Genomic DNA, 67,489 nt, shown 5'->3' on the forward strand with positions numbered 1-67,489 from the left:
TAAAAAGAAGAAAAATTTGATCAAAAAATAAAATAAAATAAAATGAAGAAAAAGTTTATGTTGTGAGCGTGAAGACTGGACTGGTTTAGGAATGATGTTTACATTGTTGGGATGGCTTGATGATACATATAATTATAACCCTTGGTTATCTCAAACTTCAGATGAGTTACAACACACTCGATCAAGGTTGAGAGGTTGAGTATGCGCTTTATTACAAATATCGAATTCATCACGACTCTCGGAAGGTTGAACTCACATGGCAAAACCACTAGCCAATTATTAAAAAAAAAAAAAAAAAAAAGAACCCATCACAACATATGAATATGTGCAGTTCTTGCATTCATAAGAGTTGAAATGGTAGACGTTTTTTCAACCAAGTGTGAAACCATTAGACTAAGTGCCAATTGGTGGTAAAATAATTCTCTCACAAAAAGAAAATTTCTCTCAAACTAATTGTGTGTCGTGCTTATGTTATACCACCCATTTGATCAACTGATCAATTGATCGTGTTGGGTTGTGTTACCCGAAAAAATAAAATACTTCGCTGTTTTGGCGTGTTGACTGCATCTAGTAGTCTCCAGTTTTCGGCATTTTTGGGCTTGTCTTGTTAATTGTTTGTAATCTGGTATATTTATTGCGTTTACTTTTTGACCAGGGATTTTTTGCCAACAAAGTGAGGGAAGGATTTTTCTTTTCTGATGCTAGTCATAGGTTGGTGGGAAGGGGAATTTGGAACCAAAAATTAGGTCAATATCTATTGATATTAAAGTAATCACTTAAGACAGTCAAATCTAAAATCTATCTATTGCTTACAAATGAAATAAAGTAACACTAGGCGAGAATTATGGTGCTGGTAAATAATGAAATAAATAAAACTAGAAACCGATCGGTAAATACATGTTTTTAAGATGAATAAGGATTAAATTTATTAAAATACGTTAATCAATAATAAATGTCACAAAAATACCGCACACAAAATCATTGCAGAATATTTGATTTCAAGAAGAAGGTGACAAGGGCATCTCTTTCCAATTTGATGCTTCTCATTTTCATCGTCTCAAATAAAATGGACCAATAAATACGTTTTTGATTTCGATACCAAATATGCCTTAAACAACAATTTAAATCCCTAAACTCCCCTTGAGTTATTAAAATTTCAAAATAGGTCCTTTTCTAATTTCTAAATTCTAAATTCTAAATTCTATTACCATTTTACGTCTTCCTCCTCCTGCTTGGTCCTCACTCAAACCCCATCAACCTTTTGCACCAGATCAGGTTCGAGATCCAGCGAACCCGTTAAAGGTTCGCATTGCAAGGTAACGTTTATTTAATCAAAGCCATTTTTTCCCCCTCTCTAATCTCCGTTTGGATCTGATTCCTGTTCAACTGTTTCAATCCCACCTCTCTGCGTTTGCTCGTTCTGGTGTTTTCTGCGTGTTTTGCATTGCTTTCTGTTGAATTTTGGGAATTGGGTATCGATTGGTTCATCTGAGTATTTTGAATTTTTGGGGGAATTTGGATTTGGGTTGTGAGAAGCTGTATTCATCAAGTGCTTTGGTGAATTCAGAAGTTTTTATAAGGTGGTTTGCGTAATTCTGATGTTTAGTTGGTTAACGAAATGGGATTTGTATAAGTTTTTTTAGCATCTAATTAAATGGTGAATTTGGTGCTTGTTATTCATAAAGATAGGATTTTTAGTTGCCCATCAATGCTGGTCGTTTTTTTTTCTTTTTCTTTTTTCCAAAAGGGGAACAACCGGTGGCAACCATGGTTCTCCATCTATTTCGGGAGCCGGAAAGACTCACAGAGGCATTCTGGCCACAAGTCTGGCTTCCACACCGACAGCGGGTTTCGAACCCGAGGCCTCCAGCTTTTAGTTTTAAGGAAGCCTCTTAATCCGTCATTTACCACTCGGTCACCAGCTCGTGGTTATCAATGCTGGTCGTTGTTAGTCCATACTTTTATTTCACTGTTAAGATCTTAATGTTGTTGCTCAGATGCGTGGCTTTGAATTTTGATTTTTGTTCAGCTGAATTAGTTACTGTGCATATCAGAGCTATGCGGTTTAGACTGCGTCCGGGATCTTAGAATGAAGTTATTGCATCTATGAATCATTAGTTAGAAAGATGTTATGCTTGATATCCCACCTTCCCAAACTTTAAGACAATGGTTTTCCGAATTCTTTTGGTCACTTTATAATGAAATTTTAAATTTCTCTGTGATTTCATTTGCTGCAGTTTCTTGGCTGGCTTAGCGGAGGAAAAATTCCTAGTTGCTAGTTTTATCTATGTTTGGAGGTGTTGCGACAGTGCCTTCCAATAGTCCTCACTTAAGAAAGTCGGGTAGCAGACCTGTTGTCTCTGATCTGGGTACAATTAAGTGTTTGAGTTATGACTTATGAGTTGTGATTGATATATCTACCATGGGGGGGCTTTTGTTTTTTCTTCTCTTGTCACGGCCTTATATTTATTGAAAAAAATCTTTCAGGTACAAGTGAGCTTGAAAATGGTGCAGAGGAGGGTTTCTTGCGTCTGATAGAGGGAAACGATATGAAGGGTGGAAGCATGCCAAGCATACCAAGGAGTACTGCTGCAATAATGCCATCTCCAGCTATGTTATGGAGATTTAAGGTTTCGTTATGATAATATTCTTAGTCTTTCTGAATTACGTTTCCAGTTATTTTCTGCGTAGTTTTGCTGAATAATTGTAAAATTCTCAACTTGGTAGAAGGAGGGAATTTCAATTTATTTTTCATTATTTATTGTATTGAAAAATTGTGAAATGGATGGCCTGGCTCACCAAAGTTGGATAGAAGTGGATCATTTCTTCTCTGCTTTGCAATTGTGTTGGGTTTCGGTTCAATAGCATGTGTCATATATATTTACATCTTCTATTTCTTGGCTTTAGTTTCATGGCTTCCTAAGTTGGTTTTATGTACAGGTCCTACTGTTCTTTGCTTGGGGTTTCATTTGTTGCAAGGTCAGTTCTTCACAATTCTATTTTTACTGCTGGTGTGAGGTTTCTGATTTTATTACCAAAAAAATCGACAAGAACCAAAAATACGTTAGTTTTGTGCTGCAAGGATGTTGTTACCAAACTAACTGCAAATTTACAGGTTGGATGGGATTCTGTCATGAGGATGAGTGCGGATCTGCGAGATTTATTTCTATATGAGGCATTTTTGTATTATAATCCTCTACTTCTTGTGGTTAGTTTTCTTATCAGAATTGATTATCCTATCATACTTCAACATTCTTTATCCTTCTATTGAAACATTTTCGTCTGTTTTTGACATGTGCAGACTATGATGGTTTGGTTTTGGGGAGTCAATCTATGGGTTTTTGCTCAAGGCAATGTAAACTATGCCAAAATTTTTGATCTTGATCAAAATCATTTGACCCACAGAGAAATATGGAAGGTACCAGTGCAACAACTCGGTCATCTTGAACTATTAGCCTAATTGTTATGGAGTTATTTTCTGTTTCTGTTTTCATCTGGAACTTTAAAGGTTGTGCTGCACAAACATAAACCTTGGAAATTGCAATGTATATTTTTTTCCTTATGGAAACAATATACGGAATTTTAATTTTCATCTGCTTTGACTGTTTAATGGCATTTTTTTAGAACTTTTCTTAATTTAAAAGTTTGAAGTCCATACTCTCTCTCTCTATATATATATATTGGAAAAAAGTAATGGTGTGATGGCCTATTTCATCTTAGCTGTTCCTGTTAATGGGAGGTAGCGTGTTTTCTTTATGGAATGCTGTTGGTTAACTACTTTTGACATATTGGACATTGAATTTTTTTAATTCTCTTTACTTCCCTGTTTCATTGATTCACTCTTACCATTCAGTATGCTTTTTGCAGTGTGCGACATGGATGACAATTGTTGTGCCAACAAGCATGACAGCTTATCTTTATCTCTATTCGCATGGAGAAGTGTCACTTGCTGCATCACAACCAGTGTAATAGATGCATCCATATAGATTTTGAAGTACCTATTTAAGATAGCATTTGTCTGTGATAAAAAACCAAAAAAAAAAAAAAAAAAAAAACCCATAGTTCACTAGTTTGAATGACCAAAGCTTCCAAGCCTAAGTGAAGTATTTCATTTTATAGAATAAACAGTGCAGATATATAATTATGATTGTTCAGATTATGGTCTACGTACTATTATTTATCATACTGACAATGCTATTGTCCATTTTTTCTCTTCCATCTGTTAGTATCTTGTAATTGGGCTAAGTTTTAATTGCATTCTTCTGCAGGTACTATTATATGCTGCTGTTGCAATGCTTTTGATATTCCCTTTTGACATTTTCTATTTGTCATCTCGCTTTTACTTGTTAAGGACTCTTTGGCGTATAGTTCTCCCCTTACAGGCAAGTTTGTTTCTTTCAAACCTAACTGTGGACCTTCTCCCATCTGTTTGATTTTGTTTTCTACTTACTCGAAAGTATTGGGAGAACTATACACACTAGAAAGTACAGTTCTCCCATTTAGTTAATGCTCAGTTGCCTAGAAGTGATATATATTCTGGTCTCATTTACTGATTATTGTAGTTTGTCTATATTATGATTAATTACAGTTATGTTACTTGTTTGGTGAAAACAGGCAATATCATTTTCTGACTTTTTCCTGGCTGATATTTTGACCTCCATGTCTAAGGTATGTATCCTGATGTTTACTTTTACAATTATACAAGTGATTTTGCATGTACTAGAGTGCAATTTTTGTGATTAAAAAAGCATATTAAACTTGTTGATTGTTGTGTAGTGTGTGTGCAAGTTTACTGTGGTTAACCTAATAGGAGTGTAGAATCAAGAAATAATTTGGCATCTATGATATCTGATTGTCACCATGCCTTTTGATTCCAATTGTGTTTGTCATTCCTATGCAGGTGCTTTCAGATTTGGAGCGATCAGTATGTCGAATGGTCCATCGACAGGTTAGGGTTTCACCTTTTAATTGTGATTCTTCTTCTACGTCCTTTTCTCTTTTTGCTAATCACCCAAAAAATTGATTCTTATTCTAAAAGATTGTAAGATGCATTTCAGTGCATAAGAAAATTTGTAGCCTATGCTGAGCATCTTTAACTTTGGGTATAGTAAAATTTGAGCATCCATCTTTCATCTTCTGTTGCTGCCATGAAGCTCTTAGTGACGACTGAGGAGACGATAATATAAGTTGCTAAAACAAATGGCAGTGATGGAGGAATTGCATCAACCAAACTGCTTACTTGTTTCTTCCTATGCTTTTGAGAAAACTATGGTGCCACAAAAAAATACATTCAAGTACAAATATGTAATTGAAGTTGCACAAAGTAATATGTCAAAAAAGTGATAAGGAGATTCATGTGCTAATACACATAATTTGTTATGTATTTATTTTAAATTGTTCTGTTGCATTGTTCAAGAGATCTTGTGGCAGACACTCTGACTGTGTCCCTTCAGTTCATGTTTCACTTTTGTTTGTTAAAGTGTTGCTACTTCACCTATATTTTATTAAGAGGTTTATTTGAAAGCAGGTTGCCACTATTGCATGGTTTGAAGCTGACTCAGTTTGTGGAAGTCACTCTGTTGCAATCCCTGTGGTTCTTGTTTTGCCTTACCTTTTTCGTTTGTTTCAATGCCTTCGACAATATAAGGATACTGGGGAGAAAACAACCCTTCTAAATGGTACGCATACTAGGCCATCTTTCTTACATGTATTTCCTTCAATGGTTCTCATTGGCCTCAAATTCTTTCCTCAATTTGTTTGGCCATATTTCTTCCTATTAGAGATAACCATCATATAATGTAAAAACATCCAGCTATCTGGACTCTGTGGTGCATGCGAATTTTAGCGTGTGATCTTGCAATTCTTATTCTCTGCCTGCTCTCTTAAGTGTGGTTGGCAAGATCTTTAATGGTCTCTGTAATATCTGTGTTGCTTCTCTTTATAATCTCTATTTCTATGTTTCTGAATAGCTGCTGGTTTGTTATGAATTATTGATGGATTTGTTGCTTCATTACACTACTAAATTTTATCTGCTTCTGGTTTCAGCTTTGAAGTATTCTACTGCAGTACCTGTGATTTTTCTTTCAGCCCTCAAATATCATGTCTTCCCTGAAAAGTGGACGACCTTTTATCGGCCCCTCTGGCTTCTCTCAGGTGTTTTGAACTCTTTGTACTCGTTCTACTGGGACGTGACTAGAGATTGGGACTTAAGGTATGTGAAATGTTTTTGTTCATACAATTACCACAGATTCACGCCACACGCAACCAGATTTAGAATGAACTCATGATCATACAATGGGAAACTTAATTTTCCATGCTGTTTGACGATTGTTTGCTTCTTTGTAAATCAGTGAAAAGGTGTTACGGGGCATATGAGAACATGGATTCTTCATGCTTAGAACTTGCTGCATCCTGAATACTATTTTGTCATGCTCTTTAAATATCTTTTTCCCTTTTCTCAGTGGTTTCACTCGGATTTTCAAGATCAGCAAGCAACAATTCTTGTCAAACCTCATACATGGACGGAAATGGGTAAGATTTAACTCGTCCTTAGAGCTAACGTCTCTAGAGCAATCCTCATTCATTGTTTGCTGTTGAAATCATTATGTGAATTGGGTTGCAGGTTTACTTCTGGGTGATAGGTAGCAACCTGATTCTGCGTTGTACCTGGACATACAAGCTCTCTTCCCATCTCCGCCACAATTACCTTACCGTATTCGCAATCACTGCCTTGGAGATTTTCCGCCGCTTCCAATGGGTTTTCTTCCGCGTAGAAAACGAGGTGAACAAGATGAGCTCTAAATCAAACATTCAGCTTTCCATGGCCGACAATCCAAATGAGGAAGACAGTTTACTCGTCTCTAATGGCCACAGCGTATAGACCATCGACCAAATATCGCCTTCCCCAAATCCTCGCCATCCCTAGTTTTGTATAATTTTTTGCCCCTAGAGGGCCCTTTGTTTCTTCAATTGCAACTTACATGAACAAATGAAAAATGTTCCTTGTTGATAAATTGATTAGGCTGTTCAACATTGCAACATTAAGGAGAGTATATACGGCACCTCATTTTGTGAAACGACATTCGTATAACGCTTCCTTTTTGATATTTTTGTACAAGCGATTTTCTACTTTAAACTAATTCAGCTTAGGGAGAAGAATAGACTGAGAAAGCACATCCGATCCAATCAATGTGGCTATGCTCGCTCGCGTCTTTTGACTCCTCGTCGATATCTGAAAGTATGAAATTTTGAGCCAACAGCAATGGTGCTGCTGTTGAAGAATTTCCACCACATATTTCATGCATTTGGTGCTGGCCAATCAAAGTTCATCTCCAGAGTGTTATGCACACGTGGCAAAGATCCAATTCGTCATTCGTTTACCCCTCAACCCAGATAATATGCACACATGCAAGACCAAACCCTCTTCAAGTATTAACCACCCACACACTTCCCACCTGAGACCACCAACCGTCATGAGTTAATGTCCAAATGTTAGCCGCCGGCGATTTCACCGACCGCCATAGCCTGCCGGATCCAAGCATCCCGAGAGTGTTAACCATACTCTCTTTCGTTCTTGAAAAACTGGTGGCTCGAAATAACACGCTCGCAGATGACCTGAGCCTACAAGTCAATGGGCGGAGCTGTGGCTCGGCGGGGATTGGAAAGAGCTTGGATGTGTTTCACGGCGTGAGGCGCCCGAGCATAAGCATACCCAAGTACTTGGAGAGGCTGTACAAGTACACAGATTGCAGTCCATCATGTTTTGTGGTTGGATATGCGTATATAGATAGGCTGCTTCATAAGCACCCTGACTCTCTTGTGTTGTCCTTGAACGTGCATAGGCTGCTGGTCACAAGCGTTATGGTTGCTTCTAAGATGCTCGATGATGTGTGAGTATTTATACCTGCATCGTCTTTAATTTTCATGAACTGGGGGATTTTGATTTGTGTCAAAGATTTGCTGGAATTTCCAATTTTTTATTCATTTGATTCAGATTGACACCAATTGTTGTAGTTCTAAGAAAAAGACGTGCGAGTAAGAGGCTTGTAGCTCAACTGTATATATATGAGCGAGCATTCACCTCTGCTCCCGAGGTCTTGTGTTCAGTTCTTCCCTCGCAACACATGCCCGAGGTTCCACGTTTGATTATGTTTGTGTTGTGCTTCTGTTTACAAAATTTTGCACATGCAGGCACTACAACAATGCGTTTTACGCCCGCGTCGGAGGAGTGAGCAATGCTGAACTAAACAAACTAGAACTGGAGTTGCTTTTCCTGTTGGATTTCGGGGTCACGGTGAGCTCTAGGGATTTCGAGAGCTATTGCTTCCACTTGGAGAAAGAAAATTTGCAGAACGGGGCATGCCGAAGGATTGAAAGGCCATTGTTAGTCCTCAACGGTGTGGATGATGTACCTGAAATACCAGAAAATGCAGAGAGTAATTCCTTACCACCTCAGATATCAGAAGCTACACTGAGTTCCTCACTTCCTCAGATTGTGGACTGACCCTGATTGATTTTTTTTTTCATGTCTCTTGGTTAACCTTTTTCCTTTATTTACCCTTTTTTTACTTTACTTCCGAGCATCGTAGATGTAACTGTGACAATATTCAAAACTAATAAGACACTGCTATGCGGAAAGGTTAATACAAACTACAATATGTGATTGGCTTGAAATATTGCTAGTTGTATTTTCAGTGTAAGTAAGATCTTATGAAGGCCAATGTAGTTTGACATCCATTGATGGATTTAACCCCTTCTAATTAAGGCATTTTGACATCCATTCCAAATTTAGAAAATGTAGCTAACAATATATGAAGGCCTAAATTCAATTCTCTCGAGTACAAGGCAACACTTATTTTTTGTGCAGCCAATATCTTAGAAGTATCACCCTTATGTGGTTTTTGTAATATTAATTTTGAATAGAGAACAACCTACATAGCACAATGGGTACACCATTACGTGATGCCTTGTGTCAATGAAACAAGAACATGAACAAAAATATATACATGTTTTCATTTAATTGGTACAAAACACCACTGTAGTGAAACCCGTGTCATGTAAGTCCTTGTGGTGAATGTAAACAAAGTGATGTGCACCTATCTCAAATTTCAGGGTGGTCAGTTGGTTATGTACTTGTATTTTGTATGTTTGTATATAAAAGGATAAACTCTTCTGTTAACGATCACGATATTGATATGTAAATATGAATCATCATTCCATCACCGCCTCTTCTCACATATATTAGATGACATTTGTGAATATATTAGTGAGAGGTCTTAGTTTGAATCTCGTAGATGGTGAATTTAATATCAAATGTGGTTTTACTAAACTCCTTTTACTTTAATGTAAAATATATGGTTGTACTAAAAAAAAATACCATTGGTGAGCGAATCAAATTTTAAGTTTACTATGGATAAATTCAAATATGTTGAGATACTAGAGAAAACTAAATGGGGAAATACAATGCTAAGCTAATTTAAATTTCCTTTTTGATTGAAATGCCAACATTCACCCACTGTAGACTTGTAGTTAAACCACCCTATACCATTGGTCACCTGGGGTTCAAATTATGAACGGATCCCTATCGGGACATAAATTAAAAAAAAACAAAACCAAACCAAAATTTTAGTATTATCGAAAATATTCGGAGAATTTTGAAAAACAAAACCGAATCAAAATTTTAGTATTATAAAAAATGTTTGGTATTTCTGTGTGGTTTGAGAGGGGAGGGGGAAGGTCAAGAAGCAGATGAAGAAGCCCAATATTTCTATGCTTCTGTTTTGATCTATAAAGGGAAAAGACAAAATCATAATTCATTTGCAAATTGAGCCTGGAAATCCAAATCCAATTTCTTAGCGGTAAACGCCTGAAAAAACCCTCAATGTCTCTGCATAGATACCCTTTCTAAAGAACAAACCCTAAGTACACTAAACCCATACATTAATTTGGTAAAAATGAGTATAGATAAAAATTCATTCAGCAATTTTCAGTTTTTGATTTACTGTGTCATTTGATAAATTGACGACAATTCATATATTGTAAGAACTCTATATTAATTAAATAACAAAAGAGTAGGGTTTTTTTTTTGGGTGAACGAACAATATTATCTATATTAATGTGAGCTTAGCCTCATAATGCGCTAACAATAATGAGTTCAAATTTGCTATTGGCAAGAATCGAATCTAAACGAGCAAGTTTCATTCATTCATGAGTTTTGACTTTTTATTATAGAGTTAATATACTATAAATGAGTCCGTAGGATTTAAGGTATGAAATCAATGTCATAAACGAGATTAAAGAGAGAGACTTGTATTTCAAGTCACTTAGTCCTTAAACAAAGTTTCTAATAGTTTGGAAAGTGAACTAAACAGTGATTATCATGAAAGACCAATGTATATTGTTTCATATCTGAACAACACTTTAATATAATGATAAAAATCTCGTAATCAACCATGTTGTATTTTGATTAACCACTATGGAGATTAAAGTTAACATTGTCTCGTGCTACGCATGTGCTTGTCTATTAACAAATTCACTAAATAATGACCGCTTAATAAACTTAAACCATAAATGCATATCATATGTCAAACATTACAAAGTTTATGTGATGCATTTCACGTATCAAACTTTTTTGTGATTTAAGTAACCATTTGCAAATCTCTCGAACGTTATATCTCAATACCCTTCGTCTAACTTTTGTGATTCGTTGATAAGTTTGCCTATAAAACAAAGGAAGTTTTATTTTTTATTACACATTGAAAAAAAGAGAGCTTAAACACAAAAGGAGAAGATAAAAAATAAAAATAAAAAATCCACAATTTCGCAGCAACGCCTCTCTCTTTTCTCTCACTTTCGTCAATGACGAAAGACACAAGCTTTCGCTCTCTGTAAATTCCAGAGATACATGCTCGATGATGGGAAGGAGGACCTGAGGTCTTCAAGCTGATTCTTCACCAACACTTGCTTCTCAAAACGACGCCGTAAGCTTCTCAAAACGACGAATTCTCGTTGGTTAAAGTCATGGCCGAGTCTTCAAAGGAAGAGCTGCTTCAGCTCATCAAGCGCTTCGGGGCTTATCTCACTGTCAAGATGTCCAGTCTATTCCCGATCTCCCTCCACAATCTGGTTCGCACCTCAATTTTGTGCTTGGTTTCGTTATCTTTTCGAATTTTCTCACGGATCTCCCGTCAAAAATTGTTCCTTTCTGTCGATTATCTTCAATTGCTTCATGGGGTTTTCAATTATGTTCCAATTTTTGTTTGTTCATTTGATTAGGGTCCATTTGGGTGCTTGTTTTGATGTGGATTGATTTGGGATGTAGGTTTTTTGAGAAAATTTGGTGTGTAAATGGTCCATAACTGGAAATTAGAGGAATTTGGGGATATGACCATATTGGTATTTTGTAGTACAGGGAAAAAAGATTTGTACTTGCGAACATTTTGATGTTGTTATGAGTTGGGCCATTGGATTTTTCAATTCAAATGACTTAGTGAAGCTTAATCTTCATTACTTTATCTCCATTTTATGAATTGTGATGCATGCAGCCGCGACTGTGTCTGTGTCTTTGTCTGCGCCGTGTCTTGTAGTATACTCAAGAACCGTGGTCATGTATGTTAGTACTCAGGAACCTGTAGTTACCGCATTAGTGTACTTTTTGGACAATGACTGCCTTTGAACTGATTGTCAATGCTATGAGTATAATTGACTAAGGTGAAGAGATAGATACTCATGAGATAGGTGAAGCTAATGCGAACCCTGTCAAGTGATGGGTTGTCTAGAAGTATCAAAGTAGTGCTGGAATGGGAATGCATTAGTTGAGTTGTCTAAAGAAATTTTATATGGTGTCAGAATTCACGTTCTATTGGGGCAATTGCGGGCTTTGCTGTCGCAATAGTTTTCACATGGAGGCTGCTGAGACCACCGAGTGGACCTCAAAGAAGGCAACCCAAGCGGCAGGCACCTGCATCGAGTAGTTCTGGCATCAGTTCAAATTCAAATGCAACATTGACAACTCCGGGAGTTTCATCTTCAGAGGACTCAAGAACCCAAAACGTTGTTGATGAATTTTTTCAGCCAGTAAAGGTAACTGTCAAGTTATGAGTCTGCCGTATGGGTTTGGGTACCACTTTGTATTAATATGGTTTATACTGAAGCCGTTTCTTTTAATTACAGCCTACTTTGGGGCAAATAGTTCGGCAGAAACTGAGTGAAGGAAGAAAGGTAAGTGTAGTGCTTTTCAGCGTCTCACTGCATGTTGTGAAAAATTCATGGTGAAGTTACAGAACCTAAGGTTTTACTTTTAGATGTTGCTGTACTTCACAACTAAAACCGCCAAGCTTCAAATGTTCAATACTGGCTATTTAGCTGGTATTTGATACACTGTGGAGTAATTTAACATACTGAGAATCTGTTTGATTTTTTTTTAGGCAAGAAAATTATTGATTTTGAATCAACAAATTGACCCTTTAAGCTTATCTGTAGGTAACTTGTCGTTTACTCGGAGTAATCCTTGAGGAAAGTACCCCGGAGGAACTTCAGGTGTTCTAATTTTCTTTCCAGCAACATTCTTTCCGTAAATTTGCTGCTAGAAATTGGTACCAAAAAAGGATTAACATTGCCTTTTTACGTTGTTCCTGGCAGAAACAAGTTACTGTGAGGTACTCAGTGCTGGAAGTACTCTTGGAGATCACAAAATTTTGTGATCTGTATCTCATGGAAAGAGTTCTTGATGATGAAAGTGAAGTGCGTGCAAGCCTCTGTCTCAATCATTTTACTTGTGCTCTATAATTTTGTATGAGTTTAATAGGTTTCCTAGATTGTTGTTTTACTTCATTTCTTTGCTCATGGTATTTGCCTTTTTCTTTTCATTCTCATTGCCATTTATGAAACGATATTGCCTATTGCTTTCAGAAAAAGGTTCTAATGGCTTTGGAAGATGCTGGGATTTTCACATCTGGAGGTTTGGTCAAAGACAAGGTAGGTATATGGATTGATAGCATTATGAGTTAACTTTTAAAAATCCCACCAACTCTTTTGGTTATTCTGCTTCTTGTTGGTTTATGTGTGCATGTAGTTGTTTTTGGCTTTCTCGTCATTTTTTCGTTCTAATGTCAACCATGAACAAACAAATTTTATTTGAGCCCATAAGGAATACAATAGAGCTTGTGGAATGAAACATGATCTTGGAAACTCACCAGTACTTGTAATCTTGAATTTCACCATTTCCGTGTGGGTCGAATGAGATTAAGGCTTGGTTTGGTACTGAGGTGATTCTGAAAAAAGCTAGGAGCTTTTTTTGTGTTTGGTAAACATTCAGCTTCAGCTTTTTTTCACAGTTTTGGGTGAAAAAAAGCCAAAAACAAGAAGCTGCAAAACCCAGCTTTGAAAAACTGGTTTTTTTTCACATCTGTTTTACATTAAAGTTTACCAAACACTATAATACTGTTTTTTTTTCTCAAAAGCATTTTTACAAAAAAGTTTACTTTCTCTACAGCTTTATTTCACAGTCGCTTATTCTCACAGCACAGCAAAAGTAGTTTTTTTTCAAAGCACAGCAATACCAAACCAGCCCTAAGAGTTATAACGTATGGAGATTGTGGTTTGCAGAAGATTAGGGGTCAACCCTGGAAGGAAGGCCCAATAGTTGCTCAAATTTCGAATTAACTGTGGTTTGAGTTGTGTTCTTGAATGAATCAACCAATAGGCATATTTTTCAAGTATATTGAGATGTGCTTTCCTGATTGTCTTATTATTTTCTAGTCAGTTTTGGAAGTGTTTTTGTTATAATTGATAAATGAACTTACTATGACTAGTCTTGCATGGCGCAGTGAACTGTGCGATATACTCTCACTACTAGGATACTAGCTTGTCAATCTAGTTTGCGTTTAGAGAACATGACAAAATATAGGTGCCCATCTGATATTTTCAATTTTTCAGTAGTTTCCATACATTTCAACTTGCCAGGATGCTGCTATTTCATTCTGTTTCTTGCGTTATTTACAGTCTCGTGATTTGATTGCAGGTTCTCTTCTGTAGCACAGAGAATGGACGGACCTCTTTTGTTCGGCAATTGGAACCAGATTGGCATATCGACACCAATCCTGACATCATATTCCAATTATCGGTATATTCTTATTACTTACCTAGTTTGTCTACACAACATTCTTCGATTTCATTCCCCATGTTCTGATGCATACGCTTCATTTCCATGGCTGTCATCTGAGTTATTCCTTTATTTGTTGGTTACAGAGGTTTATCAAGTATCAGCTTCACATATCTCCTACCAGAACGGAACGGGCTGCTTCTAATGCTTTCAACTCCCCATCCTTGGAACAGTTCTTTGGACGTGTTTGACGCCCCGAGAAACGAAAGATAAGAATATAATGTTTAGGTTTCTATTAGGGTCTTCTTTTCCCCACATTCGGGTTTTGTGTCGATCGTACTTTTGAAGTTCGGGCTGCAGCTTGACAATGCTAAACGTCGGTCTTCGTGTCGGTGTATTTTTGTATCCTGTCGTTGGTAGTCAGATGATAGACTTGCTCTGTATCACCGCACTGTTTCAAGGGACAATCCCATTGTTTGAAATTTGTGTAATAGATTGGATCATATCGGAACTCCGACTTGAAATTTTCATGAATTTGTAACTTACTATCCGTGTGCAAGTTGGAAGTTTGAAAGTACTCTTAAAATGATTAAGGGCTAGTTTGGTATATCTGTGCTTTGAAAAAAAATTGTTTTTGCTGTGCTATGAGAATTAAGCTTATTTTTGCTACTTCATGTTTTTAGCTTTTTTTTATCCAAAACTGTGAAAATAAGTTGTTTTTAAGTGTTTATCAAACATCTTTTTGAGCTCAGCCTTTTTTTTTTATACCCGCTTTTTATAAAAGCAGTACCAAATTAGTACTAAAAACTCTTTTGTTGAAAATGTTTTCTGAACCAATTCTTAGTAAAACGCGAGTGAATTATAGAAAAATATTTAAAGTTTTTTCTAGAAGAAGCACACAATTCAATCAAGTGCTATTGGAACCTCAAAATGTTTTCTTTAAAAACAATTTCAGTCATAAATGTACTTAACTAGCCCTAAATTGCAAACTCCATACACCAAAGTAAAGTTTTTCCAAATTACAATTGTTGATGCACAAAATCAGTAGGTACTTTGGTACAACAGAAAATGTTAAGTTTGTGACCTTCTCTAGATTGCCCAGGTCACTAGTGTGGATAAGTATGTAAATGGATAGAGATAGGGAAGCAAACACAAGATGTACGTGATTACCCTGATTGGCTACGTCTACGAAGTAGAGGAGTTCTCATTAATAGTGAAGGGTTTACACAAGTACATAGGTTCAAGCTCTCCTTTAGTGAGTACTAATGAATGATTTAGTACAAATGACATTAGGAAATATTGTGGGAGAATGATCTCCTTTTATAGAAGAGTTTCTAGCTTTGTTTTGACATTGACACGTGTTGTATTGTGATTGGCTTCTGATGTTAACACGTATCGCGTTATAATTGACTTCTGATGTCGACACGTGTCGCGCCGTGATTGGTTTTCTAGTTGGAAGGAAACTCTTCTGGGTTCTTGACGGTATAATGTTGACCGGTGCTCAGTAGTTTCGGGATAGTATGGTACAAACAATGCTCTCCTAAGTTCTCGAGTGAGGGAAGCTCCTCGGTTGGGGACTTGTAAGATCCAAGCCGCTAAGTAATCACGAAACTTCTAAGTACCGAAGTGTGATATCGTCTTCACTTGCCTTATCTGTCTCATAGGTAGATGTGGCATCTTCTCTGGAAATACTTTCCCTCCATCCAGGGGTGGTATCTTTAACCGGTGGAGATGCACAAGGTAATGTATCAATTTGACTTGAAGTTTACTTGTAGTATGAGTCCCCCAAGTCGCCAAGCTAGGAGATTTGCCGAAAGAGGTGACAGACAAGATAAGCAATCAGAGTTCCAAGCAAGCAGTCCCAGATCAGAAGTTTGATTTCGAGCTCCGAATGATTGTTCTCATTCTCCCTATCTTGCAGGCAGCAAAAAAGATAAAGAGAAGAAAAATGAGAAGAGATGATATGAGATACTTTTGCTTTTGAATAAGTAACTTTCCACAGATTTATTCTTAAACTGGGCTGGAAGGTTTTCTGGTTTCCTCCAGAGTATAAGGCCGACTCAAGAATTTGAGGGTCAAAACAAGTCCATCAAATCTAGAGTACGTTCGACCATAATGATATGGGATACTTTTGCTGTTGACAAAGTAGTGGATGTATCAGCACGTGTTTTGTTACTCTTATCTCCACATGCTTCCTTGTATCATTCTCACTTGCCCTATCTATTCCTCAGGCAGATGTGGTATCTTTTCTGGAAGCATAAGATGTTGAAGATGAGTACTCGAGAGCAATGCCAGGTAAGTAATCAGGCAAGAGGTTTCAGGCAGTCAGTTCCTGACTAGAAGCTTTATTCCAAGTGCTGATTGATTGCTCTCTTTCTCCTTGTCTTGCAAGTAAGAACAAGGCCAAAGGAAAAGACGGGGAAAAAGCATGATATGGGATACTCTTGCTTTTAACCCTGATGATATGAGATACTCTTGCTCTTGTGTGGCTTGTTTGCAGAGGTATTATCCGGGGGAAAAGAAGCTGAGTATTTCGAGAGACTCTGCTGAAAGTGCTCTCTCGGATGTGAAGAAAAATTGAGCATTTTTTTTATTTGCAGGTCTACCTGGCCGTGGAGGATAAAGGTCGACATATATAGGAATTGTCCCAACAACGAGTGGTAACACTGTTCCTTTACCTTTATTGGTCATAGCAATGTAGTGGGAGCTGCAAGATTCACGTGTTTTAACTTTGTCAGAGCACTTTGAAAAAATGGTCTGTGGTATCTGGAAAGCTGATGTTGCGTGTGAAGATTGTAGACAAGATTTATCCAAGGAAATCTACCTCTCGAAGTTCGAAGAGTGGTGCCTCTTCGATTTTCGAACAAGCAATCCTGTCGAGGATCTGGCTTTCGAGATTCGGAGAATGGTACCTCTTCAATTTTTGATAAAGCAATCATGTTAAGAGTCTGGCTCTTGAGATTCGGAGGGCGGTGCCTCTTCGATTTTTGAGCAAGTAATCCTGTTGAGAGTCTGACTCTCGAGATTCGGAGAGTTGTGCCTCTTCGATTTTTGAGCAAGCAATCTTGTTGTGAGTGTTTTCTCGAATGTGAGTAAATGTTTGACATTTTTGCCAGTATGCCTTGCCACAGAGCAAGGATGTTGACACATATAGGGACTTTCCAGTTATCAAGCAGTGGTGCTGTTCCTTTACCCTTGTGGATAATAGTAGGGTAGCTGGACTTTCAAAATTTATGTGTCTAAACTTTGTCAGAGATATTTTGCAAAGTTATCTGTGGTACCCGATGAGTTGATGTTGCGTATGGGGATTATCGACATATTTTACTCAAGAAAATATGCTTCTCAAAATCTGGAAAATGGTGCCTCTTCGATTTTTGAACCAACGGTCATGTTACCCTTTCTTTTATAGGGGCACCAATTGTGTGCAAAAAGTACGTTCAGAGAGTTATTACTTGTATGAATTTTCCCTTTATTTTTATACTTTAGAGATTTATTGCACCTCATTTCTGAGAATGTCTGGCCAATCCGACCGTCGTTTTGACTTGAACTTTGGTGAAGAGGCAGCCATGCCTTTTCAAGACAACATATGATGTCCATTCTTCTTATCCCCTACTTGTCCTCTTACCGTTGGAGACTCTGTGATGAAGAATGATATGACAGTTACGGTGGTGGCCATGAACATTCTCACTCCCAAAGATAACATACTACTTTCCAAACAGTCTGATGAGTTGGCTATTAAGGATTCTCTGGCTTTCAGTGTTCAGTGTGCATGTTCTGTGTCTAATATGGTCCAACGCCTATTTACTCAAACCTGCCAAGTTGAATCATTGGCGGCTAAAGTGATAAGTCTCAAACAAGAAATCAGAGGGCTCAAGCATGAGAATAAACAGTTGCACATGCTTGCACATGACTATGCTACAAACATGAAGAGGAAGCTCGACCAGCTGCAGGAATCTGATGGTCAGATTTTATTTGATCATTAGAGGTTTGTGGGTTTGTTCCAAAGGCATTTATTGCCTTCATCTTTTGGGGCTGTACCGCGTAATGAAGCTCTAAATGATCAACCTCAGGTGCCTCCTCCTTCTGGGGTTTTGCCCAGTACTGAGGCTCCGAATGATCACCCTTCGGTGCCTTTTCTTTCTGGGGCACTGCCGACTGCTGAGACTTCTTCTGAGCAACCTTTGTGAAGGCTCCCTCTTGTTTGTTTATTTTGATTCATGTATATGTACATATTTGTAACTTATCAGAGATATCAATAAATAAGATTTGTTTCATTTCAACGTATTGTGTTAAATACACCAAAGTCTTCTTCACTAAGTTCTTTGAATTTTTCCTTTTGTTGAAACTTGTATGTTGAAGCTTTGTGAGTGAAGCATGTAGGTTGAAGTAGTGCTCCCTTAATTTCCCGAGTGAGGAAAACTTCTCGGTTGGAGACTTGAAAAAATCCAAGTCACTGAGTGGTCGTGAGACTTCCGAGTATCAAGGTGCAGTAGCATATGGTAGGAGTCCCCCAAGTCTTCGGTCGAGGGAGTTGACGAAGGAGATGTCTTGCTAGTGGCCAAGTTTCCAAAGTAATGATTATTATTACTTTGTTATTATTATTGTTTGTAACGGTTATCATTACTTTGATCACTTTATGACCACTACCATAAAACGTGGCAAAGTCTGTACACCCACTACACCATTTACATTATATAATTATTTTATCACCTCATCTAACCAAATTGGATATCAACAACTTGAATGAAAATAATATATATATATATATATATATATATTATTTATTACCCAGTGACATATACCCAAGTACATGTGCAATATTTATTCATGGCCTAGAATATTGTGACTGCCATTAAATTATGTCACTTATACAACATGTGATTTACCACACGACTGAATAAATTATTTATTTATAGAAGGCATATAGTACAATATTTTGCCTTGACAAACTTTATCAATTTGATTTATTCATTATACGGTCATACTTATACTGTCATTTATTGTCAGGAATTATTGAGCAACTAGATCCACTGATCAACATTGTTGCTGATTAAAAGAACCCAATATGCAAATCCGACAAGCGGACCCGAATCATATCGAGAATCAACTCATAATGAGTGCATGTCAACATAAAGTAGATACTTGTAATGAGGAATACCACGAGCCGAGCCGCCTCGCAATGAGCATAGCCTCGCAACGAGCATCGTCTCCAGCCGAGCAGCCTCGCAACGAGCATCGCCTCCAGCCGAATAGTCTCGTAACGTGTGATACCTCTAGCCGAGTATTGCTTTATGTTGATCATTGCCTTGTGTTGAGTACTGGTTCAAGACATCTAGCCACTTCGGCCCGTACATGGATTGAATTTGAAGTCTCCAGCTAAAAGACTCTCTTGACTGAAGACTTGAGGGACTCTTGTTGGTACCATATATTGAGCTTCATCTTTGGGCCTCATCCCTAAACCCATGATTTATGTAAGAAGGGAGAAAACCCTTATTCTATAAAAAAAGGCCTCACCTTCACTAAGAGGGGACTCACATTCAGCCTCACCTTCACTAAAGAGATCCACATAGTCTCACACTCAACCCTCACAACAATATAGAGGGCAATACCCTCCCAGCCAAACAGAGAGCAAAATGACAAGGACTGCATCCACAGAGAGCTCCCTTGTTGATCTATTATAATCCATACATACAACATCAATGTGGACGTAGCTCAAATATTGAGGGTAAACCACAATACATCTTTGTGTTCTTGGGCGTTTGTGTGATTCACAGTCAGACTTACGTTGATCCAAGATCCTTCGAATTTTGTGCATTAACAACAATCATAATTTGGCTTTATAATAAAGTGAAGAAAATATCTTAATTTAGTCGGCAAAGCAAATGAAAGAAAGGTGTTTTTTTCTTTCAAATATATCCCCTTTTTTTCACATAAAATGAAACAGTCATATCAACCCTCGCATTTTAGTGGTGTGACAATGTTACAGATGTTAGCGGTTATATTTTATTTATAAAATTATTTAAATTTTCTATTTTTAATTCAACTATTAATTTTTTACTACTTAGTGCTATGTAGCATTACAGAACAATTACATATCTTGATTAATTTTTTAGAATATTTTTAGAGTTTGTCCATCATTTATTATTTTGATCATTTAAAAAAAAAAATTAATTAAATAAGAATAAAATGGCCAACATAATCTTAATTTTTGTCAAGTCATTTTGATCCTTATTTAACATAATTTTATATAAAATCACCAAAATAATTGATGATGTACAATCTTAAAATCACGTCTATTGATTTCAAATCTCAGAAAAAACCTGTTTTTAATCAGTAATCTTGATTACTTTTGCTTGGATAATTTGAGTTTGACTCCTTTGATCGGTAATATTTAGAAGAAAAAACTGGGTTTTGTCAAATATAAAATTGGCCTTTAATTTACAAAAGGACAAAAGGCGCAAGTCGTCCCCTTTCGCCGCCATTAGCAATTTATCATTCAGCGAGCAATTCGCTCGTTTCTACTGTGTGTGTTTTGATGGAGATCGTTTGCCCGATCGATGCAGAGCTGGGCACTGAAATCTCTGCTCTTCTCACACCTCCTTCACCCGCCGACGTCGAGGAGTACTTGAACGAGCTCATTCAATCCCGCAGCAGGCAATGCAATGGCATCACAGTCAAACAAAACGGAGAGCTCGGGAAAGGTAAAACCCCCATTTTACAAGTTTCCCATCACTCGTTTCGATCTGTAATCTGCTCTTTGATCTTCAGGTGTGTACGCGGACTCGGACTTGAAAGAAGGAAAGCTTCTTCTCAAGGACCAAATGCTTGTGGGTCTTCAGCATTCTTCCAACAAGGTCTTGAGTTCTAACTTTCTCTGATCCAAAGTTTGAATTTTTGATCCTGGGTCTTTTCAGTTTTTCATTTTTTTTTTGTTTTTTGTTTTGCAATTGGGAGGAGACTTGATTTGCAAGAATTGGGAGTTTCTTTGATGAAAGACTTTATCTTTTGCTTTTGGGTATTTTAATTTAGTTTTCAGTGTGTTTTTTCAATTGGGTTTTGCAGATTGATTGTTTGGTGTGCAGTTTCTGTTTCCGTTTCGTTGGCTCTGTTGAGCTTCAAATTGGGAGGAGACTCTATTTGCAAGAATTGGGAGTTTCTGCCGGCCGAGATTGCTGTGAAGCTGACTACTCAGCTGAAGATGAAGACTTGGATGACTCTGGGCCTAGCAGTTCTATTTACAAAGAGAAAGTTCCTCTTCCGAAAGGGATTGTTGAATCTTTAATGAATGGTGGTCTAAAGTTGCCTTACTCTGATAAGTTCTCACTGCCTCCGGTTGTTCCATGTCCTGGTGGCTGTAAAGAAGCTTATTACTGCAGGTGGGTAAGCCAAATTTTTATGTTTGAAGCATGTTGGTCTATGACAATGGCACTGCAATAATAAATGAACTTTCTTTCATTGGACTGGTTTATCTCTTTGTGAATCAAGTACCCAATAAATAACTTGTTATCGTGTGCCGATATCTTGTAGCAAACAATGTGCAGAGTCTGATTGGGATTTATCTCATTCCTTACTTTGCACCGGGGAGAGGTCCGAAGCAATCTCTAGGGAGGCACTTGTAGAATTTATACAGCATGCCAATGGTAGGATGAGCTGTGCTTCGTAGGTTATATCTTCTCTACCTTCTTATTCATTTTCCCACTATCGTCTTCTAATTTTATCCTTTTTTTTTTTTTTTTGGCTTTTACCAGACACAAATGATATATTCCTCCTTGCTGCGAAGGTACCTTCTATGACAAACAGCAATTCTAATTCCAATCTTTTATTTGTCTGGGTCTGAACTTCTAGCAAACTATCTGATCAATACTTGCAGACTATTTGGTCTCAGTTTGTCACGATATGTTTTTGGGATGGTTCGCCATGGGTAGTAGCATTACTTCTCTGTCTCAGTTTGTCACGATAAGTACGTGGTACCTTATGTGTTACATGTTGTTCTTGTCACGCTCGATAAGTCTTATACCATATGATATGATATAAGTCCAATTAGTTGACCAAGTTCCTTGGTTTATTTTCAGGCAGTGTCTTCCACCATATTGAAGTACAGGAAGTTGAAAGTGGCTTACTCTGAAGACCGAGAGAAAACACCAAATGTTGCAGGCAGCCCTCATCTATCTTTACTCTTAAAAGCTTGGAAACCAATATCAGTGGGACACAAGAGAAGGTAGCTATATTACGTATATAGTGAAGACTTGCTGTTGTGTAAACGATCTTAAGTGCTCCTTATGTTATCCTTGAAAAGGAAGAAGTGTTTTCCATGCATAGGGCAGAAGTATGGAATACTAGTACACTTCGTACGACATCACTTTAATGAGTTTTCCACTTTAGGTGGCATCAGTTGCATAATAAACGTGTGCAATAGTTTTGAAAATGTTTACATGACGGTTTCTTGTCTCCTCCTTTTCTCACATTTTATTTGCTCTTAGGTGGTGGGACTGCATTGCTTTGCCATTTGACGTTGAACCTTCTGATGAAGCTGCATTTAGGATGCAGATAAGAGAGTTGGCATTCACGGTAGTACTTTCTCCACTAGATAGGTTGTTTTAGAAATTCTAGTTTGAGCGCTATATTCTGTTGTCATCTCTTGAAAATGTGTATGTTCTTATTTGGGATTATGAGCTTCCAAACAAGTCAAATTAATGTTTATTTCATATAATCAGCATGATCCAAAATATTACTAGATTCTTTGATGCCTCTGGTATAATATTCTGTTATTTGAAGTTCTAACTGTATATTTGAATCTTTCAGTCACTTGAACTCCTGAAGGCAGCCATCTTTGATGAGGAATGTAAACCAAGTATCCTACCCACTTTAGAACTTGACGTATGTTTTCTTATTAGAATCATGCTTACTGTTTCTGACAGTTAAATTTGAACTCCTTGACTCTTCCCAGTATTCTCCCTCGAAATCTATGGGCATATAATTGCCATGTTTGAGTTGAATAATCTGTAAGTCAGAATTTACCAAGGGTTTGTCCCCTTTTCTGTCTCGTCCATTGAATATATAAACTGTGCATGCATCCAAAATGGTGCCAGCAATGGTGGTTGAAGTAATTCATGCGCTTTGTTAAATTGCTTATATAATTTGCTTGAGTCATCAAGCTTTTAATTTCATTTCACTTTGTTTCAGTGATTTGGTTGTAGCATCTCCAGTGGAAGATTATTTTTTGTACATTGATGATCTTCCAAATCCTGAAAAGGTTAGAAGTCATACTTTTCACCTAATTTATTCGAAAATTTGGATGTTCTGATGCCATTTTCCTGCTATTCATGACAGAAAGAAGTTGAGGGTATTACACGACCATTTTTGGATGCTCTTGGTGATGACTATTCTGTTTGTTGCCAAGGTATCATGCTCTTTTGCAGTTTCTTCACCATTATACGTTATTCTTCTTGGTGTTAATCTTTCAAGCTGTTATTTTGTACCTTATTCTTCTTGGTGCTGGACTACCTCGATGCTTGTTTCTGCATGCTCACATATTTATTCTCGAGGCTGGACTACCTCCTTGGGGCTAACGGTGTTCAGTAAGCATGAACTTGTCATGGTGGAATTTAGTTTTTATTGTTACTCTTACTAGGAGATCATTGGTGTTTGTAGAGCATGCATTCTTTGCCTGTTGGATATATTAATTTTGTTGCTGATATATTTGCCTTGCAAACTATTTTAAAAGCTAATGGTCAACAAATGTGGAATTGTCTCTCTCGGTTTGGCGAGGAGAAATATTAACTTCCAATGTTTTGTCAATTTTGTTTTAGGCACAGCGTTCTATCCTTTGCAGAGTTGTATGAATCATTCTTGTAGTCCCAATGCGAAAGCATTCAAAAGAGAGGAGGTACGTAAACTTCCAAGTTCCATATAGTAATTGAGATCTTCATGCAAAACCACGGTTTAAAGCAAACGCCATCTGCAGCTTCTTAAAGCATTCCTTAATTAATTTTTGTGCGTCTGCATTCACGCTTGTTCTCCATTACCAGGACCGAGATGGCCAAGCAACGATAATTGCACTTAAGCCGATTTCCAAGGGGGAAGAGGTACGAAAGTGAATGTCCAACTTGGTCTAGTATGCCATTTATAAGGTCGCAATATCCTTTTATCGAACTTGTGTTAAAATGCTGATGATCACTTTGAATTTTTCCAGGTTACCATTTCTTACGTCGATGAAGACCTTCCTTACGAAGAGAGACGGGCATTACTTGCAGATTATGGTTTCAAGTGCAGGTGCCCGAAATGCTTAGGAGAAGAGCCAAAATTGTGTGACTAATCCGCCGGTTTTCTTGCTGATGAAACTGCTTGTTTATCAACCATTTAATTTTCTGGTTTTACGTTGGTGCTTCCCCGTTTTCCCATTTATGTTTCAGCATCGTTCGATTTGTCTTTTATACACCAGAGATGGGGCTGAATTTGATCTTGGTTCAACTGGTCTTGTTACTGCTTATGTTAAGTGCACTGATCGTTGCCCAGCAAAAGAAAGACGACCGGAAATATATGGGAACGAGAGGGAAAGTGCAGCGTCACCTAATCAACTCCCTGCACATCTATAATCCCATCATCCCCATCCCCTTAAAACTGCATTAGAAAACGAGAATCTGACGAACGCTGAAAAGAAAAGAAAATAATCTTCGAAAAGAAAGAATATCTTCGTATGTTACTACACTGAGCTATGCAATCAAGCTTGATCCATCAAGCCTTAAAAATATACATGTAGAGTTATAGGCTCCGTGTAACGCAACGAGGAAGCTTGTACACCAAATACATAACTTTGCAAAGCCGGCATCAGATGTAGGAGATACACGAGTCTCTAACAGCTAGTACTTGAACTAAGTCTATCTTCTCACTGCTAAATACTTGCACCATCTCCTACTCAACTCCCTGCACATCTATGATCTCATCATCTCCCTCATACTGCATTAAAAAATGAGACGCCGTTAGACACTGAAGAACATTTGACAAAAGAATGAAATATAATCACGGCATGATCTGAATACTTGACAGATGATATCCACTGCGTTGAAAGCCAGAATGTCACGCGAGAGGGTGCATGAACAATGAACTTCAATAAGCAATCATAAACAATGAAAAGTGCACGAAAAATACTGACCTGCGAATGGTTATTTCTAAGGATTGGAGGTGGTGGAGGAAGGTGAAATGAAAAGCGTCCTCTCTCATATGCAGCTCCTTCCTCAATTCTAGCAGAACCATTCTCAACTGTCTCACTTTTATCCTCCAGTTCAAATTCAACTTCTGTGTCAACTGCGTGGGCAGCCATACTGGTAGAGGGTACGACAGGTCCTGACTCCGAACTCTTTAACTACACATTTGTTGTCCAAAAGATTTCAGTGCAAGTATTAATATCAGCTGCACCTTTTTTTAAGGCATACATGCGTAGCTTTCATTCAAGGAGGAAAAATGTTAGTTCAGGGTTGAAAAAGAAGACGAAGTTCAGAGGCAACTCATTCTAACACAAAAGATGTGAGATTAAAATTAAATTAATTGAGAGCATGCAGCAATGTCAGTGGAGTTAAACTGAATCAGGAATTTCAAATTGCCTAAAATATATAGCTGCTGGCTTCAGCAAATATTATGCCCAATGTATAGCAATTAAACAAATTTCCCATAGAAAGTACAAAGATGCACCTTATCTGCAGAGAGGATGCCTGAGGAAGCAGTCTTTCTCCTGTCATGTTTGCCTTCCTTTGCTAAAACCTTTGGACCGCCAATTCCATTGTTCACTGGCTCCTCCTTATCAAAATTTGATTGAGTAGGGTGTATGCTCCACCGAGAGAGCTTCTTTGGTCTGCTAGATGTTGTCAGATGTCCTCTTGTTGGATGAGCTGGTACACATCTCTAAAGTGTAAGCACCCATAATAAAAACCGCACATGGTATCCATTACGGAAACAACTTCAACAATATAGTCCAAAGTCCAAGTAATCAAATGATGCACATGAATTTTGAAGAAAAACTGATAAGCTAAAAATCATTAAATTAGCAAAATCTATTTGTTCTTTGAAAAGAAGCTAAACATGACTAAGAATGGTGCACACAGAAAATAAACAAAACTACCCACAAATGATGAGACTCTAAACTCTAAAGGGCTTTTATTTATACTGATTCTGCTTTCAACAAACAAAAAAGAGGTTGATATATAAAACTTCAAAGCTGAGAGAAGAACAAACCATATATTTCATCAAATCCACAAAACCCCATACATGGAAATGTAAATGCCTACCACTTTGTTTTGATTCTTTGGCGGTATCCCTAATAGCATCCAGCCTTTTCTTGCTTGGAGAAGCATCATTCAGCTGCTCATTATGGGGGGTGACTGGAAAACCAGTAGTCTCACCATCACTAACAATATTAATGCTCGAATCCTCTTCATTGGCATCAGTTCCATAAATATCTAAGGCAAGCTGATCTCCCAACTTATTAAGTCGGACCTGTGATCTACAGATTTCAATACAATTATCAAATTTCAAGAGCTCTACAAACTCCAATAATGACTGAATGCCAAAGCAACCAGAGGTATTTACAATATTAAAAAAAATACTTGCCTCTTTAGTTGGTCTTGTATCTTTGAATGACGAGAATGTGCTTTTACAAACTTATTCACCTTGTAGGAGATCCTGAAATTTTGAAATCCCGGAGAAGAGGAAGAAAGATCAATCAGTGAGTAAGACTTCCGTAAACACGCTACCCTGTAGCAGGCAACACAAATTCCTTACACTCTATTCAGTACCTCTTACATTCCTCCTTCTCTTTGTATAATTGAGCCTCAAGCTCCTTAATTTTAGAAGTGAGACTATCCACTTCTTGAGACTTCTCTTCCAGGTGAACCTGAAAAATAACAAACGCATTGCACACAAAAAGTATAACTAAAGGACATTCAATAAATCATGGCAGCAATCTGAAATAAGCAGACAGTTTAATAGCAATGAGAAAACAGAAAGAAAGACCAAAAGGCAGATATTTCAAAAAAAAAAAAGTGCTCAATAACCATCTGAAAAGCTTTAATACAACATTATATTCCCACCATCTTAATGAAAGTAAAGTGATATCTACCGAAGAAGATACACCTAAAACAACTTGCAAGAGACAACAGCACGACTGAAAATGCAAATACATATTTTTTTTGTTTTTTACAGACTAGTGCTACAACAGCATGGTATCATTTTGACAAACTTTTTTTTTTTTTTATCAATTATTTTCAGTAACAATGTCCAAAAGAAGTTGCCCAAAAGACCATTGAAAATTAGATTGGCATATTCACATTTACATAAATGAAAATTAACTGGCAAAAATCACAATTTTGTTGACCAATAAAAAACATAAGTTTGGGTAATTTGAACTGACCCCTAATTGAGATTTACGGTTATCAAGCATGTCGATCTCTGACTGCAATTGCTTTAACTGCTCCAAATTCCAAGGAAGAATATCAAAACAGAATCTCAATCAAGATTAGAAAGCATAGATGAACTCATGATGAAAACTTTTGAACAGAATTTCAGACCTGCACCTCAAGAACACCCGTCGAACTAAGTTTAATATTTGCTTCTTTAGCTTCATCTTCAGCCTCATTTGAGATTCTCAAACTTCCAGAAAAATCGCTTTGGCCATCCAAGTGTTTCTTCCTTCTTTTTCTGCTCCCCAATGAATTTAAAATGAAAAATAAGCGCTAAAGTGATCAGGAAAAATTAAAGTGAAAAGATATATATTTTTTTAATTAATTTATTTATTTATTTTTTTGTGCTGTTTATAAAGAGTAGATCATTAGAAGGATAAGTGCTCAACATGTGTGACATTCACAAAGAAAGAAAATTGCAAAGGGATCCATTTATTTAACTTACCTTTCTCTCTCAAGGGACCTGGATGGACTATATTCTGCAGTTTCATTTCCGCCAAGACAGTTGTAGGGAAAAAAAAATACATTAGTCAGACTTTATGAAAAGTGAAAAAAAGGAACTATAAACCAAAATAAGTTCGATAACAGACTTAACAGTTACATGATGCTGCACCAAACTTTGCTCATACTTGTTACTGTAAGGCATAACTAAAGAAAGAAAAATATGGAAAACAATACAACAGAAGAGTTAAGTAAGAGTGCTTCCTAACCACGAAGTATATGACGGCCTCTTATATTTCTCTCTGGTGAATAACTTCGCTGCGGAGAATGCCTTCTGTCAAGTCTATCCCTCAAGTCATCGCCTCCAGAGTCCCGCCCACCTACAGAGAGTGAAGAAAACTTTTCAGTAAAGCAGATCTAATAACTAGCTACTAATTCGTCTGTCTAAAGAAACAAGGAGAGCACCCCTTATGTGATAATGAGGCTAAGCTTACCATCACGTGGAATAGCATGAGTAACATAATAATGAACAATAATGTTGAATCCTTGCCAGTTTCAAGGGGTACACAGTAGAAACTACTGGTCTTATATAAGAAATAGATATAGTAAACCCATGTGTGAGCTTATAGATAACCTTCATATTTCAGAGAAACATTGGAAAGAGGAGAATTGGGATTCCCGTCATCTTGCTGAACAATAGTATAAAGCCGCAATCAGAAAGTTCAAGAGATTCTCCAAGGTTTCATATAAGGATACAGATATAAATTATCTGAACAATAGTATAAAGCTGCAATGAGAAAGGTCAAGAGATTCTCCAAGGTTTCATATAAGGATACAGATATAAATTATCTGAAGCACACGTAATCATTTAGTTTCTTCTGACAGAACTCCCATAAAAATAGCATTCTTCTCCATCTCGGAAATATCTTGAAGATACAAGTAAAGACTACAAATAAAGAGAGTACCATAATCCCCACGAAATTCATAAGCCATAAGCTGCAGAAGCAGCAAATAGAAAGGACGCATGTTCACCAAACCATCTTGTGTCTTAACTCTATAGAAGAAGATATATTCCAGAACTACGTAACGCTGATGATCCATCATAGCATATCGAAGATGCAACATAATGACAAGGTTCCCCACAGAAATACCACAATAGGAATTTGCTTCAATATAAACCACCAGGGACAATCCATACTGAATCAATACGATAACCTTGCTCGTCGACATGAACTTGGGAATTTTCATACGCCTTGATATTCTGACAACGCTACATGTCTCTCAAGAAGAGATTTTGATAGCAGCCCTAACCACTGAATGACTAAATCTGCAATCATTCTGGAATAGTACTTTTAACTCCCGACTCCCGAGTCTGTAAACATACATGCTCCCATTTGCTCCATCGAACGAAAAATAATATATTATCCGAATTGCAGACACATCATTGTTTCAAACATGGGAAGGATTGCATTAGATGATCATAAAACAGAAGACAATTTCAACATAGAGAGAGAGAGAGAGAGAGAGAGAGAGAGAGAGAGCAATTAATCACTTGAATTCATTCAAGTAAACAGAATTCATTAAAATTATAGTAAATTATGTAGTTTCAAAGAAAAATATGCAAACATATGACTTAAAATCTACAAAAATTACTATAAATTATCAAAATTTGACAGTAAATTATAATTCTGTGCAACCCCAATACAGTTACAAGTTCAACTTCAACCCAAAAATTAAAAAATTAAATTAAAAAAAAAAACCCACTTTCATAAGATAAGCAGAGCTTCAGAGTAGGTCACTGAAGAGAAAAAACCAACGTGAAGCAAATATTAATATTACCGTGAAAGGATCCGCCCGAGAAGCGACGGAGCTCCACCTCCCCGTGAGCAAACGAGCAGCTCTGCCGCGCGCACCGCCCTCTCTGATACAAAACGCATAGCTTCGTCTTGAACAGCTTCCTATCCGCCATCTCCCCAATCAGAATATCGGAAGCGTAAGAGCTAAGTTGCGAGAAAGGAAGAAAGGGAAGCCTTTTATATATACATACAATACTACTTCATCATTGACCGTACACGTGTCTCCATGAGATCATATATATGCATTCACCAGTAGCGTACTGTTCTGTCCTTGACAAAAGTGTTATGATTCGCTCGACCCGCCTGGTCGCCTCACTCTACTCGCCCGAGTCCCGCCGCGTCTTCCTCTCTCTCCGCCGTTCTCCTAACTCCCTCGCGCAATTCTCCACCGTCAGGAATCTCAGATTTGCTTCCTCTGCCACCGACGGGTGTCCGCGTCAGCGCGAACCGATACGGCCCCTGATGGACGCGGAATCACCTTTGCCCGACCCGGCGTCAGCCGAAAACTTTGTCCACATAGAGAACCCTACGACTGAGGATTTGTCCGATAGCATCGTAGGCGTCGATGCGCCGAGGGATGAGTACGACGACGGCATTTCGATGACCGCCGTGGCTGAGAGTTTCGAACAGAGGAGGTTTCTTCCTGAGGAGCTGTCGAGGAGCGTGGTGGTGCTCACTTGTGAGTCCACGGCTGAGGGCGGCGTTTGCGACGTGCACCTGGTTGGAACGGCACACGTTTCGGTGGTAAGAGAATTCAATTCCTGTTTGGTTGGTGAGAAAATTTGAATTGAAAGCCTTGGTCTTTGGTTTTGTGTGTGGTTTGTAGGAGTCGTGCAGAGAAGTTGAAGCCGTGATCAGCTATTTGAAACCAGAGGTGCATAATCCGTTTTGAAACTTGCTTAATAAGGTTTATATTAAGTTAATTCGGACAACAGTGTCATGAAATTATATTAAATTATAATACAGTTGACGAATTTTCGTGTGATGAATGTAGGTTGTCTTCTTGGAGTTGTGCTCGAGTCGAGTGGCGGCACTCACCCCTCAGAATTTGAAGGTCTGAGTCTATGTTCTGGTTCGGCGTTAGTTTTTGAATAACCAAACATGATTACCAATGCATTTAATTCATCAGGTACCGACGATGGGAGAAATGATTGAAATGTGGAAGAAAAAGCACAATGCCTTTGGAATTGTTTACAGCTGGTTCCTTGCAAAGGCATGTTTTCATCTTTGATCCAACTATACCCAGCATAATTTCCATATGTTCTCAGTATATTCAAGCGGTGGAATTTTTCGTGTCATTTTTCTGCTAGGTTTCAAGTAGGCTTGAAGTGTTTCCTGGTGCTGAGTTTCGTGTAGCGTATGAAGAAGCAATGAAGTATGGCGGTAGGGTGATACTTGGTGATCGCCCCGTGCAGGTATAATACATTATACCTTATCATTTTGGTTTTCTGATATCTATCAATTGCAGCCTGCCCAATGCACCCCTGGCTACATTCCACTCTTCGGCCGAAGAAACATTTATCAGCTACACAAGTAATTTTGATGTGTAATGAAAGTGCATTTTCATTTTAAAGGCTGATTATGATGAGATTTCTTCCAATCGAATGCTATAGCTTTGCTTTTTTTGTTGACAAGATGCTCTCTAGATGAAACCCATAAACCAGACTTGCAGAAAGTTTATGCCCGAAGTTCTCTTTCAAGTCCATTCCTTGCAAATTTGGTGGCAGTTTCAAAATTCTAGTATCTATTGCATATATGCATGTTAATTGTCTTACTTTTATGTTTCTTGGTTCTCTTTTACGCCGACCCTGCTATAATAACTCATCTTTTTCAAGCTGGCTTTCCATACTTATATATCCGTATTTCAGACTTTGTATAATTTTCCTGGTGAAGAATTACTTTGATATATGACTTTACACTGACTGAAAACAGATTACCTTGCGAAGGACGTGGGCAAAGATGCCACTTTGGCATAAGATAAAACTGCTATATTCCTTACTTTTTCAAGCTGTCTTTCTACCAAGTCCCGATGCTCTTAATAGTATGGTAAACATCTACTTGATTTGTTGAAAGACAACTACTCCTCCATTCTGCTAATGTTTAGTTTCTTGGGATTAATGATTTGTTCTTGTGTATATTCAGCTTAAGGAAATGGATGATGTTGACATGCTTACTCTTGTGATTCAAGAGATGAGCAAGGAGTACCCAACTCTAATGGAAACACTCGTACATGAGCGAGATCAGTAAGTATTCTTCTGAGCTAATTATTCAATCAAACTAATGCAAAGATCAAAAGATGATGCCACATCTGCATACCTTTGTCCTTTCACAATTTTCTGTTTCTTTTCTGCCCTTATATTGTGAACATTTTCTTCATCACAGAGGTTTAGTTATTAAACAAGTTCTTATGTCCACACTGAAAGTAAATTCGATGTAGACTAAGGAACGGCGCTGATGATGATTATTGGCTGTATATACACTCTTGTATGATCTAAGTACGAGCTCTATATATGCTTGTGGAGGTTGGGGTGTGTAGATAAACAAATTTCATTTTGATTTGTGGACATTTTCCACATTCAGTTCTCCTACGGCCTTAAATATTATCTGTCAGGGCACCTATTCAATTAAAACATAGGACACCTCCAAAGACCTTAGATAACTGAATGTTGTGGAGTCTTATTGTTTTGTTGATCTGATTGCTTGATTTTAATTGTTGAATATTTAGGTACATGTCGTCTACATTACTGAGAATTGCCAGCGAGCATCGTTCAGTAGTTGCAGTAGTGGGAAAGGGGCACCTCCAAGGAATTAAGAAGCATTGGCAGCAGCCTGTTGTGGTTGGTGAATCCTTCCTTTTGAATAAATTTTATAGTTTGTATCTTATCCCAACTCGTCGGTAGTGATTGTACAGGAAAATCAGTTCCTTTCCCAATAATGCTCCTTAGATTTGCTTTCTGGATCCGATTTTTCGTTGATGGTTTCTAGAATAGAAAGTATGTGTTTGCATTTTTTGACAAGTATTTCCTACAATTAGTCTCTAAACTTCGGTGCTCTGTGTTTTACCATGTATTGCAGATGAAGGATCTTATGGTAATTCCATCACAAAAGTCCTTTTTTACCACCGCGAGGATCCTTAAATCTTTGGGTGTCGCGGTAACTGGGGCGGCCATAGTATCAGGCATCTATCTCGCATCCAAGAGGAAGTAAAGCTCGGAAAATGGATACTGAACAACTGAATGAGAGGTTGAAGGTCAGCCAATATACACCATGTGATTCTTTTTTGTTGAGCAATACTACCAATTACCCGAGGGAAAACGTACTAGAAGTTGGAGCCTTTTTTTTTTTCCTCCCACCAAATATTTGAATCCATCCATTTTACTCCCAATCAATTGGTGTGGATTTTCGCAGTTGCCCGTTGGAGGCGGGCAACTGCCTTTGTTATTTTCGTTTTATACAGTTTGTGTTGCTTTACCTGTACTTTTAAGCCGTTTTTGCCCTTCAATCAACAGAATGTTTTTCTGATTTTGTAAATACAAGTTCAAGTAATTACCATGGCTCTTAAACTTTTGGTCCAAAATTTTCAATCGTCTCACGTTCCGGCCCTAAAACCTCAAGTTTAATCGCCGGTGATGGGGTTCGGTAAGCGGATTTGTCGACGAAAAACTACCACCGGACAGTAAACTTCTCGGTTACTTCCATCTGGCTTCACCGTTTTGGCCAAAATGAAGATCAAGGACACCGAGTTTTGTTTTGAATCCTTCTATTGGTAAAGTACAAAAGGAGAAAAGCCCCTCTCAGTTTACAAAGTTAAAATCTTTAAGAGCATTAGTCAAAAGCACTTTTATTGGTTGATTTGTTCAGGATAATTTGTTCATCGTTCTTTTATAAGAATGCAAAAGCACTTCGCTCATCACTAAAAGCACTTATGACTATTGGCATGAATTTGTTGGAGTGTACGAATGTATGTGGAGTTTCCCGGATCCAATGGCATTGCGAATCCACTGATCAGAATAGCCACAATAATGAATTTGGCGTCCGAGCCATTACATCAGGAGGAACCAAATAATCCTCTAGAATTGGTAATGGACGCAAGTTTCAAATCTTTCTTACAATTTCATCCAAAAATTAACAAAAATATTTAATATAAATTCAAAAATAATGTGGGGGAGTGGGAGCTCAGTGGAAGGAGAAGTCGTTTTGTTAGATGAGCTCACGGCAAGAACCCCAAAAGAGGCCTCGTCCACTGCCCAAAACACGTCCAAGTGTTTAATCTCATCATTGCAACCACAACCCATCAATCAAAACATTCACAATTTCCAAAATTAATTAATCTAAAATAAAAAAAAATTATATGAATAAAAAAAAAACAAAAAAATTGAATTTGAGCCTCAGTGTGTGTAACAATCAGATCATTGACCAAGAGGGCTCACTGAAATCCGCTAAGATAATTGTATGTTATCATCATAAGCCCCAATTTAACGAAAAACCCTAACTTTGCAGGATTAGACAAAACAAATCATACCAAAAACCCTAATTTTTTTGCAGGATTAGACAAAACAAATTTATGGGTTATTGATAAAATCCAAAAAGATGAGATGGGTAATCTTTGAAAAGCAATTTTTTAAATTCGAAATTGGATTGGGAAAAGAAGAAGGTGTGCTCAGACAGCCAAGGGTTTGTAATCAAACTTTTGGGAGAAGAACCCAGATCATAAACTCTAGTCCACAAAATTGCCTCATCACCGCACACTTCTCACTCCACAGAAACACAGAGGAATTGCACAAATTCGAATTCGATTCAAATCCCTAGATTTTGGTATCTAAGAAAAATTCGGCCAGTAATGGCGGCGGAGGCGAAGCGAAGGGATGGGAGGTTGCAGAGATGGGAGATGAAAGTTGGTTGTATATATAGGCTTAGGGTTTATGTGAGAGATGGAAATTAGGGGTGGGGTTTAGGGTTTTGACGGCTATACCAAAAATGGGCCAAATGAAAGAGTTCAAGCCCATTTTAAGTTAACCGAAACCTAAAAGCCCAGTGTCAGTTCTAGCATTCGTATTTTTCTTATTTGTGAAATTATAGTATAAATATTATTTCACTGTAATAATCAAATGGCTGTATAAATGTTTTTCGATTTGGACGAATTTTTTTAACAATGATCTATACATACAAATAAAAAAAAAGTCATATAATGGAAATTATTGTGGAAACGAGCCCAAACATGTAATTAATTAGCGTCGTATTAAGTTACTAACTAGCGTTTAAGAAGTCTATACTTGATTAAGCATATAGAATGATGCATAGTTGTTTCACCAAAATTCTAAATTTATTATGGCTAAACAATACTAAGTGATATTTTTTTTCGTGATTAGCCATTAAAGTAGTGAACAAATCACGTCGTTGAAGTAGTGATTAGTCATAATTTGTGGTTTGACTAAGATACAAAGACCTTATTCTCCCCCCTTTTTATAATGATTTGGTATTTACGTACACGAAGACAATGACAAGCCTCAACCTTATTAATACAAAACAATATAATATCAGAAAGCATTACATGCATGCAGTTCACGAACATTGCCATTTTTATTACACCAAAAAAAAAAAAAAACACTGAAAATTAACCAAAGATTTCCGTTTTCTAGCTATTCACAACTGAACACTGCTTCCTAATCTCACCAGCCGATCCAGTCTTAACGTTAATCCGACCCATTTTCTCCATGGACTTTCCAAACTCGTCGTAGAAGTTCTGCAGTGAACCTTTGAGCAGCTGGTTGATATAATTAAGAGTGGTTGAGCTGCTTGTCAAAGCAGCATCGGATTCAAACAACCCTCTCCGTTTGAGCAAAAGTGTGTAGTAGCTTAGGTCAAAAGTACGGACGCTTCCAGGGTCCATCTCAACAATTGTGGTGTTATCAGTTGGAGTTTTGCACTTGTTGGCCTTGAGATTGGCTGCGTATTGGGCGTTCAAAGCCGGGTCCTGGTCACCCACTCCGGTGAAATTGTAAAGGCGGTTTGAAAATGATGGGCAATGAGAGACCCCAATTGTGTGAGCACCTGAAAAAAAAAAAAAGGAGCAAATTAACCCATGTGGTGTGATTAGGTGCATAAGCCCATTAGCCACTGATATGCCTTTAGCAACCTATTAACTACTAATTGATTTTTTTATCCATTTTATTCCGTGCAACTAATGCCACTGGTTATTGTATGTTAGTAAGACTATAAAATTTGACCTATTGATCAAGTTAACTATCGTTTATAATGTGTGATCTTGATTCATAGTGTGACAACATAAGTCTGATAAGAGAACATTGTCCTGTATATTTCAAGAATTAGCTTTACCAGATAGCAAGACCAAGTCCTTCAAATCAAGACCCACGTTGGCAAAAGTTCTTTGGAGAGTGCTGAAGTTCGAAAATGGGGGTGGGATGTTGGCTAAGGCTTCTGCCCTCCTTGCGATCACCCCATCTCTTCTACCTGTTGGAACCTTCCAAGTTGGACCTCCCTACACACCATGCCAAGAAAATAAATAAACAAAGATGAAAATCTAATGAAGAATTGGGACTACATTTGATTATTTTGGTTTTTGAACTTTGATGGTAGGTCTTACTGTTGCAACAATGGAATCTCTTGCTGCCAAAGCAATAACATCTGCGCAGGAAACTACTCCAGGGCATTGAGCTTCAAGTCGGCTCTTTATTCTGTCAATGAAGTCAAATCCTCTGACGGTTAGATTTGGGGGAGCATCTTTTTCAGCTTGGTTACTTGAAGTCGAGTTCAGAAGAACGGATGCATCACAACCCTAATAAGCAACAAGCATTCATTAGTTCCAAATTACAATTCTAACCCTATTAATACAGTTGCAGAGAATGTTGGTCTGTAAAGAGAAGAAGATGGTCACATACCCTGACAAAGCAATCATGGAAGTGCAATCTTATGAGAGCAGCTGCAAGTGAGGGTGCATTGTGGATATGCTTCTCGATGTAGTCTTTCACAATCTTCTCTGCTTTTGGGCAGTTCTTGGAATAAAATCCCAATTGCAACTGAGCTTCACTGAAGCCTATGATCACCAGAAGACATGAAACCAAAATCCCAGAAAATCGAATCAACCCCATTTTCGTTGCAACTGATCTTCAACTTGTAGTAATTTAGAGGAAGAAACTTGATTTGAATGTGTTGGCAATTACATAACTGTGATTTGAAATTTATAGGCCTCCACCCCCAACTTCAACTTTGTGGGCCTAGTGCAAGATAAGAAATTGCAAGGTGACGTCCAACTACCATGCTTTTTGGCGATTCTATATCCTTTCCTTAATATTATAACTAGTACTAGCAGTTAAAGTTGTTCCTTGTAAGACAAGTAAAGAAAATCCCATATCTGGAATGTTTTTGTACTTTGGTGATGGATTATGTTTGAAGCTAGCGTGTGACAGCACATATTTTTTTGGTCTCGTTGCCACCAAATTTCATGTCATTTTTCATGGCAGTTGGAGATTAAACTAATTGTGCCTTAATTACAAATGAGTATCAATTTTTTGGTCTGATTGTCGTTTACCCATATTATGATACACGGTTTCACAACATCATTTAACAATGTCATCATCATATGGAAATTGGATTAACTTTGTACATAAAAATTTTAATATTCAATGATGACGGCTTTTATACACACACACACACATATATATATATATACTGGCGTTTTTAATTTCATCATTCTTCCAACCTATCCAATTTTCTTATCAATGATTGGCTATCTGCCCTTGTTACAGAAAGTAAAATATATATTAAGCAATGAATGACAAAATGGCAAAGAACAAATCAATCGAGTCGAGCTGATGAACCTTAGGCCTCCTCAGTGTCTCAATATCTAATTATGCACTTCTCACAAACATATTTTTCTTTATGATTATAAAAAATTAAAGTTTAAAATAAAAATTTTAAAGTGTCAATAACAATTTCTAAAAAGTATTTCAAACTGAGAAGTTAGGTTTTGTTCCCCTTCATCAATTGTTGCTTTTGTGCATCTTCGTCGTGTTCCTTCTTCACTAGTGTTCCGTCTCCTGTTTGTGGCTCACTGGAAATTCGCTCATGGTTGAAGGAATCTTCAAATTCAATCAAGTAAACATAGGCTTCTTCTTTTAATTAATCATGGCGCCTATTTTCCCGCGTGTGTTTCGAATAGAAAGAGGGCCTTGATTATTTATTGGGATGGAAGGCCTTACTGGTTCTCCAATGTCATGTCACATCATGTGAAAGAAGCAGAAATAAGGAGATCATAGAGAGAAGGAGATGGAGGAGCTGGCCATTACAAGCAGTTGCATAGTTTGTTTCCTCTCCAAAACATGCACGAAAACAATTTATGAATAAAGAACACACAGGGGACTACGCATCTGGATAGAATTACATTTTCACTTGCAGTTGGATTAATCATGGGAAACTTTCTATTGAGCCACAATGAAGGGAGCGCAGAAATTCACAGAAAGACAAAGTCGTTAATGCAAGAAAAAGGATACACAAACTGCAAATAATAAACGTCCTTATGAGTATTTTTTTTTAAAAGAAAAACTAAACTCAATTTTAGGTTGACATGTCATGTTTTAAATGATAGATTGTTATAACGGTTTAGATGTAGCGAAATGCGGGTAAATGCACGAAGCCTGGATCTAGTTATATATGCTAGCTGGGGCAATCGCTGAAGTCACTTCTTTAATCCCTGTCCATATCTCTATGAAGTTTCGGGCCTAAGATTCTATCGGAGTAACAATGCAAGGCAAATTAGTAAAATCTAGCATATCTGTAGCTCTTTACTCCTTTCATGGAAAGATGTATCTCTAGGGGTTTAGACATTTCACTGGAAAACAATTTACGAGAATCCGCTTTAGGGTTTCAATAATGAAAATTAAAGTTAAAAAAAGTAGTACTAAAAGTGAGGACTTTTAAGCATACATACAAGAGTTGGTTATAAATTAGTATATTATGATTTTTGAAGGAATAATAATTGCTCTAATATATTACTTTCATGCATAGAAAGAGGTTTGTTATTATGTATTTTTGAAGGAAATTTTGTTTTAATTTATTAATTCTTTCTATCTAGGTGGAGATATTCTCGTGTCACTAGTTTTATATGGAAATAGACAAATGAATGAATATACACAAGGGAATTGTTATTAGCACTTCAAAAATTTCATTTTACACTCTTCACAAGTTTATTTTTCTTTCTAATTATAGAAAATTTGGAATGCCAAATGAAATTTTTGGAGTACTAATAACAATTCCCATACAAATTACAGCAAGCTTATTCTCTTTCAGTTTTCGAAGTGCAATCCATGTTCTTCTCAAAAGTTGATGAATTTTAGTTGTTTATTTTTTAATTTATCAATGTGTAAATGTTCTAGTTGTGATATTAAATTATCCCATATCTAATTGGTGAACGCCGGACCATATGATATAATAATCAGCACAACAGAACACGTTGATGAAAGTTGGCCATCAATTATGCCCGACCCTTTTTGTATAGAAACCAATGTTCTGTCTCAATCGAATAATGTTCAAGCCTTATTGATTTGAAATATTTATAAAAACGAAATAATAAAACATTTACAGGATATGGTGTTGAAAGGCTCCCACCATGGCAGTCCAAAATCATCACACGACTTGTTAACCAATTTTGGTTGCAACCCTTTTTGGAACACACAACACATACATGCATTATCAATTATGCAAACATTCATACTCACAATTGCAAATTCAAATCACCAGCTGAATAAAAATGTCCACGGGAAGTGATTTCCTCAAACTATTTTTCTCTTTCTACTCACCCTTTCTTATTCTAGCTTTCGAATTGTAGAAATCAAAGGAGAAAACAAATGAGAAAAATAAGTGCACAAAAATCATTTCCCAATGTATATAGAAGTTAATTGCCTTCAATTAACAAAAGCACATTGCTTCCTTATTTCACCGTTTTTGCCTGTGAGGACTCCAATATTACCCATATTCACCATTGAGACACCGAAATCTGTTAGAAAGGTGGATCCACGAGTTGTGGCTTGCTTTGTCACATAGGCTTTTGTCTCAGTATCATCAAGAAGAGCTGAGTCAGACTGGAAAAGTCCTCTTCTTTGAGTTACTAGAGTGTAGTAATCTTCATCAAACGTTTTGAAGCTTCCAGGATCCATCTCAACCAGGTTAGTCGTGTCCCCTGGCTTGCATTTTGTCTTCAGCCGAGCTATATAATTTTTGTCCAATTTCGGGTCTGTGTCGCCTTTTCCGGTGAAGTTATACAAGCGATTTGTGAAGGACGGGCAGTGAGATGTGCCTATGGTGTGTCCTCCTAAGAACAATGAAGAAAAGTGAGATCAGATCATGTTGATTAGGGTTTCATGAAGCAAAAACAAATAGATAAATAAAATAGATAAATAAAACTTGCATGTAAACGTAATAATATTCACCTGACAGAACCGCTAGGTCTTTAGCACTTAAACCCTTGGCTGCAAATATTGCTTTGAGTTGAGTTATGTCAGCAAAAGGAGGAGGTAAGCCTCTATTGGCCTCTGAGGCTAATGACACTCTTCCATCTCTTCGTCCAGTCGGAACCTCCCAAAATGAGCCATGAACCTGGAAAAAAAAATATTCATTCATTTTAAGCCAAATATATGATTATTTAAGAGCTAAAAATCTTATGTGCATGCATGAAGCATGATTGATGTTTATTCTTTTTATTTATAAAAATGAAAGCAATGATAGCGAGAGATAAAGGAATCGAACCTAAGATCTGGGGTTTAGTAAAAAATCCCTAATAATTAGCCCTTGAACTACAAGTCACTTACACATGATGTCCGTTTCTTAATTAAAGAACAGACATCCATTCTTAATCTAATGATACATTGAATAACTATTCTTAATCTAATAATACATTTAATAACTATTGATTTATGTGGATTGAGTTTAATTTATTACCATTCTAACTGCGTCACGAGCTACTAAGGCCAAGATATCAGCACAAGAAACGACACCAGGACACTTCTTTTCTACTGCAGATTTTACTGCATCAATGACATGGAACCCTCTTAAGCTTTGGTTGGGGATGGCTTCTTTCTCAGCTTGACTGTTTGGTGTGGAATTCAATAGCACAGAACCATCACATCCCTGAAAATTAAAATTTAAAGGAATTAGTTGCTTTGCAAAATTCGGTAATTAGCAATTGTTGTGCAATTAAAAAATAATTTGAAGGACAGTTTTCAACAGAAACTGTTGTGTCATTAGCAGGACTTGATGGATTACATGAGACAAGTAACACAACCAAACGACATATCACTTACCCTAACAAAACAATCATGAAAATGCATCCTTAGAATAGGAGCAGCAAGAGTTGATGCCCTAGATATGTATTGATAAGTAGTCCTTGCCACAATAGCCTCTAAATCAGGGCATGTTTTGTAGTAGAACCCGACTTTCAATTTCTGCGCATTGCTCGAGTCTAAGGCCAACAAAACAAGCAGAACCTGAAGAAGAAAGACTGAGATGATCTTTTGAAAAGCCATTGTCTTTAGAGAGATGGATGGAATTGAAGCTAGGCATGTCTGGTTTTTATAGTTATGTTTAGGCCTTTGAACTTGTCATCGTTAAGTTATTTTATGAACTTTATATTATCTAAAACGTTTGTTAAGGCTTCAGCAAACAATCGAGTTGACAACGTCCTCATACAAAAATAATAATAATAAGAACCGAAAAAACGAGTTGACAAATGATGGAAAAAATAATAATAATAAGAACCGAAAAAACGAGTCGACAAATAATTAATACCCTAATTTCTGCTTTCTTTATAAACTCATAAAATATTTTATTTGCACCATCTAATGTGTTTGTAGCTTTCATCTTCACCTTCCATATAGAAGTGAACAACTTCTTTCGCAGTCACTTGAAGGCAACAGAAATTACAGGTAAAGAGAGACAATACTTGGCTCCTTATATGCAAGGAGCAATTTCTCTTTACCAATCACAATTTGACATGTATGTATATATTTTTCTTTTGTATTTTAATAAGTCGGTTCGGTATATGTCAGTTTTTAATTTACAGGCAAATCTTAGCATTCAGTCAATTGAGCAGTTTTCGTTGAGAGATACCATCATATGAAGATTTGTTTATGCTTCTTAAGTGGAGGTTGAGATGATTTTTGAAAGCATCCCTTCACTCAATGGGAAATAATTTTCATACTCTTATTTTTTTCACTTGTACACTCTTAGCTATTTTGACTTTTGAATTAAGTGACAAAAAAAATCATGTGCCAAAAATAAATATAATTGTGCAGAAGAAGAAAACGAGTTTGTGTAAGTCATTTCCCAAATATAAAGTTAAATGTTTCAAACAGAATGTCTTTGATCGGGGAAAAAACCCGAGAATAATTCAAAAGCATTAAGAACCGCCCACATGTTAAAAAATCGATTGCTTGCACACTATTAGAATCAAATTAAACAATAATGTATAGAGTTAGGTTATGATTATGCAGCTAGCTCCTTCATGCAGATGATTTTAGGGCTTTCAGATAAGGCACCGCATTATTAAATAATACAATTTGCATTAGACACTATTTAATTTCCCATGACGCAAATGAAGGTGATGACAATCATCAAACAAATATATGGTTTGGAAAGTAATTTCATACTTGTTTTAGCCTTTTATACACTCTTGTTTAATCAGGATCGTTGATTCTGTTTGATTTGTTCAATTTGATGGTCATAAATAAAAATGAGTGCATGAGAATCTAAAAATAATGTGTGAAAATCAATTCCTTATGATTTTGATCATTAATAAGCTCTCTAAACACGTATACATGTCGTGCGTTTGATTCTGGCGCTGGTGAATTACATGATGGTTATCAGATAGGGTGATTGAAATGCCCTTGTGAGTTTTTCCATCTCCAAAAAAGTAGATTGCCTTAGCAACACCACCAACTATTCTCTTTTTCTTTTTTAAGAAAAAAAAATTGCCCATGAAAAAATAAATGGCCCATGACTCTTCAATCACTAACTAATTATTAATACTCTTAACTTGTTACAGTATAACATAATAAAATATGATGTATACAATGGCATTGTTCTGTTTTTTACTTTGACAATTGATGATCATATATATATATATATATATATATATATATATATATATATATATATATATATATATATATATATATATATATTAGGTGTCCTTAACGTGATCCCTCGAGCTGAAAACGAGTTTAATTAGGCAAGGATATATATGATTAACTGCAAATTGATCTCTCTAAAATAGTGATAAACTAGTTCAACATGTTTCTGTCGAATCTAAAAAAAAATTCTTAATAATCAAGTACCTTGTCGAGAAGATTAAGGGTAGTAATTTTTACACTCTCAATTTTTCGTTTTGTGATCCTCCACTTATTTTGGTCTTTTTCTCCTTCAACAATTCTCCTCTTATTTCTGATTATAGAGTTGACTAACTGAAATAGAACAAGAATTAAAAAGGTAAAAATTGAGTGCGAAAATTACTTCCGTGAAGAAATTACTCGCTTAATAAATAAAAGTCAAAACCGGTAGGATACAGCTATATATATATAAGATAATGCAACATACAAAGACGTAGTCATGAATTTGACCTAGCAAGATTCTCATTGTCTCAAGGTCGTGCTCGTCCTACCGCGTTGTCAAGCTTATTAATGTCTCAAGTTGTATGGGAGTTTGGACACGGTCTCACAGAGGGCGACGAGTGGCAATCATGACCCAAAAAATACACACAAAAATATAATTTTCATTGAGGAACTACCAAAATAAACAAAGTTTCTGCTACCTCCAGCCAAGGTCCAGCTTCTTCGAATGAAACTGTAAACGGGACAATATGTATTTTCAAGTATTTGACGATGTCTAAGCTCTGCGATCCTACAATTCATCCAGTAGAGAGTTAGACATGTTCTACCAGTTAGATCTTACTAGTTTTCTTGGGTGGTGACAGCCTCGTAGGCTCGTAGTATACACTACATGTACGTTCTGTTTCAACTGCTTGGTATTTTTTGAAATAAATTTTTCTATAATGTATAAGGTAATATTCTAATCTATGTACCAGGAGATAGATTTGAATATGAGTGCAAGAGGGCGGACACACTGCTATGGTCAATTGACATAACCCAAGAGTGCGGACACACTGATATGATCATTTGATATAACCAAGACTGCATATTTTAAAAGTGATTTGAACATAAGAATAAATTCAGATTAAGTTAGGTCAAAAGTTTGATTCGAATCATCGAAAAGGAGCATCATATTGAATAGAATAGAACAGAAACTGTGTGCGGGTGATGGCACACCCATCAAAAGAATGTCACTCTTTTTTCTGTGGAATCGAGTTGGAAAACGAATTTCGCAACTTGAGCGAGTACGGCATTTGTCAATTTTCCGAGATCCTATTGTTCCTCAAGACCATGAATGAAATAAAGAGCGACCCTCCGTCGAGGAGATTGAGTCTTGTGGTACAAACTGCCTCGAGTTTGCTCGATGCGATGAGCATTCTGGTGAAACTGAAGACTCGAGCACAGTCGATGAGTAGAGGCAATTGCTTCTGAGGCATCTGGGGACAGTCTATCGCAGTAAACATTGATATGCACAAGAACAGTAATCCTATAGCTGAAAATCAATCGTAAACTAGTCATAGTACCGAAGATCTACAGAGAAGCATAAGTAATAAGCGTTCCAATGATTTATTAAGTTGAATTACCCATCTAAAAACATCATTAAATACAAGAAAAGCTTAATTAAATTTCCACGTTCCTGTTTCTGCGTGCATTGCTAAAGCAAAGCTACAAATTCGATCATCTCTTTCATGCTCCAACTGAAAGGGGCAATACGCGTTCAGTTGATTTTGCAACCCATCTTGAACTCCGTTGTCAGTCATCTGATGTTACAATCATTCTCAAGATTGAAGATCAGACCATCTAAAGGGAGCTTTTGAGGTGTTTCGTTTTCCCATTTCAGATCATCAAGCATTACAGCTATAAGCAATTCTACACCCATCTGTGATCCAACGGTCCTGGGGAGCTTCTGCTAGGTTCAATATTCTACCTTCGAATCAACCGGCATTTTCATTTGATCATTCGGGTGGAGCAACCTTTGATCTCCAAGTGTGGTACTTACACCCTGCAGTTTCATCATGCAGTGATACTTTGGAGGTGCAATGGCACCTGCCTGTGTACATAGTTCTACTACTGCCGGAGCATGCCCATAAAATCCCCTCCCTTCATTCAAAAGTACTTGAGGATCCTGAGGACGCCGCCGCCATACAGTCTTTGGAGGTACAAGATCATCTACATTCGCCTTCCTCCAAAAATGGGTTCCCTGCCGACTCTCATACTTAAAAATTCCGCAAAGCCTAGCCTTATGCCCAGATGGCCCAACATGAATTTCTGAACAATGTTTACAGACTTTTGCTGGATAAACCATCAGCAACTTCTCCACGCCATTTCTAAGTATATCCCATGCCCTTAAAGTTCCACTGGCAACCAGAATCAGTTCATCAGATGACAAAGACTCAGCTCCATCAACGCCAACACAATCACTTTCAGAGTTCCAATTTAAATGATTTCCATCATTAGCCCCTGCTTGCCAGCATAGCTCGACAACTGCAGGAACACGTTCAAAGTCAAACCTCTGATGGTGTTTTATAACATCCTGGAACATGTGCTTGAGGTGAAATGTCTCTACTGGAACAAGCACATCTTTCAAACCACCAACTATCCATTCATGAACTCAATTTTTGCCACGACGTTTGAAGCCACAACAAGTCTGAATTAAGTGGCCTTTCTCACCTATATATACTTCTAGACAGAACCTGCAAAAAGTAGGCCTTTCGTTGAGTCACAGAAATTGTTCAAAAAGAGCTGTATGGAGAACGGAAGGTCAATTAGATAAATCTAGTTTGGAAAACATAGCTTGTGCTGCTACTAAAAATAACATTTAGGGAGCTCAGGAGCCAGGAACATGCAGATAAAGTGGTCTAATTATTCCTAAACAAGAAATACAGAACATCAACTCTGGAGCTTCAAAGTCGGTATTATTCCAGGACATGTCAGTAACTATGCGATGGAACAATAGAGTGCCTAGTAGTTCAAAGCTTAAAAAGAATTTATTTTACAAGTAAAAAAATACTTGGCAGATGAGGGATTTACTTGCAGGCCAAAACTGGTACCATTTTGAGGAGAGTAGAAACACCTTGCATAACAAGCCTCCGGGAATCAAGGACCTCCTAGGCAACTGGTACCATGGCTGGCACTGGGTAATCTTTAGCTCGATTTTGGATTCTCTTTTGAATCATAGGCTTTAGCTTCCTTAAGTCCATCTTTGACCTGTAATACCTTGCAAAGTTGTCCATAATTTTGCCATTGAAATTGGATCTCTCGCACAATTTCTTCCTCAGTGCCATAATTTCTTTTTGGTGCCAAAAATTTTACACAAATAAATCACATCTGCTCCACAAAAGGGTAGACAAAAAGCCCATTAGTCAATCCAGAAAACATAACAACAAGTACAACATATTCAGAGATTCTTTTAGAGCAAAACCAATATTTTTACATAAGAACAGAAAACAGCTACATTAACAACCAAAGAAGAACTCTTTAATCAACCCAAAACCACTGCTTCAAAAAAAAAAAAAAAAACGCCTTCCAACGGTTCCATCCCCTGCATGCACTCGAGTTCGAATCACTATCCACTTGAATTTTCCACTCATTATCATAAAAATGAAATCCTCCGGTGAACAAAATCCATAGACAACCCATATTGCCCAAAAGAACAAAAAGCAAACACATTAGCCGCCCGAGTTTGAATCCCTTTTCCCCATAAATCATTGTAGTTTAGAATATCACTAGCAAAGGTGCCCGTGCGATGCTGCGTGTTTTTAAACAGCATACAACATGTAGAAAGTTATATTTACAACTCTGCCTAACTCAAGGAATAGATAAAAGTTTGTTTCTTACCGAAATATACGAATTTGAATGAAATGTATCAAAGAAGAATAGAGTGGAGCAAACCTTGTAATTTCTGTAAGGTGGGCAGCTGCAATACCAATAGTGATATAATTTGACGGAATCTGGCTGTAATCCAGCTTGGTTGTTCTTTGTAAATTTGTTGGAAAATGTAGTAGTTGGCTTGAAAAAAACAATCAAGAGCGTTGAACGAATCAAACCTGAATGATATCAAATCAAATCTTAATTATGTACCAATGGTGAACTTATATTTCACAGGCACCATGAAGCATAAAAGTTTAGCCAAACAATGAAAATTCAGCTAGAAGCGTCAATGTTTAAACATTTGAAACGTATAAAAGTTCAGTGAAACAATCAAAACCCAGTTAGAAGCCTCAATGGTTGAATTCACAAACTATGTAAGTTTATGTTGTATTAATTCATGCACATCATTTCACTAAAACAACTGAAAATGCGAAGAAAGGTTAGACATACATAGGATTTTGATGCTAAAAGCAGTACCTGAAGTGGGCAAAAAAGTTGGACAGTGCGGTGGACTTGAGAGCTTCTCGATGAGATATAAGACACATCATTGTGGGCAATAAATTGGGAATTTAGTGTTATGGTTTCAGTGTATGGAAACAATATAAATTAGAAAGAGAAGGGGGAGAGCTTGAACACATATTGCAGGAGTTTTGACACTATCTTTTATCAAATAGGTGGTGGGAACTAAAACATTCAATTTGACATAGTCAAGCTCATTTACAGCTGTTTATCCACTGAGCAAAAGATACACTGTGAATGTAAATGTTATTGTTAAACTCGAATCAAAAGCGTGAAATTAACATATTTTTGAAATTTTATTTCATTAAGCTGTGTTACCCAAATGAAGGAATAAATATAGGATGACAGGAAACAGGTGCATGTTCTCTACGAAGCTTTGCTAGTTCTCTGTTTTCCTCAATTCAATTAAGAGTTTAGACCCACTAATTAATCAGTAAATAAATAAACACAGTAAAAAACCTTAAATTACCCAATTAGAATAATGACAACAATTGGACAAAACAAAAGAAACCGTAGAGATTCAGCAGTTAAGTGTCTAAAACCTCAAAATTTTACTGAGTTTATGCAACTAAAGGGGCAATCAAATTATTAAGTTGTAAGCAAAGTATCCAATTTCACAAAAAAAAAGAGTATCTAATAGCACATTAGATGGTAAACTTGGAATTAACCACTGGATTTTACAAGACAGCATTTAAGATAGATGTGTAAACATGGATACAAATGCTTATCTAAATGGGTAAGGCATGTGTGGTTGTTTTTGTGTCTTCATATGTTTATCACAAAAAATAACACAGGGCAATAAAGTATTTTGTCAAATTGGAAATTGTGAATATAAATTTTATTGTATCACAACAGCAGCAATTTTAAGCAAAAAGATTAAATCCACCGGTGTTAAATCTTGAAATTCTACAAAGAAAAATACTATGAACACACCCACAACCAAAACACATAGAAAAAACATGACAAAAAATCTTTCCAAATACAACAACAACAACAACAAAACCTTTTCCCACTAAGTGGGGTCGGCTATATGAATCCTAGAACGCCATTACGCGCGGTTTTGTGTCATATTCTCCGTTAGATCCAAGTACTCTAAGTCTTTTCTTAGGGTCTCTTCCAAAGTTTTCCTAGGTCTACCTCTACCCCTTCGGCCCTGAACCTCTATCCCGTAGTCACATCTTCGAACCGGAGCGTCCGTAGGCCTTCTTTGTACATGTCCAAACCCATTTTGTGTACGTGTTGATGCTTCACCGCCCAACATTCTGTGCCTTACAGCATCGCCGGCCTTATTGCCGTCCTATAAAATTTTCCCTTGAGCTTTAGTGGCCTACGACGGTCACACAACACGCCGGAAGCACTCTTCCACTTCATCCATCCAGCTTGTATTCTATGGTTGAGATCTCCATCTAATTCTCCGCTCTTTTGCAAGATAGATCCTAGGTAGCGAAAACGGTCGCTCTTTGGTATTTCCTGATCTCCGATCCTCACCCCTAACTCATTTTGGCCTCCATTTGCAATGAACTTGCACTCCATATATTCTATCTTTGATCGGCTTAGGCGAAAATCTTTAGATTCCAACACTTCTCTCCAAAAGTTAAGCTTCGCATTTACCCCTCCTGAGTTTCATCTATCAACACTATATCGTGTGCGAAAAGCATACACCAAGGAATATCATCTTGAATATGTCCTGTTAACTCATCCATTACCAACGCAAAAAGGTAAGGACTTAAGGATTGTTGATGCACAAAATCAGTGAGGACTTTGGTACAACAGAAAGTATTAAGTTTGTGATATTCGCTAGATTGCTCTGGTCATTAATATGGATAAGTATGTAAATGGATAGAGACAGGAAAGCAAACACAAGATGTACGTGGTTCACCCAGATTGGCTACGTCCACGGAGTAGAGGAGTTCTCATTAATTGTCAAGGGTTTACGTAAGTACATAGGTTCAAGCTCTCCTTTAGTGAGTACAAGTGAATGATTTAGTACAAATGACATAGGTGCAAGCTCTCGTCTTCACTTGCCTTAACTGTCTCATAGGTAGATGTGGCATCTTCTCTGGAAGTACGCTTCCTCCATCCAGGGGTGGTATCTTTAACTGGTGGAGATGCACAAGGTAATGTATCAATTTCACTTGAAGCTTACTTGTAGTTTCAGGCTTGGTCAAGTGCGATACAAACCATGTAGTAGGAGTCCCCCAAGTCGCCGAGCTAGGGGATCTGCTGAAAGAGGTGACAGACAAGGTAAGCAATCAGAGCTCCAAGCAATCAGTCTCAGATCAGAAGTTTGATTTCGAGTTCCGGCTGATTGTTCTTATTCTCCCTAGCTTGCAGGCAGCATGAAGGATAAAGAGAAGAAAAGGAGAATAGATGATATGAGATACTTTTGCTTTTGAAGAAATAACTTTCCATAGGCTTATTCTTGAACTGGGCTGGAGGATTTTCTGGTGTCCTCCAGAGTATAAGGCCAATTGAAGAATTTGAGGGTCAAAACACGCCCATCAAATCTAGAGTACGTTCGACCCTGCTGATATGGGATACTTTTGCTGTTGACAAAGTAGTGGATGTATCGGCACGTGTTCTGTTACGCTTGTCTCCACATGCTTCCTTATATCCTTCTCACTTTCCCTATCTGTTCCTCAGGCAGATGTGGTATCTTCTCTGGAAGCATAAGATGTTGAAGATGGGTACTCGAGAGCAATGCCAGGTAAGTAATCAGGTAAGGGCTTCCAGGCAGTCAGTTCCTGACTGGAAGCTTAATTCCAAATGCTGATTGATTGCTCTATTTCTCCTTGTCTTGCAGGTAAGAACAAGGCCAAAGGAAAAGACAGGGAAAAAGCATGATATGTGATACTCTTGCTTTTAACCCTGATGATATGAGATATTCTTGCTCTGGTATAGCTTGTTTGCAGAGGTATTATCGGGGGGAAAGAAAGCTGAGTATTTCGAGAAGCTTCGTTGGGAGTGCCCTCTCAGATATGAGGAAGGGTTGAGCATTTTTGCAGGTCTGCCTGTCCGTTGAGGATGGAGGTCGACATATATAGGAGTTTCCCTAACAACAAGTAGTAATGATATTCCTTTACCCTGCTTGGTCATAGCATGGTAGTGGGAGCTGCCAGCTTCACGTGTGTCAAAGCACTTTGAAAAAGTGGTCTGTAGTATCTGGAAAGCTGATGTTGCGTGTGAAGATTACAGACCAGCTTTATCCAAGGAGATCTGGCTCTCGAAGTTGAGAAAGCGGTGCCTCTTCGGTTTTTGTACAAGCAATCCTGTCGGGGATTTGGCTCTCGAGATTCGGAAAACGGTGCCTCTTCGATTTTTGAGAGAGCAATCCTGCTGGGAGTCTAGCTCTCGAGATTCGAAGAGCGCTGTCTCTTCGATTTTTTAGAAAGTAATCATGTTGGGAGTCTGGCTCTCGAGATTCGGAGGACGGTGCCTCTTCGATTTTGGAGCAAGCAATCTTGTTGGGAGTGTTTTCTCGAATGTAAGTAAAGGTTGGGCATGTTTGCTAGTCTACCTTGCCACAGAGCACAGAGGTTGACACACAAGGACTTTCCAATTATCCAGCAGCAGTGCTGTTCCTTTACCCTTGTAGGTAATAATATGGTAGCTAGACCTTCAAAATTTATGTGTATAAACTTTGTTAGTGCTGTTTCTTTGCTATTCTTTTACCCTTCTTGGTCATAGCGATGTAGTGGGAGCTGCAAGCTTCACGTGTCTAAACTTTGTCAGAGATCTTTGGCAAAGTTATCTGTGGTACCTATGAGCTGATGGTGCGTGTGGAAAGTGGATGATTGAACAGTAAGATTCACGTGCTTTCTACTTCACCAGAAATTTTCAACAGAATGCCCGTAATTTCAGCAAAGCTGAGTGTGCATGTGACAGGTGCTGACAAGGCTGAAAAAAGCAAGTGCCTCTTCGATTTCTGAGATCGGCCCTCGTGGTCTCTAAGCAGCCCAGCTTTTGAGAAAGCAAGCGCCTCTTCGATTTCTGAGATCGGCCTTCGTGGTCTTTGAGCAGCCCATCTTTTGAGAAAGCAAACGCCTCTTCGATTTCTGAGATCGGCCCTCGTAATCTTTGAGCAGCCCAGCTTTTGAGAAAGCAAACGCCTCTTCGATTTCTGGGCAGGCGTCTCTTCGATTTCTAGACAGGCGCCTCTTCGATTTCTGAAGCTCCGTTGAGTGCAGATTTTTATAGAGGCTGGCATTAAGTTCCAAAGCACACTTGAATCTTCACCAGTAGAAGCTCCCTTCTTGCACTTCTAAGATCTTGATTTGTCCGACCTCTTCTCTCTTCAACACCTTTGAAAATGTCTGGCCCCTCCGACCGTCGTTTTGACTTGAACCTCGTTGAAGAGGCAGCCACGCCTTCTCCAAACAACATATGGCGCCCATCCTTCTTATCCCCTACTGGTCCGCTTACCGTTGGGGATTCCGTGATGAAGAATGATATGATTGCTGCGGTGGTGGCCAGGAACCTTCTCACTCCCAAAGATAACAGACTACTTTCCAAACGGTCTGATGAGTTGGCTGTTAAGGATTCTCTAGCTCTAAGTGTTCAATGTGCAGGTTCTGTGTCTAATATGGCCCAGCGCCTATTTGCTCGAACCCGCCAAGTTGAATCATTGGCGGCTGAAGTGATGAGTCTCAAACAGGAGATTAGAGGGCTTAAGCATGAGAATAAACAGTTGCACCGGATCGCACATGACTATGCTATAAACATGAAGAAGAAGCTTGACCAGATGAAGGAATCTGATGGTCAGGTTTTACTTGATCATCAGCGGTTTGTGGGTTTGTTCCAAAGGCATTTATTGCCTTCGTTTTCTGGGGCTGTACCGCATAATGAAGCTCCAAATGATCAACCTTCGATGCCTCCTCTTTCTAGGGTTCTGTCCAGTACTGAGGCTCCGAATGATCCCCCTCCGGTGCCTTCTCTTTCTGGGGCTCTACCGACTGCTGAGACTTCTCCTAAGCAACCTTTGTGAAGGTTCCCTCTTGTTTGTTTATTTTGACTCATGTATATGTACATATTTGTAACTTATCGGAGATATCAATAAATAAGCTTTGCTTCATTTCAACGTATTGTGTTAAATACACCAAAGCCTTCTTCACTGAGTGGGGTCAGCTATGTGAATCTTAGAACGCCATTGTGCTCGGTCCTGTGTCATGTCCTCCGTTAGATCCAAATACTCTAAGTCTTTTCTTAGAGTCTCTTCCAAAGTTTTCATAGGTCTTCCTCTACCCCTTCGGCCCTGAACCTCTGTCCCGTAGTCGCATCTTCTAACCGGAGCGTCAGTAGGCCTTCTTTGCACATGTCCAAACCACCGTAACCGATTTTCTCTCAATTTTCCTACAATTTCGGCTACTCCTACTTTACTTCGGATATCCTCATTCCTAATCTTATCCTTTCTCGTGTGCCCACACATCCAACGAAGCATCCTTATCTCCGCTACACCCATTTTGTGTACGTGTTGATGCTTCACCGCCCAGCATTCTGTGTCATACAACATCGATGGCCTTATTGCCGTCCTATAAAATTTTCCCTTAAGCTTCAGTGGCATACGGCGGTCACACAACACGCCGGATGCACTCTTCCACTTCATCCATCCAGCTTGTATTCTATGGTTGAGATCTCCATCTAATTCTCCGTTCTTTTGCAAGATAGATCCTAAGTAGCGAAAACGATCGCTCTTTGGTATTTCCTGATCTCCGATCCTCACCCCTAACTCATTTTGGCCTCCATTTGCACTAAACTTGCACTCCATATATTCTGTCTTTGATCAGCTTAGGCGAAGACCTTTAGATTCCAACACTTCTCTCCAAAGGTTAAGCTTCGCATTTACCCCTTCCTGAGTTTCATCTATCAACACTATATCGTCTGCGAAAAGCATACACCAAGGAATATCATCTTGAATATGTCATGTTAACTCATCCATTACCAACGCAAAAAGGTAAAGACTTAAGGATGAGCCTTGATGTAATCCTACAGTTATGGGGAAGCTTTCTGTTTGTCATTCATGAGTTCTTACGGCAGTCTTTGCTCCTTCATACATATCCTTTATAGCTTGGATATATGCTACTCGTACTCCTTTCTTCTCTAAAATCCTCCAAAGAATGTCTCTTGGGACCCTATCATACGCATTTTCCAAATCTATAAAGACCATGTGTAAATCCTTTTTCCCATCTCTATATCTTTCCATTAATCTTCGTAAGAGATAGATTGCCTCCATGGTTGAGCGCCCTGGCATGAACCCGAATTGGTTGTCTGAAACCCGTGTCTCTTGCCTCAATCTATGCTCAATGACTCTCTCCCAGAGCTTCATTGTATGGCTCATTAGCTTAATACCCCTATAGTTCATGCAATTTTGTACGTCGCCCTTATTCTTGTAGATAGGCACCAAAGTGCTCTTTCGCCACTCAGTTGGCATCTTCTTCGTTTTCAAAATCATATTGAAAAGGTCAGTGAGCCATGTTATACCTGTCTCTCCCAAGACTTTCCACACTTCGATCGGTATATCGTCTGGGCCCACTGCTTTTCTATGCTTCATCTTCTTCAAAGCTACAACCACTTCTTCCTTCCTGATTCAACGATAAAAGGAGTAGTTTCTACACTCTTCTAAGTTACTCAACTCCCCTAAAGAAGTACTCATTTCATGTCCTTCATTGAAAAGATTATGAAAATAACCTCTCCATCTGTCTTTGACCACATTCTCTGTAGCAAGAACTTTTCCATCCTCATCCTTGATGCACCTCACTTGGTTTAGGTCCCTTGTCTTCTTTTCTCTTGCTCTAGCTAGTTTATAGATATCCAACTCTCATTCTTTGGTATCTAGTCGCTTATACATGTCATCATAAGCCGCTAACTTAGCTTCTCTCACAGCTTTCTTCGCCTCTTGCTTCGCTCATCTATACCTTTCACCATTTTCATCGGTCATGTCCTTGTATAAGGCTTTACAACATTCCTTCTTAGCCTTCACCTTTGTTTGTACCTCCTCATTCCACCACCAAGATTCCTTTTGGTGTGGGGCAAAGCCCTTGGACTCTCCTAATACCTCTTTTGCTACTTTTCGGATACAACTAGCCATGGAATCCCACATTTGGCTAGCTTCCCCCCTCTCTATCCCACCCACACTGGGTGATTACTTTCTCTTTGAAAATGGCTTGTTTTTCTCCTTTTAGATTCCACCATCTAGTCCTTGGGCACTTCCAAGTCTTGTTCTTTTTTCTCACTCTTTTGATATGTACATCCATCACCAACAAGCGATGTTGATTAGCCAAGCTCTCTCCCGGTATAACTTTGCAATCCTTACAAGTTATACGATCTCCTTTCCTCATTAGAAGAAAATCTATTTGTGTTTTTGACGACCCACTCTTGTAGGTGATCACATGTTCTTCTCTTTTCTTAAAGAAGGTGTTGGCTAAGAAGAGATCATATGCCATTGCAAAATCCAAGATAGCTTCCCCATCCTCATTTCTCTCCCCAAAACCATGGCCACCATGAAAACCTCTATAGTTGCCTGTCTCCCTGCCCACGTGTCCATTTAAATCTCCTCCTATAAATAACTTCTCCGTCTGGGCAATTCCTTGCACCAAGTCTCCAAGGTCTTCCCAAAATTTATCCTTCGAACTCGTATTCAACCCTACTTGAGGTGTGTACGCACTAATGACATTGATGAGTTCTTGTCCTATTACAATATTGATTGCCATGATTCTATCTCCTACCATCTTGACATCTACAACATCTTGTGTCAAGGTCTTGTCCACGATGATGACAACACCGTTTCTCGTTCTATTTGTGCCCGAATACCAAAGTTTAAACCCTGAGTTTTCTAGATCATTTGCCTTAAGACCAACCCACTTAGTTTCTTGTAGGCATATAATATTTATCCTTCGAATTCACCATAACTTCCACTACTTGCATAGATTTTCCCGTTAAGGTTCCTATATTCCACGTTCCTAAACGCATTCTACTCTCTTGAACTCTACCCTTCTGTCCTAACTTCTTCACCCTCCCTCTTCCAATAGGATCAAAGTACTTCTTTTGTGTGTCCTATGTAAAGTTGATAGGAGCATATGCTCCCAAACAACTTTGAGTGGAGTCGTTCGAAAAGAAGTTTCTATGGCCCCCTTGCTCATTTAACACTGCATCCGGGTGCCGATGGAGATACAGCGACCCTTGCTCACTTATCACTGTGCTCGGGCCACACAGCGCGCCACTTACGGGTGACGCCCTAGCTTTAGCGCGATTTCGTTCTGGATTCATTTTCATAAGGATTCGACGTAACTGTGGAGTGCCGGCTGTCGACTACCTGACGCCCTCCCCATCTTCCTTTACCCGGGCTTGGGACCGGCAATGTAAGATAAACTTACACAGGCGGAGTTACAAAAAATCTTTCCAAATAAGCCAAACAAAATTAAAAATAAAACCCAGGTGCAAGCAAAACAAAGGAAACTAAATTAAAACACATTCAAATACCTTCAACACAGAGAACTTGGGAAATCGAAATCGAAACTCCCAATTTTCAAAGGCACCGTTTCCAGAAACTGAAAACCAATTTGCATCAGACATTTAGAGAAACTATCAAACCAAACACAGAAAATCGAAACCATATAGACTGATAAACATGCAATACTTACCTCGAAACGCCGGATTAGATCAGTCCAAACCAATTTCCAATCGAATAAAAAATGGGGAAAAATCTCTGAAATCGAAAACCAAACGACATCAGACATGCAAAAAAAACTAGGAAACACACGAAACCGAAACCACACGCGATAACAAACACACAAAACTTACCTCAAAATGGTCGATCAGATCAGCCCACAAATAATTCGAATCGAATTAAAAACGGGTAGAAATTAAGAATTCTGACAAAGAAGAACAAAGCAAGAAACCAATGAATCGGCAGAGCGACGGAGAACAAAATCTAAGACGAAGAAAAATAGAGGGCTAAAAACCAATGAAGTCGAGGTATCCCAGAGAAGAAAGCGAAAAAGCAATTCAATGGTTGATAACAACCCATTTAAATTGAACCCAAAAAGCTTCTACCATTTAAAAATCAAGGGAACACAATCTATACAGTCAGAAGAAAACAGTCACAGATGCGAGATTAGAAGAACTCACCGCAAAACTATCAACTCTGAGACTAAGCGAGGCGCAGAGAGAAGAGAGGAAGAAAGAGAGCGAACGGCTGGAAAAGAAGGGAACCAAATGCAATGGGGAAAAAATTCGACTAAAAGCAGTGAAAAGGAACTGAAAAATGAAGAGAAAGCGACGATGACAGCATCGTGGAAGCAAAGGACACAACCGTCCTTTGACCGTGGAAAGCAGGAAAAAAAACAAAGAGAGTTTTAAAGAAAAGCCCGCGCTACTGTTTATTTTAACAAAAAACCACATTTTTACATTAAAAGGTCAAACCTAGTACTATTTACTTTACCCTTTATTTTGTTCTTATCCTTAAAACTCAAAGTTTTCAAGTCATTTTCATTAGTTTTCCTATAAAAAAAAAACGAACTGAAGGAAAATTTTTAAAAGCATTTTGGTCCGCACACTGCCCTAGAACAATACCACCCGAGTTTGGGTTTTAGTATATATAAATTTGTATCAAGAAAAGTTCAATAGACAAAATGCACTATAATTTTCGTCTCATCATCATAAAACGAAATCCACCGTCACCCAATTCCATAGACAACCCAACTTGCAAAAAATGACCATAACCTTCAAATACAAGTGTAAAAAGGAAAACCATATCCCTCAAATTTGATAGTAATTCGTATATGCTAGAATATGCAAAAAATTCGATTTCCAATAAACAGAATAATCATAAATTGATCGAATCTGGAAGTGGAAGAATGCTCAATCTATGTCCGGTTGCTGAGAAAAAACAATCAGAAAATCCTCCAAGTTTTGTAGAAACGGCGATTCTCAACAGCCAAACACCAAAAAAAAAAACAAAAAACAAAAAAAACTAGATGGAATGGTTGAAAGATAAGATCAGAGATACAGTATTAAGAAGCACACCAGCGCAAAGCCAATGTAGGACCCTATTCAACCAACACTAATATTTTTTAACGAAGCTGAGATTCCACGGTTCCAGTTCGTTTGCAGCTCCAGTGAGTCGCAAGGAAGAAAACCTTGAAATTCCTTTTCGGCGATACGATGTCGTTTCTCTTAGTGTTTGGTGACTTTAATTTATTTATTGGATGAATGCCTTTTATTTACTTATTTTTAATATATAAATTTTTTATTTTTTTTACAAACAATAGTATGAATGAGCTAAATTATTAGTTGTTAAGAAAGAAAGAAACAAATCCGCAAGATGGTACAGAAATCCCTGCTTTCCACTAAAGCGCGGTTTGCAAAAAGAGGGAATGCGCGAAGACTTCCCTTCAAGTTAAAATTTGAATCCAAACGAAGCCTTGCAGTTTTGTTAATCAAAATCAAACGATATGAAAAAATTCAAGGGCCTGCGAGAGGGAAGCAATGAAACCCCTAGCTAGCACCAAAATTCCCAATCGAACCTCAACGATCTCCCGGAGGAGGTCCTCCTCCACATCCTCACTCCTCCCCACATTAGACTACGTCCAAACCTCTCTTAAGAATATGTTAGCAATGAAAACCCAACAACGGTTCCCTTAAGAATATGTCAAGGAAATGATGATTTTGGATAATTTTTTATGTCAATTGGATCAATTAAAGATGTGTAATTTTGTTCTACCCAAGAAAAAGATGTGAATTTGAAAGGGGTGACCTATTGATGTTTTGTTGTGTCTTTGTGGATTGTGCGTATGTGCAGATCCCTTTGCTGATGCAAATGCTGAGGACTCACAGCAACGCAACTAGAGGAAAAGCCTGACTACTGTGCAACAAGACTAAGAATGAGTTGTTTTGTAATGGTATTGCAATCCTGATAGATTGTGCAGGTGGTAGAGACAACATCGGTGTTGTAAGAAGTGGGCCCTAGGCCCATCTCTCTGATAATCGACATAGTATCAGAGCCATAAATCGGGTCTGTACTGCCACTTGATGGGTGAGTCCTTTAGCCCTGCGTGTAAAGTGAGTCCCCTTGGCTTCATATGGTTGCCAATATGTGGATCTTTCACATGTGACCCACTAATTAGGTCACACATGAAGGGGTAAACTGTCATTTTCCCCCTTAAACTATCACCCTATTATCAATTTACCCCCTAAATTATTTTTTCAGCCAATTTATCTCTTGAACTATAAAAATTGGCCAATGTACTCCTTACTGTTAAATTTGTTAAATTTCATCCATTTAGATATTAAAAATAAGGGTGATTTTGTCATTTCCAACGCAAAATAGTAATTAATAAAAAATCATAAAAAAACAAAAAAAAACCCTTGCAAATAGCAAACGGAGGATTGGTTCATAGAGAGAGAGAGAGAGAGAGAGAGAACGGCCTCCCATACTCCCAGGGATTGGAGTGGAATCAGTGATGTGGATTCTAAAGTGCAAAGGATCAGCAGTGGTGGCATGGCAGAATCGGAACCGGCTCGGTGGAGTTGAATCGGAACCGGCGCGGTGGAGTCGAATCGTTAGCCGCTCATCCACCTTGGGCTGCCCGAATATGGACTTCAAATCTACCGCTAACCCCACAATTTTTTTAGAGAGGGAGAGAAAGAGAGAGAGAATCATGATGAAGGTGGCAGGTTGGGTGGGGGTGGAGTTCGGGCAGGAAGGATATGGAATTGCTGGGTTAAAGGAATGTGGGCTGGAGAATAGGGTCTCCTTTTATTTTCTTTTCAAGTTTTAGTATTTTTTTTACTTTAATAGTTAAAAGTGATCTTCTTTTTTTTAATCAAAGAATTAATTTTTTTAACATAATTTGGAAGGAAGTTTAAAAGTTTGACGGTAAGATGTAAATTGGCACATTATATATAGTTCAGGGGGTTAATTGGCTGAAAAAATAGTTTATGGGGTAAATTGACAATAGGGTGATAGTTTAAGGGGGAAAATGACAGTTTACCCCACATGAAGAGGCGTGCCGAATCTCACATATGTCTCTGTTCTGGTAGATTTGTGCACTTGGCTACTGTGTGGTTGACATTGTGGGTATCTACTAGGGGTTTAATGTTATTTGTCTATTTTGTGCAAATTCATTCCAGATCAATTTATTGGTCACTGGAATTATGTAACCAATGACACTCTGTAATTGTTTGGTGTTAATTAATGAAAGACTATGCTCATAGAAATGGAGAAATAATAGTTTAAATATCTTAACCCCATTTCAACTTATACCGAGATCTTTTATGATAAAATCTCACACCTGACGAATTGTATAGATGATAATTACTAAATTAAGAACATTATCAATATTGTTAAAAGTAAGCGTTTGGCCTATCTCTTGATAATCGACAATATATACCTTATAAAGGTTTGATACGATACTTCGTTTTCGTTCTAGTTCCGCTACTTTCTGTGTTATGTCAAAGGACGAGTAGCAAACTCTTACTTTCTGGGCAGTGGGCGCCTTTCTTCAACTTCTGATGGGCTCATATGACCTACTCCAGTTTTATCCCTTGTCCAATGGGCTTGTGTCTGCTCTTTTTGAGTTTGTTAGGCTTAAAACCTCCAGTTGTCTTGAACTTGTGTTGAAACGTGTTGGTGGGTTCGGGTTCAATAAGGGAAGAGCAACCTTTATGACGATGTTCAACTCTAATATTTATCTGAATGGTAGGGAAAGAGATTTAAACTCGGGTGTAAAGAGTGAGCACATTTGCGCTAGCTAATATGACTCGCTCATACCGGCATGGGAATATCAATTTAAATTTAATATAAATTGCAAGTACATTGAAATTATTCAGCTATGTGTTTTAGTTCACAGTTTAAAACAAAGAGGTGAATACATACAATGTAAAATAGCGCTTACTTTGATAACTAAATTTTATCTTTGTTAGGCGTCTAAATAAATGTTTTACTTCACTATGATTTGTATCCAACCTCAATGTCAAGCGGATAATAAGTCAAGTAGTTTCAAAAAACAACGTGGTAGACTAATCAAAGGGAAGATAGTATAAAAATGTTTTCGCTCCTTAATAATCAATTTGACATGACAAGCAGCTCGCAAAGGATATTTCACCTATTTAACTTTTACGTATTTTTTGTATAAATGATACATCTGAACCTGAAATATTCATCTGACACCCGAATCAAGATATGCTAGCCGACTCCTGGAATGTGACGAAACCATAAAATGTAATGATATGGAAAATGCGAATAAATTAAAACCTAAAGTAACTAATACAAGAGTGCGCATGTGAGCGGAATTGAACTCATATCACACAAGTGAGTGTAGAGCATAAGTAAAATGCAGTAAGAGTAGAGTAATAATTATACAATTAGGAGTAGTCTCCTAGATATCAACTTATGCCAGGGGTCCTCGTCATCACTAGAGTTCAGCCACTAAAAATCCTGGAGGGGCGAAAAACAAGAGTGGAAAAGTCAGAGGAAAATTGAGATCCAATTGGAAGGTGCATGTTGCATCTCAAGGACATTTTAGGAATTTTATTGCTATTGAAAATAAAATACAATAAATATCGGGATGGAATGTCACAATAAAACTTGTAATTGTTGTTTTCCTAATCTACTAAAAATGCAATGACTACAATCTATATTAAAAAAAAGGAACCACATGTTATATGTTAATCAACTTAATTATATTTTCATCCCCTTTACTAATCTACTAAAAGAATCATCTACATGGAAATAGTAACCACTTGTTATATGTTAAATATCTTTAACATTCCTTTATTAATTTATTTTTAAAAGGGAACCAATGACTTCATCACGACATTTCACTTTCTGAAAGTTGAAAAGACTCACATAAATATTTTTGTCTTCTTTAACCACCCTCAAGTTTTTTATTTCATCCCACTACAAATAAATAAATTGAATTACTTGGCTAGTATGACTATGCCTCTCAATTAGTCAAATAATAATACTACTTTTAAATTCCTGCAAAACGACAATCCCCCTCCTTAATTTCCTCTCATGAAATCCAATTAAAAGTAATTGCCTGTCGACTTCAGATTATTGTATAAAAAGATGAAAACCGGATCAACTGTGGCCGTCCAATAATGCCCTGTTTGGCACACCGGATAAGGCACTGGACAATACTAATAATACGAAGTACGGTGTTTGATGTCCGTTTGAATTAAATAACCACTGGATTAAATAATCCGACCTCACCTCCTTTATCCGGCTGATACCCGCTTAGTTATACCGCCCAAAACCTTGGTATTATTTAGTTAGGTAGAAACACGCCTCTCTCGCTCTCTCCATCCCGCATCGCTTGCCCTCTAATCTGAATCCCAGGTTCTTCTCCTCCTCTGTTCTGCCCTCCTGCAACTCCTCCTCCTCTGTTTCGCTCTCCTGCAACTTCTCCTCCTCCTCCTTCTCTGATCACCGCGAACGGCGTAAGAGGACAATCGCGATGGACTAACGAAACTCAAATGGGAGAAGCAAAGTGCTTCAAATTACAGAGAGTTCCTCTCGCCGCTCGCTCAACTCCTCTCACATCGCTTGCTCTCTCCTCTAAATCCAATGTCCTTCACTTCTGAATCTGAGATTCTTCTTCCTCTTCCCTGTTCTGCCCTCCTCCTATTTTTCTTGCAATTTTTCTTCTTTTCTCTCTGTTCTGCCCCCTATTTCTCTTCCAACTTTTTTTTTTCAATCAGATTGAGTTTGATTGTTGTTTTTTCTCTCAAATTTTTGCAATTGATTTTATAAATTTTCAATTGCTAAAGAACCCATCTGCCTCCTCTGGGTCATATCCTTCATAACCATTCTACTTTTGCTGGGCTGATTTGTAGCTAAAAAAAAAGAAGGATTGGAAAAAAAACGATGAGAATTTGAAAGGTGGGTTTTGCTGAATTTCTTGTTGCTGCCTTTGTGGTGGGGTTTAGTTCAAGGGAGCAGACGAGGAAGAAGAAGGGATAGAGAGGGAGGGAGTTTAGGGGGTGCGGCGGAGAGATTTGGGAACAAAAGAGATGATTTCAATTTTTTTTTTAATTTTTTTTTAAGTTTAATTTTTTTTTAAGTTTGATTCCTCATATCCGGTATAATACCAAACACAGTATAAATAATACAATAATTAGTTCGATACTACACCAAACGCCCGACTAATATAGTCAGTACTATCTGGTGATTATTTATCATATCCGACAGAAATAGTCAGTACAGTCCAAGCTGCCAAACGAGACATGTCTTTTACTTTCTTGTTCGAAATCTGTCGCACACCACCACCTTAACCACATGCATTACAATGCAGTATGAAGCAATGCTAGCACATGATTCTTATCAATACACTATTATCCAACATCTTACTGCTTTATTAATTGAGAAATGTTTATAGCGTTAGTTGAGTACACATGCATGCAGTGTCGGATTTACATAACATTGAATACTAATTATGCTGTTATTTATAATGGCTTATATATAGACTTTCTTCGAGTTTAGTGATTTGAGCTGTTTGATAAAAGTTCTTATGAGAGGGCGAGAAGTCAAGTAATTATGTATAAGTTGTTTGACAAAAAGACATATATATGTCCTATTGGAAAAAAAAAATTTGAAGTAACCTTTGAGTGCATTAGGTTGATAATCATAAATACATTGTTGGGTCGACTAATCGTGGTAATTGCAATAGATTAGCTTTATATTTAATTTTCTAATAGAAAGATCAAATTGTAGTGTGTTTACAACTTTTCCAAATGGCGCGTGGGTTTTGTACAAGTTCTCCAGTAGACATCAGTATAAAAGTATTTGGCTGGCGACAAAAGAAGATTAGATGCTGAGAGGGATGGTTCAGAGTCTCAGACATCACAATTTTTAATTGGCCATATCATCGAACATGATGTCGTACTATATTGATTTTTTTGTTTCCTAATTTGGCATTTTCTTAATTACTGCTAAACACAACCAAGCTTATCCACTAGATAACAATTCTCACCGAACACTTAGCTCCAAAGGAATCACTAGAATATTGTTTCTCATACCAAAGTATTACCATACCTTGCAGATTAAAGAACCAAAAACCAAGTGAATTTTTTGAGGGATTAAGTTTGATGGGCAATATTGTTCTCTTTTCAAATTTTTTTTTTCCTCGACGGTACAAAAACCTAACCCCTCATAAAGCAAGAAAAACAAAATACAAGAAAAGAGAAAAAGAAACATACACCTTACCCCTCTTAAAACACTTTTGTTATGAATCTATCATTGGTACAAATTCACAATTTTATGTTATCAAATCCATATGAAAAAAATGGTTAACAATATTTATTTAATTTGTGCATTAATGGAGTCCGTTACCAATTTTAGTAAGAAAATGAATTTTTTATGTAAACTATATACAAAATTGCACGTAAGGCTCACATACATGGCTAAAAATATTAATGAAAGGACCTTTTCTAACCATAAAATGACATTCTGATTAAATATCATACTCGTGTGATGGAGGTACATGTGAGTGCCATGCACAGCCCTCGACGAAACATACCTAGATACACCACATGATTATAAGAACACTCTTTATACCACATGTGGATCACCTCAAACATCTATATGATCATTGTAATGGTACATATGTGTACGTTGTGCAGTTCCACCTTTAAATTTCCCAAACTTGAAGAGTCAACATATAAAGACCTATGCTTAAAATCAAGTGACCTAGAGCGATTTGATCATAAAAATTTCAATCATTTTAGATAAAGTTGGGATTGGACGGTTGGAGTCCCCACACTCCATTGTTTTGTACTGATTCAGAGGTATGAGTACAAATACTCCAAGCTATCTCAATCATAAAATATTCTATGCCAACAAACAGGTAAGTATTCAACTACCTATCAAAGGTTGGACTAAAAAAACAACGCCACTCTCTCCAACTACCATTCTTCCCTTTGTCTTCCTCTCTCACCTCACCGCCCATTCTTCCCCTATCCTATCCATCATCATGCACAACATTGTCTTTCGAGGATTCTTCCTCCTATTTATACGACTTCGACAACTGCCTTCAATTTCAAACACAGTTTCCTGCACTACTTGCTTTTTTTCTATATATTCGCCCATATATATAAACCCTAGTTGTTGAAGTTTTGGCGGCTCCAATTTTTTTTCATATTTTCAACTCCGATGGCTGACTTGGATCACTCCCACTCCACTTCTGACGACAACTCTGTGGATTCTAGAGGTACCCTTTTCAGAATTTCTTGTTATTTTTCCAATCATATTCCATTTCTTCACTTTCCAATTCCAAATTATATATTTCAACTAGTTGTCCATTTTTCTACTTGTTCTTACTTTTATGGGTGACCCTTTGAAATCTGTGTTTTTGGTTTTACATCTTATATTCTCTTTGAATTTTATATGTTATAAATAGTATGTTTAGCTTTTCTCGACAAATTACTCACAAATAGGCACCTTAATTATATATCACAAATTTTTGCAGAGGAAAGTAGTCAAGACTCTAAGCTTGAATTTTCAGAAGATGAGGAAACTCTAATCACTAGGATGTTTAATCTGGTTGGTGAGAGGTGAGCCATTATTTTCTTCCTCGACTTTTTTATGTATAGTTTTTTCATAATTTCCCTTAACCAACTTGGCTTGGCTAGAGCAGTTTGCTCCTCCTCGGCTCACAATAAGATCGAATCCTCCTCTCCGTAATTAGATGAATTTAGTGCAGTATTTCGCTTGTATATATATATATATATATATATAAAAATTGTCTTGATTTTCCTTATCTTTTCTTTTCTTAGGTGGTCTCTGATTGCTGGGAGAATCCCTGGAAGATCAGCAGAGGAGATTGAAAAGTACTGGACTTCAAGATACTCGACAAGTGAATGAAGTGCCAAAAACAATGAATGGTTCAATGGTGTCTCTCTCTCTCTCTATCAGAGCAGAAAATTTTGGGGGTGTGGTTAACAATGTTTGGGGTGTACTTAATATGCATGGGTTGTTTTTTCCAGTTGCTTAAACAAGGAAGCTAATGGGGTCTGCAAGTGCCCATCTCTCTGTACAATAGTTATTGGTTTAGTGATGTTTGGGTTTTCAGTTTTAACTTCTGTTTATGTAAATTTGGTTGGTTTAAGCTTGCTTAATCTCTCAGATTTTATTAATTTTAGAACTAAGTATTGACTTAGTTGAGATTAAATATTGTCATTATCATGTGGAGGAAACTCATGATTCCTGCACACATTCTGAAAAAAATCCAACACAATATTCCCTGTTCCTCACCAGTCAAAATCTTGGACCACAAGTAAGGCATGGTTTTGCAACTAGAGAACTTATCTATATCTTGATGTAATTGTGACGGTATTCTAAATAAATCGCACTGTTATATATTTACCGTTCCGAGTTCCGTCTGCAAGTTACTAGCTCGGAATAGTGGCATATATAGTGGTATGGTATCACAGGTGTAACTAATTAATTAGTCCTTCTCATTTGCAGTAAAGGTTATGCTGAACCATATTAGCTTTTCGTGTCCTGATTCTTTCAATTTTAAGCTATCTGCCAAGGCTCCTAGTCATGGCAGTAGCATCTTTTTCTTTTATCCACGGTTCTACCAATTGATATATTTCCACAAATAATTGAAATTCAATTTCTTGACTTGTATCTTCAAGTTTTGGAAACTTATAAAGTTCCTCTGTTAAGCCCTGAACGTAGGAAAAAGAAGATGAAAATAGCCTTAAAGTTTTCACCTTCAACGTTTTGCATTTTTAGGTAGTCCGTAGGTCCAAATTTCCAATTTATGAATTTGGGTGGAGGACAATTTCATCTTCACCACATTTGCCAAGCATGAATAAGTATAACTAAACTTCATCATGCAAATTAATTTTCAATCTTCAAGTTTGGTTCATTCTTGGCGAAAGTTTGATTTTAATCCACATAGTTTAGCCGAAGTTCATGAAGTCTAAGCGTAAACTATAAGGATCAAAATCATATAATTTGGCTGAGAAGTCTCTTCGGAGACATACAGTAAAATTTCAATGATATACTTTGGCCGAGAATGAATGCAGTAACTGAATTCTTCATGTTATAGACCCAAAATTAAATCTTTTCTATTTGAAGCATCTCCAACAGATTCTACAAATGTAACTCCTTAGACACAAGTTTGTTGACCTACGTACCAATTTGAAGAGTAAAATTTTCTACTTCAAATATTGTTCTCCAACAGACTCTACAAATTTTAATAGGGTTGTGATATCCGCACACCCTATTTTACTTCTCACACACCCTTCTAATTTTCGGCCGTTGGATCGGATTAATTGAAGAAGATCAAAGGACAAAAATTAACAAGGGGTGTGTGAGAAGTAATTTGGGGTTTTAATATTATATACTATTTAATATGAAACAAGTTGGTTCCATTTTTTTTGTTGTTATTGAATAATTAATAGAGATTGTGAAAAATACACATTATTATAATAAAAAGAATGTTTGAAGACTTGGTTAGAAACTTTCTAGTAGTAATAAATTTGAAGAATGAGTTCAGCAACTCTCTTGGACCAAAGAAATTCTGTGTAGCTCTACGTGTTTAGTTAAAAGGTGAGTTTAACTACTCTTTCGAGATGCTATTAGTTATTATATTTAGATTAGATCACTCTACTTTATGTGATATTGTCCACATGGTGACAGCCAGATGATGATGAGGTTCCCACATGCCATGTTCAACTTAAAACTGGGGAAGAAAAGAAAGTGTTAGAAAACTAAACATGTAGAGCCACATTTTAGTGTTCGAAAACTCTTTACAACAATTAAATTAATTAAGGAGGGCTTTAATGTATAGAAACACTGTATGGTTCCTCACAATAAGAAGTTTTTCTATACGTCTAAATTATAGTTTGATACGTATGTAAAAGTAATTTATTAAAAATTACAGGTTTTACACACATTTGAAAATAAGGAAAACTAATGAAAATTGTTTGAAAACTTTGAGTTTTAACTTTTAACGATAAGGACAAAATAAAGGGTAAAGTGAATAGTACCATGTTTGATTTTTTAGTGTAAAAATATGATTTTTGGTTAAAGTAAACAGTAACGTGTGCTTTTGGTTAAAACTCCTTTGAAAATATATTGTGATTTAC

General features: G+C 37.5%; 9 protein-coding genes, 1 long non-coding RNA gene and 4 other non-coding genes across 22 annotated transcripts; 6 read left to right on the forward strand and 8 right to left on the reverse strand.

The window, feature by feature from the left end:
* The first annotated feature begins 980 nt into the window (after positions 1-980).
* Positions 981-7,076, forward strand: LOC103442583 (uncharacterized). 5 transcript variants are annotated; one of them, XM_008381384.4, is made up of 14 exons: positions 981-1,316; positions 2,238-2,369; positions 2,488-2,630; positions 2,941-2,979; positions 3,116-3,208; positions 3,302-3,418; positions 3,868-3,963; positions 4,269-4,382; positions 4,615-4,668; positions 4,901-4,948; positions 5,528-5,678; positions 6,046-6,211; positions 6,462-6,531; positions 6,623-7,076. In XM_008381384.4, exons 2-14 carry the CDS (start codon positions 2,288-2,290, stop codon positions 6,878-6,880), a joined length of 1,431 nt encoding a protein of 476 aa, XP_008379606.1. In that variant the 5' UTR covers positions 981-1,316; positions 2,238-2,287; the 3' UTR covers positions 6,881-7,076. The 5 variants fall into 5 exon arrangements, with proteins under 5 accessions (XP_008379606.1, XP_008379608.1, XP_008379610.1 ...); XM_008381386.4 differs by having other exon boundaries at positions 1,100-1,316; positions 2,238-2,342; XM_029107971.2 differs by lacking the exon at positions 981-1,316 and adding an exon at positions 1,353-1,580 and having other exon boundaries at positions 2,238-2,342.
* Positions 7,077-7,099: 23 nt separating this feature from the next.
* On the forward strand, positions 7,100-8,649 carry LOC103442584 (cyclin-U1-1). The gene is made up of 2 exons (XM_008381389.4): positions 7,100-7,889; positions 8,191-8,649. The coding sequence occupies exons 1-2, from the start codon at positions 7,489-7,491 to the stop codon at positions 8,501-8,503; spliced, it is 714 nt and encodes a 237-aa protein (XP_008379611.1). The 5' UTR covers positions 7,100-7,488; the 3' UTR covers positions 8,504-8,649.
* Positions 8,650-10,611: 1,962 nt separating this feature from the next.
* Positions 10,612-14,646, forward strand: LOC103442585 (peroxisome biogenesis protein 22). The gene is made up of 8 exons (XM_008381390.4): positions 10,612-11,124; positions 11,848-12,081; positions 12,172-12,219; positions 12,481-12,537; positions 12,640-12,741; positions 12,910-12,975; positions 14,021-14,122; positions 14,248-14,646. Exons 1-8 carry the CDS (start codon positions 11,020-11,022, stop codon positions 14,350-14,352), a joined length of 819 nt encoding a protein of 272 aa, XP_008379612.1. The 5' UTR covers positions 10,612-11,019; the 3' UTR covers positions 14,353-14,646.
* A 5,876-nt stretch (positions 14,647-20,522) lies between these two features.
* Positions 20,523-24,590, forward strand: LOC103442586 (histone-lysine N-methyltransferase ATXR2). The gene is made up of 14 exons (XM_008381391.4): positions 20,523-20,802; positions 20,870-20,955; positions 21,164-21,477; positions 21,629-21,741; positions 21,850-21,881; positions 22,174-22,319; positions 22,582-22,669; positions 22,904-22,952; positions 23,049-23,103; positions 23,285-23,354; positions 23,432-23,501; positions 23,911-23,987; positions 24,130-24,186; positions 24,294-24,590. The coding sequence occupies exons 1-14, from the start codon at positions 20,637-20,639 to the stop codon at positions 24,414-24,416; spliced, it is 1,446 nt and encodes a 481-aa protein (XP_008379613.2). The 5' UTR covers positions 20,523-20,636; the 3' UTR covers positions 24,417-24,590.
* Positions 24,591-24,752: 162 nt separating this feature from the next.
* Positions 24,753-29,967, reverse strand: LOC103442587 (zinc finger CCCH domain-containing protein 13). Of its 3 annotated transcripts, none has more exons than XM_029107974.2 (11): positions 29,833-29,967; positions 28,263-28,373; positions 27,998-28,031; positions 27,667-27,790; positions 27,504-27,560; positions 26,890-26,987; positions 26,705-26,776; positions 26,383-26,597; positions 25,790-25,986; positions 25,254-25,463; positions 24,753-25,057 (listed from the first exon to the last, which is right to left on the reverse strand). In XM_029107974.2, exons 1-11 carry the CDS (start codon positions 29,960-29,962, stop codon positions 25,013-25,015), a joined length of 1,293 nt encoding a protein of 430 aa, XP_028963807.1. In that variant the 5' UTR covers positions 29,963-29,967; the 3' UTR covers positions 24,753-25,012. The 3 variants fall into 3 exon arrangements, with proteins under 3 accessions (XP_028963807.1, XP_028963806.1, XP_028963808.1); XM_029107973.2 differs by having other exon boundaries at positions 27,661-27,790; XM_029107975.2 differs by lacking the exon at positions 24,753-25,057 and having other exon boundaries at positions 25,277-25,541; positions 27,661-27,790.
* A 122-nt stretch (positions 29,968-30,089) lies between these two features.
* On the forward strand, positions 30,090-33,426 carry LOC103442588 (uncharacterized). The gene is made up of 9 exons (XM_008381395.4): positions 30,090-30,593; positions 30,676-30,723; positions 30,844-30,903; positions 30,979-31,062; positions 31,160-31,264; positions 31,782-31,895; positions 31,992-32,092; positions 32,575-32,686; positions 32,925-33,426. The coding sequence occupies exons 1-9, from the start codon at positions 30,090-30,092 to the stop codon at positions 33,054-33,056; spliced, it is 1,260 nt and encodes a 419-aa protein (XP_008379617.4). The 3' UTR covers positions 33,057-33,426.
* Positions 33,427-33,806: 380 nt separating this feature from the next.
* Positions 33,807-33,930, reverse strand: LOC114827222 (small nucleolar RNA snoR80). The gene has a single exon (XR_003776440.1). It is a non-coding gene; the product is annotated as a small nucleolar RNA snoR80 (small nucleolar RNA).
* A 90-nt stretch (positions 33,931-34,020) lies between these two features.
* LOC114827215 (small nucleolar RNA Z152/R70/R12) lies at positions 34,021-34,134 on the reverse strand. The gene has a single exon (XR_003776433.1). It is a non-coding gene; the product is annotated as a small nucleolar RNA Z152/R70/R12 (small nucleolar RNA).
* A 98-nt stretch (positions 34,135-34,232) lies between these two features.
* LOC114827214 (small nucleolar RNA R11/Z151) lies at positions 34,233-34,320 on the reverse strand. The gene has a single exon (XR_003776432.1). It is a non-coding gene; the product is annotated as a small nucleolar RNA R11/Z151 (small nucleolar RNA).
* A 181-nt stretch (positions 34,321-34,501) lies between these two features.
* LOC114827212 (small nucleolar RNA Z157/R69/R10) lies at positions 34,502-34,600 on the reverse strand. Its single transcript, XR_003776430.1, has one exon. It is a non-coding gene; the product is annotated as a small nucleolar RNA Z157/R69/R10 (small nucleolar RNA).
* Positions 34,601-35,362: 762 nt separating this feature from the next.
* LOC103442590 (peroxidase 3) lies at positions 35,363-37,118 on the reverse strand. The gene is made up of 4 exons (XM_008381396.4): positions 36,749-37,118; positions 36,454-36,645; positions 36,186-36,348; positions 35,363-35,900 (listed from the first exon to the last, which is right to left on the reverse strand). Exons 1-4 carry the CDS (start codon positions 36,956-36,958, stop codon positions 35,485-35,487), a joined length of 981 nt encoding a protein of 326 aa, XP_008379618.2. The 5' UTR covers positions 36,959-37,118; the 3' UTR covers positions 35,363-35,484.
* Positions 37,119-39,576: 2,458 nt separating this feature from the next.
* Positions 39,577-41,404, reverse strand: LOC103442591 (peroxidase 27-like). Its single transcript, XM_008381397.4, has 4 exons — positions 41,165-41,404; positions 40,803-40,991; positions 40,295-40,460; positions 39,577-40,176 (listed from the first exon to the last, which is right to left on the reverse strand). The coding sequence occupies exons 1-4, from the start codon at positions 41,384-41,386 to the stop codon at positions 39,770-39,772; spliced, it is 984 nt and encodes a 327-aa protein (XP_008379619.1). The 5' UTR covers positions 41,387-41,404; the 3' UTR covers positions 39,577-39,769.
* Positions 41,405-44,547: 3,143 nt separating this feature from the next.
* Positions 44,548-56,602, reverse strand: LOC108174153 (uncharacterized). Of its 3 annotated transcripts, none has more exons than XR_011571600.1 (5): positions 56,519-56,602; positions 56,032-56,096; positions 55,871-55,938; positions 46,898-47,052; positions 44,548-46,333 (listed from the first exon to the last, which is right to left on the reverse strand). It is a non-coding gene; the product is annotated as an uncharacterized lncRNA (long non-coding RNA). The 3 variants fall into 3 exon arrangements; XR_011571599.1 differs by having other exon boundaries at positions 56,192-56,580; XR_011571598.1 differs by lacking the exons at positions 55,871-55,938; positions 56,032-56,096; positions 56,519-56,602 and adding an exon at positions 47,354-48,278.
* Positions 56,603-64,191: 7,589 nt separating this feature from the next.
* On the forward strand, positions 64,192-65,466 carry LOC103442595 (transcription factor CPC-like). The gene is made up of 3 exons (XM_008381402.4): positions 64,192-64,599; positions 64,858-64,942; positions 65,165-65,466. The coding sequence occupies exons 1-3, from the start codon at positions 64,542-64,544 to the stop codon at positions 65,250-65,252; spliced, it is 231 nt and encodes a 76-aa protein (XP_008379624.1). The 5' UTR covers positions 64,192-64,541; the 3' UTR covers positions 65,253-65,466.
* Positions 65,467-67,489: the final 2,023 nt, after the last annotated feature.

The sequence above is a fragment of the Malus domestica genome, chromosome 09 (assembly GCF_042453785.1).
Source record: "Malus domestica chromosome 09, GDT2T_hap1".
NCBI lineage: Eukaryota > Viridiplantae > Streptophyta > Magnoliopsida > Rosales > Rosaceae > Malus > Malus domestica.

Bases quoted from the DNA above. Each gene is read 5' to 3' on its own strand.
- LOC103442583 (XM_008381384.4), top strand. From the start codon at position 2,288: ATGTTTGGAGGTGTTGCGACAGTGCCTTCCAATAGTCCTCACTTAAGA. The intron at 4,669-4,900 runs GTATGTATCCTG...ATTCCTATGCAG, and splicing joins TTTTGACCTCCATGTCTAAG to GTGCTTTCAGATTTGGAGCG. The intron at 4,949-5,527 runs GTTAGGGTTTCA...ATTTGAAAGCAG, and splicing joins GTCGAATGGTCCATCGACAG to GTTGCCACTATTGCATGGTT.
- LOC103442584 (XM_008381389.4), top strand. From the start codon at position 7,489: ATGTTAGCCGCCGGCGATTTCACCGACCGCCATAGCCTGCCGGATCCA. The intron at 7,890-8,190 runs GTGAGTATTTAT...TTGCACATGCAG, and splicing joins TCTAAGATGCTCGATGATGT to GCACTACAACAATGCGTTTT.
- LOC103442585 (XM_008381390.4), top strand. From the start codon at position 11,020: ATGGCCGAGTCTTCAAAGGAAGAGCTGCTTCAGCTCATCAAGCGCTTC. The intron at 12,742-12,909 runs GTGCGTGCAAGC...TATTGCTTTCAG, and splicing joins TTCTTGATGATGAAAGTGAA to AAAAAGGTTCTAATGGCTTT. The intron at 12,976-14,020 runs GTAGGTATATGG...ATTTGATTGCAG, and splicing joins GAGGTTTGGTCAAAGACAAG to GTTCTCTTCTGTAGCACAGA.
- LOC103442586 (XM_008381391.4), top strand. From the start codon at position 20,637: ATGGAGATCGTTTGCCCGATCGATGCAGAGCTGGGCACTGAAATCTCT. The intron at 23,104-23,284 runs GTAAGTCAGAAT...ACTTTGTTTCAG, and splicing joins ATGTTTGAGTTGAATAATCT to TGATTTGGTTGTAGCATCTC. The intron at 23,502-23,910 runs GTATCATGCTCT...ATTTTGTTTTAG, and splicing joins CTATTCTGTTTGTTGCCAAG to GCACAGCGTTCTATCCTTTG.
- LOC103442587 (XM_029107973.2), bottom strand. From the start codon at position 29,962: ATGGCGGATAGGAAGCTGTTCAAGACGAAGCTATGCGTTTTGTATCAG. The intron at 27,561-27,660 runs GTCTGAAATTCT...AATTTGGAGCAG, and splicing joins CGGGTGTTCTTGAGGTGCAG to TTAAAGCAATTGCAGTCAGA. The intron at 26,988-27,503 runs GTCAGTTCAAAT...GTTATTTTTCAG, and splicing joins ACCGTAAATCTCAATTAGGG to GTTCACCTGGAAGAGAAGTC.
- LOC103442588 (XM_008381395.4), top strand. From the start codon at position 30,090: ATGCATTCACCAGTAGCGTACTGTTCTGTCCTTGACAAAAGTGTTATG. The intron at 31,063-31,159 runs GCATGTTTTCAT...TTTTTCTGCTAG, and splicing joins ACAGCTGGTTCCTTGCAAAG to GTTTCAAGTAGGCTTGAAGT. The intron at 31,265-31,781 runs GTATAATACATT...GACTGAAAACAG, and splicing joins TTGGTGATCGCCCCGTGCAG to ATTACCTTGCGAAGGACGTG.
- LOC103442590 (XM_008381396.4), bottom strand. From the start codon at position 36,958: ATGGGGTTGATTCGATTTTCTGGGATTTTGGTTTCATGTCTTCTGGTG. The intron at 36,646-36,748 runs GTATGTGACCAT...GTTGCTTATTAG, and splicing joins TCCATGATTGCTTTGTCAGG to GGTTGTGATGCATCCGTTCT. The intron at 35,901-36,185 runs GTAAAGCTAATT...TTTTTTTTTCAG, and splicing joins GGACTTGGTCTTGCTATCTG to GTGCTCACACAATTGGGGTC.
- LOC103442591 (XM_008381397.4), bottom strand. From the start codon at position 41,386: ATGGCTTTTCAAAAGATCATCTCAGTCTTTCTTCTTCAGGTTCTGCTT. The intron at 40,992-41,164 runs GTAAGTGATATG...TTTAATTTTCAG, and splicing joins TTCATGATTGTTTTGTTAGG to GGATGTGATGGTTCTGTGCT. The intron at 40,177-40,294 runs GTGAATATTATT...CATTGTTCTTAG, and splicing joins AGACCTAGCGGTTCTGTCAG to GAGGACACACCATAGGCACA.
- LOC103442595 (XM_008381402.4), top strand. From the start codon at position 64,542: ATGGCTGACTTGGATCACTCCCACTCCACTTCTGACGACAACTCTGTG. The intron at 64,600-64,857 runs GTACCCTTTTCA...AAATTTTTGCAG, and splicing joins CAACTCTGTGGATTCTAGAG to AGGAAAGTAGTCAAGACTCT. The intron at 64,943-65,164 runs GTGAGCCATTAT...TTCTTTTCTTAG, and splicing joins TTTAATCTGGTTGGTGAGAG to GTGGTCTCTGATTGCTGGGA.